The 72,089-nt window shown below is 33.4% G+C and overlaps 1 pseudogene; it reads left to right on the top strand.

Annotated features, from left to right (window-relative positions):
- Positions 1–34,284: 34,284 nt before the first annotated feature.
- Positions 34,285–66,702, top strand: LOC143389914 (A-kinase anchor protein 9-like; annotated as a pseudogene).
- The last annotated feature ends 5,387 nt before the right edge of the window (positions 66,703–72,089 follow it).

Below are 72,089 nucleotides of genomic sequence, written 5' to 3'. Positions count from 1 at the left end.
CCTAGATTCAATCTCCAGCATGGGAAAAAAGGAAGTAAATAAATAAAATGGAAAACAACAGGACAGGACCTTCTAATACCTTTGCCCTCTCTATTGTACTTTTACAACATTCCACACACTAGAAATGTTTTGTTTCATTTCCTGCTGGCTAAAACAAGCTATGAAAGTTTAAACTAAACATTCTTTAAAGCATAGTGATTCATACAGCCTAATACTACCCTGGACTGGCAAAAAGTAACCCCCAACATTTCTTCACTCTGTCCTCTCTTTTCATGCCCAGAATCAAGACTCTTGGCAGAGGCCATTATTTCTCATCTATACTATATTGTAATACTTCTTGAATCTCCAGACTTGTCCCTCCCTACAATGCTGCCAAAGTGAGTTTTAAAAATTTTCCATTACTCCCCATCACTTACTTAAAGCAGAATTTCTCAAACTTTGAACATTTACCTGCTTTCTAAGTTTTGACATATTCACGTTTCACCTATAGTCTTGGAAATTTAATAGATTCATTTTTCTTTAAATGAAATCACATTTTAACTTGAAGTTGGCCTCATCCTAATCAATACTATCAGAGAAATGGCAACTTTGGCAGATTTTTTTTCTTTTCTGTATTAAATAAGTGTATAACTATGAAGACAAAAACATCCATGTGCTATTCCAAAGTATATTGTATCACCAAAGAGGCACAAATGATCCTCTGGAAGGCACAGACCTATAAGGTAAAAACCTGGTCCTTTGGCCTGACCCAATCGGATCTTCACAGCCTTCTTGGTTTTGGTCCTTGCCCTTTTCTCATGTGTGTTGCCAACTCTCATGAACCAACTGCAGGTCACCAACTTGCCATGAAGTTTTGTGATCATTACATAGCTCTTCTTTCCAGTCCTTCTCTCCACGCATCTATTCTCATCTGCTCATGTGGACAGAAGGACCCTCCTCAGCATTTTTACACTTCCTTTGCCATCAGCAGAGTACTCTCCACTCTCTGTCCTTGCATTTTGTCAACATTGTACTCAAACAAAACACTGCTAGAAGGCTGAAATATACTGGCATCTTGACCAGCTCATTTGGTCAGACTAGGCTGTTTAACAACTCAGTGAAATAGAAACTGACTTGTAGAAAACTGTTAGTAGTACGTATCATTCTTGTTTATAAATAATTGTAAAGTGGCAGTCCAATTGCTCTCCCTCCTCTGATGAGAAAGAAGCCAGTTTTGTATCTATGAATCAAACATACTTTGGCATTTTTGACAAAATTACATATTTAATAAATCTTTGGGTTCTCCTCTGAAGTGGTTGTAATTCAATGAATTAAAGCCTCTAACGTGTTCATTGTGTACTTCTTGGGAATCATGATTTTAACTTTCTTTTTCAAAACCATCCTTTAACATCATTTGGCCTTCAGCCTGCCACAAAGTAGGCACACGCAGTACATATCTGTTAATAATTTAATGAAATAATATAGTTAGACAAGTAAATATAGTCTTTGCCATGGTCAACATCAAGTATTTAGGTCTGGATGATTCATCCTTAAAGTAGGGTGTGGAATACTAGTGTGACTCTTGGCCTCTATTCCAAAGTTGAAATTGAGTTGGGGCCGGAGTCTGGGAGTGCTCCCCTCCCCGGCATGCTTCCTCGCCGGGGAGGAGCGGCCGAGGCGCAGTTCCTACACAGCTTCCTCCTGCAGCACCAGCCACCCGCGCCATCGCTCTCCAAGGGTTCGCCGCGGGCGCCGGGCGCTGCGCAGCCCAGAGACTGTGGGGGAGGGCGGGGAGGCGCGGCCGCACGCACGCGCGCAGCAGAGGCCCCGCCCCTTAGCCCGCCGGGCGGGTCCCCGGGAGAACCTGTCTGGCGGGGCGGGGAGCAGAGCTTCCTTCTTGAGGGCTTCGCTGCGCTGCCAGAATTCTCCTTCCGCCGCTGTGTCAGGACTCCTAGGCGAGCCTAGGGGCTAGCGGAAGGGCACCGGAGCCGCGGCCCGCGCGGGCCATGTCGCCAAGGGGGGAGCCGCTGCAGGCCTCGCCGTCCCCGGCCCTGCAGCCGCCTCGGGGCGCGCCCTTGGGGCAGTCGCTAGCCTCCCTGGCCAGCGGGACCCTCCTCCGCCTTGGGGAGCCGCTGCTGCGGAGGCTCGTCGAGACCTTGGACCACGCACCCGTTGGCCAGGGCTGGAGGCGGCTGGCCGAGCTGGCCGGCAGTCCGGGGCGCCTCCGGCTCAGGTGAGCCCGGGCGGGTGTGTGGGCTGGGGCGGGGGGATGGAGCGCGTCGCTGGGGTGAGGAGAGAGCGCAGGTGGGGACTGCTACCGAGAGCCTCCCCAGAGTCTCCGAGACCCGGAACCACAAAGTCCTGGGAATGAGAGGGGTGCGGGGTGGGATCCCGTTGGGGAAGGGGAGAGGCTGAAGTGGCCCGCGGCCGCTGCACCCTCTTCCTGCCCTCTGACCCTGGAGTTGAAAGCCACAAGTCCAGGTTGACCCGGGAAGATATTGAGAGAATGAAATTCTCTCCGAGTGTAATTCCAGAGAACTTAAAATGCAGAAAAAAGTTATGTGGACCCTGCCCTTGAGGGGCCAAGGAATGTCAGGAGGCAGGTGTGCAGTGAAGAGGGAGTGAAGCCAAGGACTGGGGTGCAGGGATTCCTGAAGATTTTTGTGCAGAGAAAAGGAAAGAGGGAAATTGAATCTAAACTCACCATCTTCCTCCATCAAATCAAGTTACCAGGTTTTCTTCTTGACTTCGTCATGAGCATAAACTTGATAAGTGAAACTTCCTGATAAGGAAAGGGTCCATGCTATTAATGATATTTGAAGTTTTTGGTCTCAGGACTCCTTTACACTCCTAAGAATTATCCTAGAATGAATGAAGCCCTTGGTTGGGATCCTAGCACCCCCCCCTCCTGTGTGTGGTGAAAGCTTTGTGGCCACTTTTCTGTGGAGTAATATAGAGAGGAGGGCCATCCCCTAGTAAGAGGTGACAAGCACGGAAGGGCATGCATTTGTGAAATCTGGGAATTCTGGGTGGGAAGCCTGACAAGACAGGTGAGTTACACCAGTCTTCCAGGATGATGAAGATTAGTTCCATGTAGGTTAGTTGAGGTGGGGAGAATTGGAGAATTTGGGATGTTTAAGGTTGTGTCTATTGAGATCAGAAGAGTTAAGCTGCCATTATAAAAGTTAGCAGGGGAAACTTGGGTCTGGAGAGTGATAGGCAAGGGTCTGGGATAGCTGGTGATTCTTAGTCCATTTAAGACCAAAAAAAGCTTATGTTAAAGTGGTTTCATACCATGCTGGGAGAAGAGCATCTGAAGGTCCTAAAAGTGTTTTTCTCTAGTGTTAGACAAGACTTGTAGTGAGAGTCTGATTCAAGTGAACAATGAGTCACAAAAGAATGTGAAGAGTTTTCCTCAGAGTTACTTAGATTCACGGCCCAAATATCTTGAAAGTTGTTTTTTCTCTCTTTACTTTTTTCCTGACTCTATATCTTTCCTCAAATTAGATAAGAATTTACTTAAGAATATAAATCAATAAACCACAAGAAAAGTCCATTCAAAGCTGTCCAGCAGGAATTAGGAATACTTGTAAATATTTTCACACGGTTGTTGATGACTCAGCATAATTGCTTACTTATGGTTTAGTTTGCCACAACCATGAATGCCCTACATGAAAACCAACCGTGGTTAAATTCCAAACTGATCTAATATTGGACACTGCTGTATATAGGCACAGAGTCTGAGTGTCTTGCCCATAGTGTAAATTATAAGCTTCAGGAATTTGCAAAGATTTGTGGGGAGGGAGCTCTAAAATGCCTAAATTCTGCTCAGTCAGAAGCTAAGAAATGAGGCTAAAAAATGGGACTGTGGAACACGCACCAAGGAAAAACCATCAGTCATTGCATACATGCATGTAAAAGGTGCTCCTTTAGCTACAGAAACCTTGCCTTCACTCAGCTTATAACAGGAATGAGAATATGTGTTAAAGTTCTAGCCAAAGATTCCCTCCTCTCCATCTCCTGTCTCTGAATTTATCGTAGGTTAGAGCTCAGGCTTTGTATCTCTCTATTTTGTTTGTTAACCTAGTCTCCTGATGTATTCTTCAGTCATTTGACTTTATATATCATTAAGTTGATTACTCCCAATATATCTGCTTTGAATCCCCAGGTGTGTGTAGATGTCTATTTGTCATCTCTTCTTGATTGTCTTTTAGATATCTTAAATGTAACATGTCTGATCTTAACATGTCCACTCCCGCAAACTTTTTTCTCAGTTTTCTGCATCTCTATAAATGACAACTTTATCCTTCCAGTTGCTAGGCCAAAAAAAAAATCAGTCATTCTCTGATTCTGCTTCTAGATATATTGTTTTTATCTTCAAATCCTCAGTATATATCTGGAATCCAACTTCCACATCTACCATACTGGGCCAAGCTACCATTATTTCTCACCTGAATTATTCCAATAGCCACTCAACTTCTTCCTCCTTTTGCTTTGCCCCTATTTCTGGTCTGTTCTCAGCATAGAAGATTCTTTAAAAACATTAAATCGTATTTTGTCTATCCTCTCTTCAAAACCCTCTAGTTGCTTTTCCATCTCAGTGTAAAAATGCTATTTAGATACTAGTTAACACTTGAACTTTACATCCTACAGTTAATCAATCTCTCTCCACCACCACCACTTTAGTCATACCCCCTGAATATAGTAGCGTCTTTGTACCTGCTGCTTATTCAGAATGAGGTGGTCTCCACAAATAACTACATGATTTGCTTGTCCACTTTTCAAGTGTTTGCTTAAAAGCCATCCTCTGGATAAGTACTTTATGGATTATAAGATTTGGAATTACCCCATACATCTGTTCCAGTATTTCTTGTCCCCTTGCTTTGCTTTAGTTTTCTCCAAAACACTAGAGAGATGGATATATATCAGGAGATGTGCCGGGAATGGCAGTGCACACATGTAATCCCAGCAACTCAGGAGATTGAGGCCAGAGGATCGAGAGTTCTAAACCAGCCTCAGTAAGTTTACAAGGCCCTAAGCAACTTAGCAAGACGCTAACTCAAAAAAAAAGGCAGCGGGGACAGGAGATGTGACTCAATGGTTCAGTGCCCCTAGGTTCAATCCCCGGTACCAAAAAGAGAGAGAGGTTTGTGTGTTATCTATCCTCCTCTAAAGTGAAAAATTCAGGAAGGTAGCAAATATTATTTGTTGATCTATTCTCAATACCTAGAAAAAATTTACCTATTTTGGGTGATTAATAAATAAGTGGTTCCGGCATAATTTTGATGCTGATAAATTAAAACTAATTACATAAATAGATAGATAGATAAATTGAATTAATAAATGAAGATTCCAGAGAGTAAATGTACCAAGAGAAGAAGCAGAAGGACCTAAAAGCAATTCTGTGGTTTATACCCCCCAAAATGCCATTATAATATGTTCCATTTGATTTTATAAAAAGCAAAGCCCATTTGTTTCAGTAATAAAGCAATTTTTAAATGTAATTCAAAAATTCTGAATTAGGACTCAGGAAGCAGGAATATAACTAAGGAAGGAAAGATAAAATTTGAGTATGTTTCATGCATCACCTTAGCTGAAAGCCAGTACCCATGCAGAATATTCAGAATCTTGCTTTTTTCTTTGCCTCTGTATAGGAAGAGAAATTGATTACTTCAATTTGGTCTTTTGGGAAAGAAAAGTCAGAGGGTTTCTATATCAATGTAAACAGTTAAAGTATCAGATTTAATGAGATGACGTCTTAATTTCATGTATTAGATCCTGGCAAACTTCTCATAAAACAAGTTTATTTAGCATATAGTATTCTTATTTAAAAATAATCTTATTCTGATTATTTAAAAACTTAGTAATCCTGATTCTTGTAATGGCTGGTTCCCAGAAGCGGTGTCACATGTGCTCTCTTAGCCTCAGCATCCAGAGCTCCAAAAAGGGAATATTTCAAGCCAGATAGATTTTTATATGTACCATTTCTCAGCCTTCAAGATCCCAATATCGTAACCTCAGTTTCAACACAATTGTTATTAGTCCTCATTTCATTGCTTTTGGTTCTGCTAGTTGTTGAAACACTAGAAACCGGGACGCAATCGCTACCTTGTTAGATGTGGTTCTCAGCATTACAGGCATTTGTGCTTGCCTTGGTGTGTATGCACAAAAGCAGAATGGACAGATGTAACCTTTAAGGGCCTCCTGAATCAAACTTTGCCCTGAAAACTTTTGTGTTATTGAGGATAAACCTGAGTTTAGTCTGTAAACTTCCCAATGAACGGTAATGGTTTCTTATTCATAGTTGTTTCTTATGAAATGAGAACAAATAGATGTTTGTTACATGGAAAAAATGTTTTCTTTATAACAAATAATGTACTGAAAACTGCAGCCTATAAATTGTATTTACTTTATACCATCCCAAAGAATGGGATGGTATGAAGTAAATAGTAGTTGAAAGTTTCAGAATTCTCAAAGCACAGGAAATAGGAAGGAAGAATCTCTTGTCCAGAATCTGGCAGATCTCCACTGTCAAGTTATCACTGCCTCCTGAATCCTTAAGGAGTCTTTTTCTCCATGTTTTTATTATATGTTTGCTTTATATACCAAGTTAATATTGTACTTACATATCAAATAGCCAAAATTAAAACATTTATCTATAGGGGGAAAAAGGTTTGGAAAATGTATTTTAATATATATTATATTGAAATGGAAAAAGATTTAAAGTTAAAAAGAACCCTTTATATTGACATTGGAAGAGATTCAGTGTAAGCAAAACAACCTTTGTATTAATTGAGTAACATCCCATGTTGAGAAGTATTATATTAAATATAAGCTCATTCATTATGTTGTAAGTTTAAAAAAAAAAAGCCTAGTAGTCCTTATGTTATTTCCATGTTTGTTCCTTGGCTTGACTTGGGTGTTTTAAGTCTTTTCCGATTGCTAACTTTGTAACATTAATTGTTTTATCTATTGACATTTTTGAGTCATTGGCTTCTCTTTTTCTCTAGAGCCCTACTGGCACTATTTGTATTTGCTCATGTGCCATTATTTCAGATATTTGTAGTTCCCCAAAGGAATGAAGGCATATTCCTTTCATAAAACAGCAGAATTTAACCTTTTAGCACCTTCATTTTGGATCATCTTGCGCTTCATTATCTTCAAAGAAGAAGTTAAAAAGATTTTTTTTCTGTTTTCTTAGTTCTTATTTTCAAATGAAAGACAAAAATTTTGATCACTATCAAGGTTGAATTTCTCTCACATCCTGCTGCAAGATTTCTCTTGAACTCTCCTGCCTTAATAACTCTGGGAATTGAGTGAAGGGAATAAAGAGGAGGAGGAAATTCTAAAGAAGGAGGAGGAAAGAACACTAGCACTGATAATGTAAATAGTTTCTCAGCACACACCAACTTGTGATTAATCCCTTATAGTACCTGGAATGGTTCAGCTATTTAGTAGATGTATCATTCTGAAAAGAGGTTGTTGACTTGAATAAATTTGTCATTTTCAGTTGTCTGGACCTGGAGCAGTGTTCTCTTAAGGTGTTGGAGCCTGAAGGAAGCCCAAGCCTGTGTTTACTAAAACTAATGGGTGAAAAAGGTTGCACAGTAGCGGAATTGAGTGACTTCCTACAGGCTATGGAACACATGGAAGTTCTTCAGCTTCTCAGCCCCCCAGGTGGGTTTTCTGGTAGAAGTTTGTGGAGTAAAACTTAGAGAAAAACATCTCACTTACCAGGTAAATTTCATTAAATTTTTTCTTGTCCTATATCAAAACCAAAAAAGACATAAAAAGCAAATAAAAATGCATGAACATTGATTATAGTTCAAAGAACTGGCTATAGGAGATGTTTTTGAAACAATTGGGAAATTTTTAATGTAGCTTACATATTTGACATTATGGAGTTCATGCAATAATATTGTAGTTCCATAGAGGAATCTATTCCAAGGAGATGCATGCTAAAATATTTATAGGTAAGATTATAATAATCTTATTATAGATAAGACTGTATTGTCTGTTATAGGTAACAGACACTGAAACAGTTAGTCAAAAAAGTGAACTCACACAATTATTTTTGTATACGTATGTATATGGATGATAAAGGAAGTAGGACAGATGTTTATTTTATTTTGTTTTGATTTTGGTATGGACCACTTAACCACTGAGTCACATCCCCAACCCTTTTTTTATATTTTATTTAGAGACAGGGTCTCGCTAAATCGCCAAGGCTGGCTTTGAACTTGCAATCCTCCTGACTCAGCCTCCAGAACTACTGGGATTATAGGCATGTGCCCCCACACCTGCCAGATGTTTAAAGTTTTAAGTTTTTTTGCCAACATGATATTTTAAGTGTAAGAAAATAAACCACAATAGTTTTTCCTAAATATGTCAAATTTGAGTGAGGCATCTTACTTCCAAAGTCAAATGAGGAATAGGAAACAGTTCCTCCTCTCTGTAGCTATAGTTAGAGTTAGTCAATTGCAATAGTGTCAGGAAAGACATGTATCAGAGTTGCCTGATGCAACAGTACTACAAGCTCCCAAGTGTCCACTGAAAGCAAAGAGGCCAGCTAGACTTGGAAGGGCCGTAGACTAAGGAATTGAAGCTCTCTGTTTTATATAAATTTCTGGTATGCCAGTTCATTATATAACCAACCTGGTTATGATATATTGTTATGTTAAATAAGGATTTAGGGACAGAAGGTATAGCAGTAAAGTATGGATTTACATGTACCAGAAACCCCAACTCAAACTGATAGAATAGAGGGAATACATTGCTTGTCCCGACTGAAAAGCCTATTTCTAAGGGACTGGTTGGTTTTTGTCTTTGTTATTCTTCTCTTGACATAAGCTTCCTTTTAAGATGTCTGCTATCCATTCCTGGTCTCATGTATCTTTGTCCCCACATTCCCAGAAAAATCAAAAGATTCACTCTCATTAATTAGTTTTGTATACTTCCCTGTCCCTAAACCTGTCATTGTAGCCAGGGACATGGAATGTGCTGATTTGCCTGGATTAAAGCCAGTAGTGAATTGGGTTGAGTCAGCTTTCCAGGAACCACATGTATCACCAAACAAAATTAAACCTGTTGGATGGAAAACAGAAGCAACATATGCTGGGGATATAACCAAAAAATCATGAACAAATGAGAAGAAACATGGACTCCCAAGTCATCCCAATTTACTAAAGTAGATGGTAAAATAAGCCACCAGTAAATGCTTCCTTTGAGATATGCAGTTTTGAATGTTTGGCTTTTGTTTCCCACTGCCTCTTCATATCAAGTGTTGCAGGCTAGGAATAACTAGCTGCTAATACAGATGCCCCAGTATGTAACTCTGTCCATCACCAATCAGTAAACTTCTTAAGATACTCTTTATTAATTTTTATATGCCCAGTGCCTCAAATAGTGAGTACGCAGTAGTTGTGAGGATCAAAATCCACCAGTCTAGGGCACTAAGTTCTCATACTTTGTAGAACAATAAGGCCTCTGAAAACTTAAGAAACTTCTCTTATTGGAATTCAATAACACTTTTGAATCTCATTTCTCTTTTTCAATCATTCTGACCATTGGTTATCAATTCTGTAAAATGAGTGGAGTGTTCTATCAGAAAAGCAGGAGCGACATGGAGTAATGATGTGTTAAATTGTTTCTAGACAGTGACAGGGGCCAAACACATCTCTTAAATTTGTGGTGCAGTCACTGACCTTGAAATCTATGGTTCCCAATTAAAGTTTTCTGTATGTGAAACCAGGCTTTACTGAAATTAAGTTATAAATTTATTGATATGTAATGATCTGCCTGAATTTTTTAAATAATATTTTATATTTTAACTTTTGACAAGCCAGCAACTGGTAAAGTGCCTCTCTAGTAAACATCAGTAATCTTCCTTTTAAAAATCCAGTTTTGCTCTTTGTGCTTTTCTCCAAATAATAAGAGCACTCTCCTGTCAGTATGCCCTGTTCAGGTTCTTCTGATATGTGGCAAACAAGTTTTTACAAGATCATTCCAAAGGGCTCTTTTGTAGGAAATAGGAAAACAGTTTTTATATTACCACTTGTATGCTGTTTCTGTGAAGGTTTTTGTTGTATTAACCACATGGTATCAATAAAATTAGTTGTTACTTGAATATTATTTATTTATTTATTTAAAAGGAAATATTTTGGGGATTTAATAAAGCTCAGTAATTTTAGGAAGCAGTAAACTATTGTTAGTTTAATATCTATAGCTCCCCAATAATCTAAAATTTACAGTATAGTTATTAGAATAAAGAAATGTAAGATTTAAAAAGAAGAATTTTAATATCAAGGCTATCAAAAATAAAAACTATTATAATTATATTAAGAATGCAAGCTCTGAGGTTGGGTTTGTGGCTCAGTGGTAGAGTGCTTGCCTAGCATGTGTCAGTCACTGGGTTTGATTCTCAGCACCTCATTTAAATGAATGAATAAAATAAAGGTCCATCAACATCAAAAATATTTTTAAAAAGAGAAGATTGCAAGCTCTGATAGAATCACCTCAATTTGTGACTTTGCTCATTCATTAAGTAAACCTTTACTGTATTCCAATACTTTGCTATCTCAGACGTCAAGTATTGTGAATTCAGAGCTGAATTAAATAATAGTTTCTACCTATTGAAGGTCATAGTTTAGTAGGGGAGGCAAACATCATAGCCAGGACAACTGTAAAAATAAGTATATGTAAAGTAAGTTTATCTAATCTCTAGTTTTCCTTTGCAGTGTATTATATTCTTGAATCTTAGTAAAAACTAAGAAATATTCTAATGTTTTCTCTGTATTTTGTAGTTAATATGATTTCACAGGATAATATTAGTCCTTATTCCACAGAAAGTCTAATGATTTTTCTCTGATAGGGGTCAGATGATTTTTCTCTGATGTTAGGGGCTCTGATAGGGGTCTGGTTAGGGTTAATAATATGAATTCTGTCAAAGACGCTGTGAGCCTTAGAACAGGTCTTTGCAAGTCCAAATGCAAGGAGGAGGGGAAATTCTAAGTATATTCTGACAGAAGGAACTTTAGTTTGCTATATTCTATTCCAGTTGTTATGAAACAATAATGTAAAATAACCCTGAGAGATAACTGTAAAATAACCCTGAGAGATAACTGTAGTATTTGATATGTCTTTTAAGAAACTGGCCAAATTTCCTTTATGTATTTGGTAGCCCAGAAGTAGCTAAAGTTGTGAATGTTCCTCCATCTCTAACTGAATAATCCCTGTGATGTGGAGCCAGCTTCAGTAGCCGTTTAATGTAAAGTCTTAGATGAGTGTGAACTCATCCTGAAATTCTTGCTGTCTTTAGGCTCTAGCACCTAATACATTTTCTGAAGTCCAGACTAAAGTTCCTCCCTTCTGCTTTCTTTCTCACTGCACTTTTCCACAGCAGGTAGTTGGCCAGCTTCCTCTCAGTCTTGCTTGAACTATATGTTGGAGAAATTGTTTTGTGTTTTAGTGTGGCTGATATCCATTCCTGGTTTCCAGCACTCACAGTGTTTCTCTATTTTTATTCCTTTGGGAATTGGACAAGGAGGTAATCAAATGTGCTAAAATTGTTTTTAACCAGAGATCTTATTTTAGATCTTTATTGTATTTAAGGGTCAAAGACTCTGATCCCAAAGCAACAATAGTGGCATATATAGTCTTGGAAGATGTAGATAAATTTAGATATGCAATTCAAGATATTTTTGCTTCTTTTATTCTAAGTGAAAACATTTTGAGCACAGACTTATAAGCTCTATCGGTTACATTTATGTAGATCATGAAATGATTACCTAAAGAAGTAAGATACTTACCTGCAATTGGTAGAACAGGGGCTGGAAATGTGAGGACATTTAAAGATAATTAACATTGTATATGTGGGTTCAATTAGGATGAATTCTAAGTTTCTTACCCTGGTTTTGTGATATTGCTGTTTTTATTTCATTCTTCATATAAAAGATGCTTCATTGAAGATACCTATCAGATAACTATGACACAGCACATGATTTCAGGAGCATCTTTTCCATTTGCCCCCACCCCTTTCTTTGATTTCATATCACTTTTATTCTTGAATTCTTTGTAGCATACTCATTATGTTTTATATAAATTTTTATTGTCAAATGATCTCTAAGATAAGTGCAGAGACTACTGAACAGTATTCTTTAGTTTCCAAAATACCTGATCTTCAATTTTATCTTCATACCTCAGTGAAGTGTGAACATTTAATCTTAACAGGCAAATACTTATGTGGAAAATGAGACTCCTGGAAGTTATCGTTTGGCCAAAGTCACAGTTAGTTATTGACAAAGGTAAGATTAAAAACTAGGTCTGCTGAATCAAGTACCATTTTCAAAATGCTAAAAAATTCTAGGTCATTTGAGAAACTTAGTTATGGATTATTACCTCAGGTGCCTCTTTGACCCATGGATTTCAATTTTTATTCTTATTACCAAGTTTAAAATTGTTTAAATGCTATTTCTTATTTATAAAGGTCTTTGCTTGTTTCATGGATCCAAAAAATTGGCAATTATTCCTGAAAAAGAAAATAACAAGAAGTGAAAAAAGACAGAGATAGTATGGATAGGAATAAGATTAAAAAATAGAGATGAAAAGGGAGTATTAAGTGAGGTCTGAAAGAATGTGTTTCTGGGTGAGGAGTGTTCAGTCTTAAGCCCTGCAGCACAACAAGGGATGGATGTGGGAGACTAGATTTAGTCTCATAGATGCAAATTGACATGTAAGAAGGATACTCATGGGCATGCACTGGTTGTATAAAAGGGGAGATGTTACCTTACAGGAAGAGGAGGGTTATTTATTGTGGAATGCTGTAGGGTACATTGATAGTTTGCTGTGATAGCTTAGAAATTTTTAGAGTAACGTTGAGAAAACATTTTAGTTGGAAGCTGATGGGGTTTTTTTGTTTTTGTTTTTGTTTTGTTTTGTTTTTTGGTTCATGGCCTCTGAAAGTAGATGTATTTAAACACATTCAATAGATCTGTTTCTGGAAAGGGTGTTTGTAAATTACATCAATATTTAAATGAATAGTGAAATAACGTAAAGTGAACCTATGATGAATACTTTTTTCAAACCAAGAATTGTCCTAATTTACCTTTTTTTGTAATTCTAGCAATATTTTAAACTTTGCTTTATTGCTTAATATAATATGTGTGTGTGTTTGTAAAGCACAATCCTTAGTTCCATCATACCTAGTCATATTCTCCCAGGCTTACAGGAAATCTAGTAACTTCTCTTGACTTCTTTGCAGATGTTATCTGAAAATATGCTTGTTTGCCAGGAAACTGTGCATTCACCATTTAAAATAGAACTTTCAGTTGTGTACCTTGCTACATCCTACATAGCATGGTGCCAGATTCTTTACTTACCTTTGTTCAGCACCTTCTGACTAGTTGGCGCTGCATAGGGGTGGTTAAGGGTTGACTATGGTTCCCTGTCATACAAGGCATCATGGGAGGAAGGAAATGTGTGTGGTTTAAATGGGAGGTGTGGCAACTTCTTTGCTTTACTACTCACTGGGGGCAGTTTCCAAATCTCATTTTGCCTATAAATTCTCAGTCTTTGAAGCAATAAGTGATAGGGTTTTATATATATATATATATATATATATATATATATATATATATATATATATATATATATACATACACACACACACATACATATATGTATACATATATCTGTATGTGTGTATACATAACAACAAAACATATTTATTTGTTGTTAAAGACTAGACTGTACTAAAATTTTTGGTATAGGGCCAGTTTAGAAACTGAATTGGAATCTTCTTTAGAAATCATTTAGTTTTGTGTCCCACACAAAGGAAAGATGCCTTTAGAACATCTATGCCATTTGATTCTCTTCCAGTAAAGTCATTCATTCCATTGTAAGACTCTCTAGGAAGAAAGCCTTTTAATTTCTATAGTTATTGTCTCTTGTCTTTTTATATAATTACAGAGAATACGTGGATGGTAAATTTGTAAGCAGTATTATTGTACAGACTTGCTTTGCCTGACACTGTCTTCAGTAAGAAAGGCTTATTGGGGCAAAGATGTGGGGCATAACTCTAAAGCACTAATTTAAAAATCTGAAAATTTTTAAAACAGTAAATTAGTTATTAGGAACTAGTTGTACTTTTTTTTCCTTTTAAAGTCTTTCTTTGTTTTTGTTGTTTTGTTTTGCTTGCAGTTGAACCCAGGGTTAAATTCTTTATATTTTAATTGACATATAATATTTGTACTTATTTATGGAGCACAATATAATCTGATACATGTATACAGTGTGTAATGATCATATCACGCTATAATTAGCATCTTCATCTCAAATGTTATCAGTCCTGTGTGTAAGGAACCTTCAAATGCTTCTCAAATTATTTTGAAATGTGTATGTGTTGTAGACTGCAGTTGCGGGTTTGTTTTTTTTTAATTTGTTATATATGACAGCAGAATGCATTACAATTTATATTACACATATAGAGCACAGTTTTTTATATCTCTGGTTGTACACAAAGTAGAGTAACATCATTCGTCTTCAAACATGTACTTAGGGTAATGATGTCCATCTCATTCCACCTTTTCTACCCAAATACCCCCTTCCTCCCCCTTGCCCTATCCAGAGTTCATCCAATTCTCCCACACCCCCGCCCAACCACAAGATGAATCAACATCCTTAAATCAGAGAAAACATCGGGCATTTGGGTTTTTTGGGGATTGGCTAACTTTACTTAGCATTATATTCTCCAACTCCATCCATTTACCTGCAAATGCCATGATTTAATTCTCTTTTAATGCTGAATAATATTCCATTGTGTATATGTACCACATTTTCGTTATCCAGTCATCTACTGAAAGGCATCTAGGTTGGTTCTACAGTTTAGCTACTGTGAATTGTGCTGCTATAAATATTGATGTGGCTGTGTCCCTGTAGTATTCTGTTTTTAAGTCCTTTGGTTATAGTATGACAGAACTCCTTCACCTCCTCTGTGTTTTGGTGCCCATTGTCTATCTCCCCTCCCCTTCAGTGAATTCTGTTCTACCATATTCTTCATTTTAATGACTTTTCTGATGTTTTCATTCATTACTTTTCTCACATCTTTAGCTCTGAAAATATTTGTATCATAAATAATAACATCTGTTTTGCTTTCTTTATCTTTATATAGATAATAAAGAGCAAACAACTGACCAGCCTTTGGGTGAGTAGAGTTTAAAGTGCATAATCAAATATAATTAACATAATTTAATTCTATTTTATGATGATCATGAAGGGATTTAAGATATTTTAACTTGGTTTTATAAACATTTGAATGTTGAGACCTTTTTTTTTCCTGGTACTGGGATTGAACCCAGGGTGTTCTACCACTGAGCCACTTCCCAGCCTTTTTTATTTTTATTTTTACTTTTATTTCGAGACAGGGTCTTGCTAACTTGCCAGAGCTGGCCTTGAATTTGTAATCCTCCTGCCTTAGTCTCCCAAGTTGTTGCTAAGATTACAGGTGTAATCCATTTAGGACCAAGCATTTATTTTTAATATTTTTAGAAAAAATAAGAAAAGAAAGAGGCTTTAAAAAGATGACAAATTCCATTTCAGGGGTTGGTTTTTGTGGCGTGATTTCTGTGTTTATCACAAATGTAATCAAAGAGAAACATGTGCCTGTTAAATAGATCATAAAAAGGAAGTGCTTAACATGACTTCTTGGTGGAGTAGAAATTAGAAAAGCCATAGGGATTGCAGTAAATTTTGGCATTTGATTTCCCATCCTCTCCAGTGGGAACAGAAGAGAATGAAGGGCAAGATATAACTGAACAGTTGCATTTAAAGAATGCTTAGAGAAGAAAATATAAGGGAGAAAACCAAGAAAATTGGAGAATATCCAGGAGATTCATACCATGTAAAAGTTAGCAGATTAACATTTAAAAGGGTAAAAACAGTCAATATATTGATTTCAATGGAAGTCAGGTAAGGAAATATCTAAAATTCACCACTGGATTTGGTTACTGAAGAAGCCATTTTTACTTTTAGTGAAATGTCAACAGCGCCCACCTAACATGAGTCAGTTACTGAGCTTTTGCTGGCGGTTCAGATGTAGGTAAAATATGTAGATAAAGAATGATTCAGAAGTGAACATGTGGGCCGGTGTTGGGGCTCAGTGGTGAGTGCTTGCCTAGCATGTATGAGGCACTGAGTTTGATCCCTAGCACCACATAAAAATAAACAAATAAAATAAAGGTATTGTGTCCATCTACAACTAAAAACTTTTAAAAGAAAAAAAAAAAGAAGTGAACATGTGAAAACAAAAACAAATTAGTGTGATATGTTTCTATGTATGAAACATGTCCATATATGTGTAATATATAAAAGATTATCAATTTTTAGACATTAAATTACAGATTTTTAAATCTTTTTATGTAATAAAAATTTTAATTGGCTATTGATCATAAACTTGACTTTAAATGTTTAGAATTGTTTTAACATCAAACCTTTCTTGATTAATTTTATTCTTCTTAATGCTGTTTTGTAACCTAAAAAACTAAAAACAGTTCTACCTGTGAGCTTTATTTCTTTTTTCCTCCTTCAGTGTATGGGCATGGATTCAGTGTAAGCTATTCTCTGGTTTGTTTATGTTGAGAAAAAAAATTACTGCATTTGTAAATATTCAACATTTAGTTTCTTTCATGCTTTCATGGCATAACAGGTGGGAACTTTTAATACATATCCTAGTTTTATAAAGTAATAAATTAATGACCCAATGTTAACAAAACGTTCCTTACTTTCATTTTGTAGATGTTAATATTAAAATGTACAAAACTATACTATAATTATCTCACATTAATATTAAGCACAGTATCTAAAATTTATTTTGTTCAAATGGAAATAATTTTTTAAATTTTAATTAGAACTAATATCTACTAACTTTTTCCTCCTTTTCCAATTTCTATGACTGTCTTACCCTTTTGTGTCCTCCAAACCTACCTTCTCTGCTTGCATGGAGGAATTTGGCCCCTAGGATTTTGGCTTCCCCATTGGATCATCAATATGTAACATAGTCAGTGTGCAACTCAAATAAGAAAGGCAGTGTATGAAAATTAGAGTTACCATGCCAATATAAAATAGACATCTTGCTCATCTTTATTTCTTTTTACCATTATATCAGTTTTAATCACATTATCCAACTCCTGGGATTTAGGATTTGAACAAAACTTCTAAAAATAAAAGTTAAGGAATTAAAACCCTTACTTCGCACTAACTAAATTATTTGGGGTTTTATGTTTAAACATTCTTGATTATGTAAGCAGAGAATTTGATCTAGGTACAAAAATAGAACTCTCTTTTTCACTTGACAAATACTAAAGGAAAACTTCTCCATTTATTACGTGATCTTAAAATAGGTCTGTCATGTGCCTGTGAAACAGATACCCTTTCAACCAGATTGTTGGTAATGTGTCAAACAACATGTGTGGTTGAGAAAGAAGTCTCTTAGGCCACGGAACCTTACTATGAAAGTTTCTTATTATATCTTACATGTATTAAATATAAAGCTTATAACCATAGTATCTCTGTTGAATTAAACTGTTGAGTAAGTTGTTTAGTTATTCATAAAATTAATCATATAATCTTTTGAATCACCATTTATGGAAGCACATTTTTTCACATGGTAAAATGTTCATGTTAAGCTAAAAAGAAAGCTTTCAAAACACATTGTCCAGTATGATCAGTTTTTGTTTTTAAAATGTATATATTTTTGAGTGAAGCAGAGGAGGAAAAAAGTCTAGAAATATAGGCATTAACATGTTCATAGTGCTAAGATATTTTGAAGGCTGATTAACAATATTTTCTCATTTTAAAATTAGAATGTATTTCTTATCTCTAAAAAAGACAAGCTATTATTTCTACTTCGTTGAAAATATGTTTTTTTCCTACTGGCTGAGTGCAATGTGTGTAACTAGAGATATTTTTGTCTTTGGAGCAGGTATAATAACATCCTATGATATTTCCTGTGGTGTTGACGGAGTAGTTTCACTGAAAGCCTTTTTTAAAGCAGGTCTTTGCCAGTTCTTGTAATTTAAACATCTAGTTTATCACCAAGAAATTATACAAATACTACCACTTTTTTTCTAGTTGGATTCTTAATTACTAAAATGTTGTTGTCTGACGCATAAAAAGATAAACCTTATATGTATATAAACATAATCAGTATAACTAATGCAATTATGTAGATATTGGTATTACCACACTTTTTGAAACTCAAGTTTTATGTCTCCTTAAAGTTTTCTTCCAATTTATTACTATCTTAAAAAATATTATTATTTGATTTTTTTCAGGTCAATAAAATGCACCTTTAAAATGTTATAAATTTGTTTTCTAAACAAATCACTTTTTTAAAAAAATATTAAGAGTAAGAAGCACTTCATTGTAGGTGCTATTGTGTTATTTTAATAGAGCAAATCTATATGATACTTTTCACCAAACACATATTTTGCATTGTATTTTTGGTGAGATAGTAGTAAAGGCTTTATACTGTAAAAAGATTAAATATTTTAATAAATAAATATTTTAAGATTAAATGTTTTATAAAGAGATTAAATATTTTAATAAATGTTTTTTTATCTGTATAGTTTTGCACTCCAGAAAACTAACAACAGACTTCTGAAGATCCTTGTAGAAGTTGTAAAGACTACCATAGCTGTTGAAGAAACTATTGGCCGCCATGTTCTTGGGATTTTAGATAGATCTAGTAAAGGCCAGTCATCTGTCAGCCTTATTTGGAGATCAGAATCAGAGGCATCTGTAAAGTCAGGTATCCAAGAGAAACACATAAGAGGTAATACTAGTTTCATATGCTTGTGAAATAATCATCTTCAAATCATCTTGCTGAGTTCAAGGCACTTTTTCTGTGTGTAGAATATATAGGAGAGAGAATATTCAAGTATTTTTCAACAAATGCACCTCCAAACACAAAGCCACTCTGTTCAAAGCACTATATGTATTATTGTATAGCATTTGCAAGTGAATGTTTTAGAGTTGCCATTATATACCTTGGTATGCCTACACAAACCAGAAGACTCTTTCATTTCTCCACTTATAAAGGAAAAGTTCCACATCACCACCCTGTAAATCAGGAAAGCTTAAAATAAAGAACTTGTAGGAATACAGCACCAGTTTTCATTGAGATAGTTAGAAGAATGTGATTATAAAAAACGAAAGACTATCCTCTGTTAGGTCCTTTCTTACTTTTGGAAAAGTGGTTTGACAGTTTTTGTCCTGTTATGAGATGGCTTTTTTCCTAATCCTGTCATTTTCCTGTAGATGTGTGGGTTGGGCTCTTCTTTTAATTTATTTTTTTTTAAATTTTAATTTGTTATATATGACAGCAGAATGTTTTACTATTTATATTACACATATAGAACACATTTTTTTATATCTGTGATTGTACACTCTTATTTTAAATTTTTACCATCACATTGCTGACCTCCAATCTGTCTTGTTTTTTCTGTTTCTTTTTCCTTGCTGGAGAAGATATCAGGAAATCAAAGAGGGGAAAGGTTAGTCAGGTGCTTCCAGAGAAATAGGCCCTGGATTCTTAAATTAGAAGGTCAAGCCTATAGTTCACTATCATTTCACATCCAACCACTTCTGCTCAGGTAGAAGGAAATATTCTGAAATGCCAGAGCTTTACAATTTTTGAAACACTCTAGTTTTTAAGCTTCATGGGGAAAAATAGAAAGTATTCCAATTACAGAAGGTTTGCTTAAGTACTAGTTAGCCAGCAGTACATTTTAACTACAGAGAAAAGATTGATTTGGAATTTAAAATAAATTTGAATTAAAGACACTTCAGGTGAGTTCAAAAATAATTTTCAATGCCATTTTTAGTAAAATACAAGATGAAATAATCCTGACTTTTCAAGCCTTCCTTCCACATTTACTCTTTTCAAACTAGGTAGATATATTTTTCAAATTAACTTACTTTTGGTTAAGTTCTCAATGAAGGACTATTATGTCTATATATGGATGTTGATGCATTAAGAAGAATTAGGTAATGTTTGAAAATACCTAAAACTTATAAAAGTGACTACCAAAAAATTTTTAAGGTAATTAACTGGTTTCACTTAATTATCTAGGGAGGAATTTTGCTGTTCTGTTGGTAAGAACTATACTAGATTGACATCCATATTCAAAAGACACTAAGGAATATTTTGTACATTGCAAACATATTTTTTGCCTTTTTGTTAGCATTTCTCATAGATACTTCTTAAAATGGCTACTGAATATTCAGCAAACAACAGCAACTACTTAAGGAGCAGTATTCTGAGTTATAAAGACAAATTGGTAATTGAGATCAAGCAAACACAGAGGATAATTTTCATGTTCATTTTCTTGGAGAAAGCAAATCCTCTATCCACTGTCTATATCCATAGATAGTGTCTATTTTAACATATCTAGCAATAGTTTGTTAATTATAAGCAACTTTATCTGTTCAATTCTATAAACACTTATTCAGTAATTTCTGTACCGTCTGTGTTTTATAGTAGTTCATAGTCTAGGAAACACTGAGATTACTGTTCAAGGGAAGATTAAATCATACTTAATATTTTACTTACAACCATTTTGTACATATATGAATTGATTATGATTATTATTATTGATTATTATTATTATTGATCTTTAAAAATATTAACTGTTGAAATCAACTATTGATTCAGAAAACATTAGAAGAAAAATTCAATCCAAAGTTAAGAAATACATTGTGTAATATATTGTGGCACAGATAATTTTTCTGGTCCATTTAATTAACTCAATCTTAATTTTTGTATTTACAAATCATTCTTTGGTTTGATTTGGTACCAAGAATTGAACCCAGAGACACTTAACCACTAATCTATAACTCAGCCCTTTTATTTTTTATTTTTTTTAATTAATTTTTATTGTTGGTTCAAAACATTACATAGTTCTTGATATATCATATTTCACACTTTGATTCAAGTGGGAACTCAGCCCTTTTAATCTTAAGTTGTGTAGAGCCTGGTTTAAGTTGCTAAGACTGCTCTTAAACTTCCCATACTTCTCCTGTCCAAGTTGCTGGTATTATAGGCGTGTACCACCATGCCTGGCTATGTTACTTTTACAAATAAAATTAAGTATCATTGGGGTATACTTACCTAGTTTGCATCTTTAAGGATATATTGAATTAATAGAGTTTATGATTAAAAACATTTATTTTATGAAAATTCTGGCTTTAAATATTGACAATATGCCCCATATGTAAGAAGTTCTTTTGACATTTCTTCACTTTCTTAATGGAAGCATTTCTGTAAAAACTAAAATGCACCTTTGAAAGATTTGTGTTATTTACCATAACAAAAAAAATTAAGGCTTAATCTGAGTGTGAATCAACTTTTGTTTGTTTATTTGTTTTTTTTAAAGTATCACTTGTGATGTAGTTTCAGCCTTCAAGCCTGAACTTGTTTAGGCTTTAAACATGTATGAACTTGTTAACACTTGAAAATAATAAATGATTGTGCTAATATTCACTTCCTTGTAAAAGCAAACTAGTTTATGAAATTGAAAGGAAATTTTGGCCAAATGTCAAATCACTTGAACCTGAGTGGATATTAGATCAGTTCATAAAAATGAGTTCCGTAGGTTGTTAAAAGAAATTTTCCTTTAGGTTTGCAGTGTGATAGTTTAGGGGTAGAATGCTCATCTTTCCTGTAGGAGTCCATGGATTGAAGTTTGTTTGCTTCAGCTTACTTTTGAAGCAGCGGGAAGTTATAGAAAGAATACTGGATTAGTAATGAGAAAGCCTCATTTTTTTTCTGCCTTAATGTGACTTTAGACAAATTTCTTTAAGTCTCCACTCCATATCTTTTAGTACAGTTTTCATCTGTCAGACACTTGGGTCAAGCTTGATTCGCATGATTTTCAATTGGAACCATAAAGGTCTTCAGTGAGCCACTGAGGCTGGGAAGACACTATGATATTGCTCATCCTCCTTAAACCTGAAAAACTTACCATTATGCATCAGGAAATGAATGGTATAATTTATAAAGTATATGACTAAAAGACTTGAATAACTATTATTTGCTGTGTTTACAATATACATCTGAGTGGTTGGTTCACCACTCAAGTGATTCTGTTCACCAAATTGCCTGTTCTTGATTTCTGTTGGCATATTATAAAATAGCCCTTCTTTTTTTTTTGTCCTCAGATTTTTTCCCCCCAGACTAGTCATTATGGGTAATTATAATTTTGCTGTCTTTCTCTTTTGTTTCATAGGAACAAACAAATTTGTTTCTTTAATGGAACATATTCAGATTATTTCATATAATTTCTATCTTCAATTTTTTTTTTTTTTTTTTGGTGTGTGTGTGTGCGCATGTATGCACACGCACTAGGAATTGAACCTAGGACCTCACTCAGGCCAGGCAAGCACAAGCACTCTACTACTGAGCTACATCTCCAGCCCTGAAAAATACATTAAGCTGATTGACATCTTTATCTTTTCTAGGTGCTTTATTGCCTATTTTTGTTGTTGTTGTTACCATTCCAAAAAAAAAAAAAAACTAACAGTGATCATTTATTAATGGCTTTGTTTCACCTTGTGCTTGTGTTTTCTGTAATTTTTGTTTTAGATTTATTCCCATGTGTAAACAGAATCTTCAGTCTTTTTCTCACCATTGATTGCTTCTCTGTACCACAAAATGTCATATTGTACCATAAAATTTCATTTTATGTTCATGAAATAACTATTTGTTTCTTTTAACTTACACACACACATACTACAAGGTAAACTTCAGTATACTTCATAAGAGAATAAGCAAGAAGAGACTGGGCTGGGGATATAGCTCAGTGCTTGCCTAGCACCTGTGAGGCTCTGGGTTCAATCCTCAGCACTGCATAAAAAATTTATATATAAAATGAAGGTATAAAAAATTAAAAAGAATAGACTAACTCTTGCTTTAACTGACTTTAGTTTCTGTTCTTATAGTACAAACACTTCTTTCTGAGGAGAACAGTGAAGAACAGAACTACTGTCAGTTAAAGCATGAGCTAGTCATATTCTTTTTAACTTGTTTTATACCTTTCATTTTCTATATAAGTCTTCTTTTGAATGTTTGAACCAGAGCCTGCTAGGCAAGCACTGAGCTATATCCCAGCCCAGTTCTTCTTGCTATGATATACAGAGGCTCCAACTTTGTTTCCTCCTTTCACTAAATATCACTCCTAAAACAGATGTAACCACTTTCAGTGTTTAAACTCTTACCTTTTTACAGATGACCCCTAATTCTGCAGACCCAAATTTCTAACAGCTTATGTATCTCCACATATTCCATTAATACTCCTCTGTTCAGTTGCAAAGCTTATCATCTGCCTATGTCAACCAGATTTTCTTATGTAAGATGTAACAATAATGTTGATAGTATGGTAACAGTGTCTGTAGTTAAATTAGCACTGCTCATCATCCTAATTTCTTCCCAGTATACTTTTTACAAAAGTACCAAGCTACAAAATTATCTGTTTCTTTTAATCTGTAGCCAGAGCAGGTATTGTTCAAATATGTAATGCTTAAAAGTCAGGTTACTCCAAACAAATTAGGAGCACTTATTCTATTCTTCCATAACCTGTTACATCCCACTGAACGATAGAGTTTTTTTTCCTTATGTATATATGTGTGTTGTTTCATTATACTGTAAAGTCCTTCACGATAGGAACCAGATTTTGTCTCCTTAGTGTCCCCATTTCTTAGCAAACTCTACATGCTTGTCATTTGATAAATATCTATTAAAAGTTATCTTAAAAAGTTTTTATCAGGTTGGGAGTATAGCTCAACAATACAGCACATGCTTATTATGTGCAAGACCCTGGATTTTATCCCCAGTACCACCCCCCCAAAAAAACCCCAAAACTTTTATTAAAGAAAAATTACTAAATAACCCAAATCTTAAATTCTGCAATTTTACAATGCTGTTATTAAAACACATGTACTTTGAATGCTGTTATTAAAACATATGTACTTTGAAAAATGATTTCAATTTGACTTGATTTTAAAAATTTAAAGTGAAATTATTGTTATTAATGTATGCCTTTAACATTTTGTTATTCTAGTTATAGACAGATCCATACCCTTCTATTCTGGAAGTGATATGCCAAGAACTGATAATAGCATGTGTTCAAAAGTAACTGAGGAAGGAACAGAATTATTGCAGCACCTTATAAGGATTGGTTTTGCTGGAACTGAAATAGATCCTGAAAATGAAGAATTAATGCTGAATATTAGTTCTCGACTACAAGCAGCAGTTGAAAAAATACTGGAAGCTCTAAGTGAAACTAGTAGTCAGGTAAACTCCTTAATTATTACTACCTTCTGAATATTGCATAAGGCATAAATGAGTTAAATATTTCTCTCTACTGTTCCACAGAAATTTGTTTAGACTTCTCTTTAATAATTGGCTGTATTTGTGATAACCAATATTAGTTTTAGTAGTCCTGTTTTTGGTGGTGAAGGTAATGTAATGATAAGCTCTTCCAGTTCAAAAACTTATTGATGTTTTAATATCCAGATTTTCTAGATTGACATTTCCACTACAACATATAGTTTTAGAGATTCCTTATAGTATTAAATAACATTTTAATGGAAATGTCTAAAACTATATGTTGTAGTATGTCATAACATACCATTATTGTATTACATATCAAACTTGCAATTCCTTCACTTGTTTTTTACATTCTTTTTATAAATATGAGTAGATTAATTCACCATACAAGTTATTTCTTGTTAGGAAATTAGTTTGAGCAGTTTTTCCTTTAAAATATTGTTCTTTACAGGCTGGGGATGTGGCTCAAGTGGTAGCGCACTCGCCTGGCATGCGTGAGGCCCGGATTCCATCCTCAGCACCACATACAAAGATGTTGTGTCTGACGAAAACTAAAAAATAAATGTTAAAATTCTTAAAAAAATATTGTTCTTTAAATATTAAGTTTGAAAAGTTAAAAGAATGCCTTTGAGCTCTTGTTCTGATGACTGGCTTTTCTTTGGTACTTTTTTCTTTAATTATTTAATATGGCATGTTTCTGCAATAGCAGTGACTATTAGATATAGTAACTCTGACAAATATATATTTTGCATTTTAATACCTGATTCATTTCTATTAGGGTTAAATTATTTACTTAAGCTGTTTCTTCAATTGTTGACATTTAAACTGATTCATTTATTCCCTATTAGTTGGTTAACTTCTCATATCAATCTACCACCCCCTGATAGTTTTAATATGCTTCTGGGATTCAATGAGGATGGAATTATCAAAATAACATACATTTCTGTTGAAATATTTGTTCTTTGAATGGTCTTCATATATGACACCCAGAATTTTCTCCAGGTATTCTTTTCTGTTTGGAAACAAACTAAACCTTTTTTTCTGTGATAGAATATGAATTATACCTTGAAAAGACTCTTGAGATACCACATATTGTAAGGGGAATTCACTAACTGGTCAGGGAAATTCATCATAATGTATTTCCTGTTATATGGCTCAGTGGTAGAGCACTTGTCCAGTAAATGCAAGGCCCTAAGTTCTATCCCCAGCACTGGGGGAAAGGATGGGGAATTAATAGTTAGATACATATATCTTCTGGTTTGCACTTTGATTGGCTAAACTAAAGCAAACATATGCCTTATGTAGTTCCCCAAAATTCTTTTTTGTTTTCATAGATTAATTCTGAGGCCTGTAGTTAAATAGCAGATGAAATTTCTAACCTTGAGCAATTCTTGTTTCTCTAGAGCTTTCTTTTGTAGCATGTACAGAATGATTAAAGCTTCTATTTAAGTAACTCAAAAATTTACTTGAGCATCACAGAGAACCAAAGACATAATATTCTTGAAAGCTCAAATGCTTGTTATTTGCCAAGAGTAGGAAAAATGATTTCTTTTTTTTTTTTTATATCAGTGGTGGTCCTATATTCAAAGTTCTGAAGAGTTATTTTATTTTTCATTATCAACATCCTAAGTGCTTGTAAGGAAATGAATAAAATTCAGCTTCATTTGTATTATTAAGACATTAATTTTATACTCTTGAATCAGAGAATTTTATAGTCACCTTTCCTTTAGCCCAAAGTTGAGCAGACTATTTAAACTTAAACATTGACATTGTAAATGTTGTGTTGAAATGTGAAATTCCATAGTTATCATTAAAAAAATACACATTTTTACCAAGATTTACTACATTTTTAGTCTTTTATAATTAGCCTAAGTCCTGCATTCTCTCTCTTTTAGAATGCTTATCCATAAACCACTTTTAGAGTATGCGGGTCCACTGAGTCAGCTGAGTCAGTACTTAAAGCTTGAATGCATATGCATCTTAATTATCCCTTTTATTCTATGAAAGTTGTGTAGTATAGGTAATTTTGTATTAAATTCTTCTTTTTGTTTTGTTTATGCTTATTTCAGTCATATTAGTGTTTATATTCTACAAGTCATATTCTATGATTTGTACTTTTTCTACCAGGAAAACAACTGGTAATACTTTTTATTTCTTTTTTTAATAACCTTATTTTATTCATCTATTTATTTTTTAATGTGGTGCTGAGGATGGAACCCAGTGCCTCACACATGCTAGGCAAGTGTTCTACCCCTGAGCTACAATTGCAGCCCTACTTTTTCTTTCTTGATCCTTATAACATACTTTTGACCTGGAACTTGACCACTGTTGATAGTGTTGCTACTCTTCAATGCCAGTATAAATTATGCACATTATGGTTAATGTACTATAGTATTTATTTTTGATAATCACCATGGAAAATGACAAATAAATGACAAGTGAACAGTGGTTTCTACAGATTATTTGCTCTTACAGACAACTAGAGAAAACTTCGCCATAGTCATTAAAACTGCCATCAGTCAACAGTTAAGTGTGTGGGATCTTCCTGAAACACTTTGTTCCCTAGGTCAAGTACATAACACATGACAACTCTCTGTTTATATGACTAGCTAGTGAGGTGCAGTAAGAGCCTGGTCATGGTATTTTTCAAATGAGTTTCAGTTTGTTAAGTGCTAAAGTAAGGGACTAGGAGCTTGGTGACAGTTTTTAAAACTAACTGCAGATCAATTATTAATCTTAACCATGGATAGATGTTTAAATCCAATGACTTCTTCAGAATATTGTTAATAACTAAAATATTATGAACCAAATGAATCCATTTAATCATTAAATTGACACAAAATAAAGTGTAACATCTTTGTGAAATAACTAGTATCCCATTTTTTCTCTTTAATATATTATCATTTGCTTCTTCTTCCTTTAACCTTGATTTATTTTCTTCATTTTTATAACAAACTGGCACTGCTGTGATATCTTTGTGCTTTCAGTTAAATATAGGCAAATAGCTCTGCACAGGATACTCTGAATAGCATCTGACAGTTTGGGGTAAGGTGCAGGCCATAAAGCTTACTGTGGGATTTGATGTTTGAGATAAGTCATTCATTCATTCATTCAGTGAAGTTTTGAATACCTACGATATAACAATTATTGTTCTAGATATTAGAGATACAGTGATAAGGGAAATGGACAAAATCCCTGCTCGCATAATTAAATTATAATAATCATTTAATGGTGGAGGCCAATAATAAATAGATGCATAGATTGTAATAACTGCTGTGAAAAAGAACAAAGGGAAGTACAACATAATGGAGGAAGAGAGTATTTTATCAAGGAAAATTAGTAAAGGCCTCTCTGATAAAGTGATATGAATTCATATTCCTTAAAGAAGAGTGGGAGGCTAATACACAGGTAAATGGGAAAGAATGTTTAGGCAGGGGAATAGCAATTACAAAAGCCATGGGGTGTGCTTGACAGAGGACAGGGAAGCTGGAGCAAGAAGAGTGGAGAGAGGCATGGGAGAGAAGGTCAAAGTGTATTGGAAACCAGATTATACTCTGACCTCTTCTCTCTTTAACTCTCCATGATATTTGGAGTCATACAGGACAGTTTTTAACTTTTCATTCTAAAATAACTTTAAGCTTACAGAAAATTCTAAAACTATGAGAGTTTCCATGTACCAACCACTCATTCAGCTTTCCCTAACATCAACATATATAATTATAAAACTAAGAAATTAAAATTGTTGCAGTACTGTTAACTAAAGCATAAACTATTTATATTTCATTGGTTTTTCCTATAATGACGTTTTTCTGTTCTAAGATTCATTCCCAGATCCCACATTGTACTTAGTTGTCATGTCATCTTTGGTTTCACCAGTCTCTGACAATACTTTAGTCTTTTGGTCAGTTATTTTTTAGAATGTTCCTCAGTTTGGATTTGTCTGATGTTTGTTGTGATTATATGAATCCTGTATATTTTTGATACTACCACAAAAATGCTATGCCCATCTTGTGCTTCATGCCTGGTTACGTGAGTCAATATGTCATTATTACAGGTAATGTTAATCTTCATTGCTTGTGATATCTGCTGGGTTTCTCAACTGTAATGTTACTGTTTTCCCCCTTGTAATGAATAACTATCTTAGAGGAGGTACTTTGATACTATGCAAATAACCTTTTCTCCTTAACTTTCTTTCATCTAATATTCTTACATCCATTGTTGGATCTTGCATGCAGTAATTATTACTATGGTATTCTAATGGTAATTTTATACTTTCCTCATTGTTTCATTTATTTATTTAGCTGTATGAGCTATATCTTCACTTCTAATCAATATCAGTATAGAATCATGACTAATTTATCCTTTTAGTTGTAACCTAATACTTTGTTTTGTTTCAGCTTTGGCATTAAGAACTTTTTGAGGTACATCCTTTTGAAGTGTACTTGCTTTTTTGAGTATTAATACTACAAGAAGCTTCAAACCCATCTTGTATTTTTCCTACCCTAACTTTAGAATCAATCACTTCTTCATGAAATTCATATTTCTTTTATTGGAAAATACTGTCTAGAAACCAAGATCTAGGTACTAGATATTCTCGTTGTTACTAGGATGTCATTACTTCTAAGCCCTGTTAGTGGATAGTTTAAAAATATATCTTTGTATGCTAATCCTTCTATCTATATCTAAATCTCTCTGTATACATGTATAATTTAAAAATCCATAAATTCATTCTGAGCCCTCCAGTTCTGGTACCACAGCATTTGTTTTGCCCTGCCCTTTTTTCTTAGTAACTTTGTTCTCCAACAGTGAAAAAGGGAGAGTCTCATGTTCAATTGCATGTTTATTTGTTTGCTCAACCATAAAATACACATATATAATTTCAGAATTGCTATCCCACACCCCTGTGAAAAACAAATTCTCTAACTAGATTACGTTATTTGTGTGTAGTACTTTTTGTTTTTAGCCTTATAATATACAGTCAAAATATTGTTTTTCAAGTACCTTAGGTTAACTCTTTTCTCTCTCACGCTGTTGGTGTGTTTTTTTTTCATATATGAATACACAAACACACATACACACACAAACACATTCACATATATATTCAAATATATATGAATATAATACATGAATGTTTATATAGAACAGTCATAACTCATTTGTAATTTTTATTCATATATATAAGAGTCATAACTTATTTATGATTTTTTATTCCATTTAGTTCCTCATTCTTATTAATATATGAAAAAAATCATTCTGTGGACAGTTCTTTCAGTTATGAAAGGTATGTAGAGTCATCTACATCACTTACAGTCATGATATAAAATAGTTTCATCACCCCAACATTCCCAGCACTGTTCTTTTATAGTCAGCCACTCTCTCACCTCCTGCCTGTGGTAAACACTGGCTTGCTTTCCTTTCCTACAGTTTTGCTTTTTCCGAAGTGTCATAAATGAAAACATGCATCATGTAATTTTGGGGTCAGGCTTTATTTCCTTAATAAAGTGCATTTAAGAATCATCTATATTGTTATGTCTAATAATAGTTTGTTTCTTTTTAATAAGTGAGGAAAATTCCAGCAGTTTGTTTATCCATTTACTGTTTAAAAGACATATAGATTGTTTCCATCTTTAGATAGATAGAGAATCTAACTTGTATTTTCCAAAATAAACACTTTGACTATCTTTAAAAATAGAATAGAGTAGGTAGAGGGTGGTGAAAGTACAAGGAGAGCAGAAACATAGAAACCAGTTAGAGAAGTCATTTGCCCAGGTTTATAAATTAAGGAGAGTTAGAGTGAGAACCCAGGTACTTTAGTTTCAGAATCCATGGTCTAAACCACTACTACTTCTGCCTTCTGGGAATCTGAGGATTAAAGAGCAGACTAAGATTTTCGTTTAGTTATTCTTTAGTTTTAATCATAACTATAACTGAGAAATGAATTTTGAAATACAGAGATTGTTGGCAAACTTAACAGGAACGATTTCAGGGGAGTTTGGTAGTTTTCCAATTTGTTGGAATAGCTTTCAACGTAATGTGACGAAACATGCTTAGAAAATCTTCTAAGGCCCTTAGAAAGATAATCTCTGTAATACAATGTTTATTTAGTGGTCTTTCTCCAATTCTGCAGAAAAATTATCTTTGAGAATCAGTTCAAAGACACTTTACTTTTCAGTTAGGTGGAAATAGAAACGTCTGTTTTACGGGAATTAATCTTTCAACAATTGAAGTTTTATGGAATCCAGAGGTTATTATTTATAGCCAAGAAGATTATTTACCAAAAAATATTTCTCTTAGGAAGTCTTTGCACGGGGGAATTTCAGAGAGGAGAAATAATTTTTGGTGTTCTATTACACAGCATAGTGATAATAGTTAACATATATTTCAAAATTGCTAAAGGAGAGAATTTTAACCACAAAGAAATGATAAATATTTGAGGTGATGGATGTGTTTGATTATTCCACAGTGTGTGCATGTAAGAAAACATCACTTTGTACCTCAAAATATTCAATCATTATTTGTCAATAAAAGATAAAACTTAATGCAAATAAAAAACAATTCCTTGGAAGAAATTAATGTATAATTTATTCTCTAAGAATGATTTTCATTATAAGGCACTATTGTGAGTTTACTAGTTCTCATTTTTTAGAATAATGGAATCAAAGCTACATGCTTCTATAATTTCTCAAAGGGGAATCTGAGAATTAAAGATCAGGCTAAGTTTTTTGTTTTAATCATAATTATAAGTAGTGAAACACATTTTGCCATCAAGTATTGCCCCCAGTGTGCTTAGCATTGGTCAGGTAATGTATGCATGAGTTAGTCCCTCCATTAAATAATTTAGAGAAATAAGTAAATAAAGTGAAGACCAAAAGACAGCAACAGAAGTGTTTTACAATTTGAAGGAAATAATTTGCAGGGAAAAAAGGTTAAATGGCTTGACATTATATGATTAATGTAAACCTTTTTCATTGGGGAAATGTAGCTCAATGCTGTCAGTTAATAGCCTCCCGTATATGGTAAAGTCATGATCTTCTGAAACCTGAGGATAAGGAGCTAGTCTGGACAGTTAAATGTGTTTCTAGAAATTAAAGTCATTGTATTTTAAGTTTTTAGTTGCAGAAAGGTTTGTATGTTTTTAAACTAGAGGAAAAAGCAAAATTGAATATAACTTGAATTATTGTCATAATCATCATATGCCATCATCCAGACTCTTCTTTACTACTTTTTGAGTCTTTTTTCATTCATTTTTAACAGTAGTTAAGTTTGTAGTTAGTTTCTTACCATGACCCATGTTCCTAGTCATAAGAGGACACATCTTACTTATAAAGATTTTTGTTTTATGTTAATGGAAATAAGTTCTATGTGTTTCCAAAACTGGGGTGCAAATATTAGTATATCATTTAATTTAAAGGTATTTTATTGCTCAACTTATTACACATGTATGTTTTCAATTCTTTCATTCTTCAGGGATTTACCTATTGTAGGTAAAGCAATGGTGTTTTGTTTGTTTTTGTTTTTTGTGCAGTTTTTTGTTGTTATTGTTTTATTTTGTATTCTTTCTGAATATCAATTAATGTAGTATGCCACTAGTTAATATATTATTACAAAGACTGTTTGCCACATTCTGGGTCATCTTTATCTGTTACTCTTTGAGTATATTTTTCTCCTTAGTTATTTCTTACTTTTTTCTTTCTTTGTTGTTAATTCTTATGTTGACTTAAATGCTGCTATTCATGAATAATTATTTCTTACCCACAGTTTTGTTTTTACCTCAAATGAGAGAAATTGGATGATTATCAAAATAACTAATTTGCAAAAGAAGCAGGAAAAGAGAATTTTAAGAGGTATCTCATAGGCTAGGTGTGGGATCCACCAGTTCATAAAGTGTGAACAGCTAGGGTATTGATGATTTTACGTCTTCTGGAACTTCATTAAAATCACATTTAGCTGCTTGGACTGCGGATATGGCTCAAGCGGTAGCACACTTGTCTGGCATGCGTGCGGCCTGGGTTCGATCCTCAGCACCACATACAAACAAAGATGTTGTGTCTGCCGATAACTAAAAAATAAATATTAAAATTCTCTCTCTCTCTCTCTCTCTCCCTCTCTCACTCTCTCTTTTAAAAAAATTACATTTAGCTGCAACAGTCATAAGGTCAGGCCTCCATCTCATATAGGTGTTAAGACATCTTGACAGACTAACTGCAGGATATAAGAAACTGTAATAAACAAAAATTTTTAGAACTTTAAGAAGCAACTGCCCCTCCCCAACTACATCTCCTTGCAACTTTGGGACTTGTGTATCAAAAAATTTCATTTTCTCTGCCTCAGTTACTAGTCTGCTGAGAAGGGTTTAGTACTAGCTCTTCGAAACTACTTTAACTAGTCAGAGTAGCTATAAAAGGCCTTTTTAAGCCTGTCACTTGCTTTAGTGTGTTTTTTTTTCCATTAAAAAGGCTTTGTGGGTTTAGGATATTCAGTTACCAGATGGGGAAAAAAGGCACCAAAATGAAAGTCTTTTCCTTTATTTAAAACAATTTCATTATTGAGAGTCTTTTATTAGTAATAAGTTAGTTATTTATCTTTTAAAATTATGAATGGCTGGTTCATTCAGCATTGCTCAAGCTTCTGGAAAAACCTGAAGCTAACTATTATGGACAATTTGTTGCTTTTACATTTCAGTCAGGGTTCATAGGCTACCTTAAGTGGTGTAATTATCAACTAATATACAAAGTGGCTCTAAAAAGATTTTTTTCCTTAATATGCACTCTATGAAAAAGTCAATGTGAGGGCTGGGGATGTGGCTCAAGCAGTAGCGTGCTCGCCTGGCATGTGTGCAGCCTGGGTTCGATCCTCAGCACCACCTACAAACAAAGATGTTGTGTCCGCTGAAAACTAAATAAATAAATAAATATTTTAAAAAGTAAGTCAATGTGAAAATAAGTTATAACTGAATAATCTATATTTAGCCTCAGTGGCTGCTCAAAATTATTACATCTAAGGAATTATCAAAAAGAAATTCTAATTTAATTTCCAGAAATAATTATGATTATTTGATATGCTTGAATAGCTGATTAGTAATGTAAACTCAAACATATTTTATTTACATTTTTTAATTAAAACAATGTTTAGTAGGGTGGAAAAATACCAGCTTATCTTAGAAACATTATAAACTTCTCTAAATAACTCTTTCAAAGATCTGACGTGGAACTTGGATCCTGTTAAGCAGGCTTTTTTGTGGGCATATTAATTCACATTCCACCTGTCAGTGCATATATAGGTAAAGACATTAAACCACACTCTCTGTTCTGACCTTTTCCTCAGGGGACAGTAACTAGAATCCTCTGGCTCAGCCTACTAGGCTATTTGAGCAGCTCCCTTTGGAAGAGCTTTTCCTTTTGAATAGGGCGAAGCTGGAAGACCAAGGGAAATAATGTTGCAACTCCGTTTCTCAAGACTGCTACTATGGAGATTTAAAACCTGACCTTCCCTGCCAGGTTCTGCTTGGAAGGCTTACTTATTACCACAGACAAATTTGATACCGAAAGCAGTTTTATTGCTCAGCATATTACACATTTATGTTTTCACCCTTTTATTCTTCAAGGATTTACCTATTCTAGGTAAAACAGTGGTGTTTTGTTTGCGTGCTTTTGGTTTTTTGTGCAGTTTTTTGTTGTGTTATTTTGGATTCTTCGGATAAAGACTGGTAGACATTTAGGAGTCTTTCTGTTTTGTTTTTGTTTTTTAGAATTGTAGGGTTCCCCCCCCAGACATTTTCACCCTTTTTATTGTTCAGTAGTATGAATTAATTTTTTTATGTATTTGATAGCACTAAACAGAATGGAATATCTTGATAAACTAAAAGGAACTTTTTAATGTAGTAGAAAACTGATAATTGAAGAAGCTTGGCTCCTTCATCTTCTTGAATGGATTTTTACAGGACCTATTTGGCAACTTGATGTCAAACTTGATGGCTCTTGGTTGGAAGAACAAGATGAAGATATTTATGAGGTTGAATCTCGAGTGCCTTTACCGTATCCTTTTCCTTTGTGTGAACATTTGGATGAAAATAACTCAGTTATTATTAATACTTCTATTTTCCACTTGATTCATAAAAGAAATGGGCACATATTAAAGCTAATTTCTAAAATTTAACTGCCTACCCATCCTTATTCAGTAAGTATAAAATATTAATTTATTTTTACAAATAAGTATAATGAGAAATGAAATTTTAAGTACTGTTAATAAGGTTAACAGAATAGAACCTTATTTTGCTATTGTTTGGTATATACTGCTGCCCATTCATCCTAAATATATCAAAGGGCTCAATGTAATCTAAAAGTCCCAACTTGGCTGTGTTCTTAATTCCAGAAAACAGAATGAGATAATATTACACTTCTCCAGTGCCAGGTGAATTGTTGAAAAAATATTCTGCTTGTCTTTAAGATTTTTGTTTTTGTGTGTTTATGAATCCAATCCTGAATAAAAATGGAATGATTATATTTGAGAGAATAGGTATTGATACCTAGACCAGCTAAATGAATTGTTTACATCCATGACATACTGACAGTAGTTCCAGGCAAGGTAAAAGCAAACTTGGATTCTAGATTTTCTTACACCATAAGGAACTTATTTTCAGTTTTCTATATGTCAACTAATTCTGTAGAGAAATATCTTTTTTCTGTTTTTAATGTAAAACTTATAAACATTGCTAAAGGTTTTTAGCATAAATATACCTGCATATTCAGTATTCCAGGTTTATTTGATTCTCAAATATGTTGTGAATGTTTGACTACAAGTTATTCAGCACTTTTTATGACTTTGGTGACTTTAACTGTACATGCTAGCTAATATTTAACAAACCAGATGGTTTTTAGAATAGTGTTGTTACCCTTTACAACTTTTGTTTTAAGTGTCATAATCTTTACTAAAGCTTATCCATACTATAAGTATAATGGTGAGTTTACTAAATACTTTGAAAATATTGAGTTTAAAATTTTTATATAATTCATACTATTATAGATATTAGGAATAAATCATACCTTAACTGGATAGAAGGTAATTGTGTAAAGTATGTAAATGAGAATTTTAAGGGGGACTCTTATCCCAAATGAAGTGAATCCCAACTGCTATTGTAAATAAATATATTAGGCTTACTTATTTGATTGCTTGAGATTTTTGCTTTGTTTCTAAAACTGAAGGTTTTTTTTCATGATTTCATGGTAAATATATAAATGTATGTGAAGGTGGTTTAGATCTTGTCATGAAATGGAGCATAGAGGCAAAGACTTATTAAATTTATCTAAAGCAAATATTTATTTTATTGTAAATACTCTATTGAATTTGTGTAGTAAATTTGGAAAATAGTTCATCTTTTTTTAGTTATAACTTTGAACTCTATATTTCAAGTATTTTCTAGGTCATTAGTATATAATAAAAATTATGTACATATTGAAGCAATTGATGTATTTTTAAAAATGTATTGACTAAATTCAGGAGAGTAGTTGTGTACAATTTTTATACTTCATGGTCTTTTTTTATAGTAAAAATTAAAATATAGTATTTATCCACATTTAAAGGAAAATACTCTTGGTAGTTAAAAATGAACATGTTCATAAAATTTTTCCTTTTTAAAGTAACAGTATATTTTCACAGATATTTTAGGAAATTATTTACAAATTAAAATTTATGTTTAATTTTCCATTATGAGTCTTTTTAAAATAATAGGTTATAAATAAAATTTAAACATTCTTTTAAAACAACAATTATTGGGGTTGGGGTTGTAGCTCAGTGGAAGGGTGATTGCCTAACATGTGTGAGGCACCAATCCTCAGCACCACATAAAAATAAATAAGTAAAACAAAGGTATTGTGTCCATCTACAACTAAAAAAAAAGTTAAAAAATTAAATTAAAAAACAATAATTGCATACTGAATATTTTGGAAATTGATTTGGTTTGGCAATAACACTCAGGTGTGAGGAGCAGAAGTCTTTAGGAATAAGATTTTAAATATTATCTTAATTTTATAATACATTATTAATGTCTAATTAGAAACCTTAGAAACCACTACATTTTATCATTTTAAGCTTAAAACATGGCAGTAATGTCTTTCTGATACACAAACTTATGGAAATTTACAAAATTTATTTAAGAGACTTGCTGTAAGCCTGTTGTCAATACATACAATTATTTCTTAAAATTCTGGGGCTAAGTACTAGAAACATTTGAGCTCAGTTTTGTTTTTTGTGGAGTTTTGGTTTTTTTCTGCATGTAGTTGTTTCAGTAAAAAAGATAAGTAGATGGTGACATATAAAAGCTCAGATAACTAAAGCAAAGTTAGTGCTTTTTTGTAATTTCACACAAATGATTAAGTGATGGCGATTCAACTACTTCCTCATTGAGAGTTTTGGCCTCAAGTGTGTATTACCATCTTAAAAACTATTTTAAAAATGGAGTCAGTTTATGCCAAGGATAGCATTCTAAGAAGGCTGTATTTTTAATGCCTCTGAATTCTAAAGTGTTCAGAACAAATGTGGAGTCTACTATTGACTTATCCTACCCACAAATGTTAACATGCATTAGAACTGTCTTAAGTGTCTGTAAGTCAGTAATATGTCTTTTATTTGAAATCCTTACTTTAATGGAAAATGACACTGGTTTTCCTAACACTTCATCTTCCTTCATGTATTCTTTCCCTTCTTGTTTAGCTTGAACATGCAAAAGTTACACAAACAGAATTGATGCTTGAGTCATTCAAACAGAAACAACAGGCAACAGAGTCCCTTAAATGCCAAGAAGAACTGCGAGAGCGCCTTCATGAAGAGTCTAGGGCCAGAGAACAGCTGGCAGTGGAGCTCAGTAAGGCTGAGGGTAAGTACCTTGCCTTTGGCAAGTCAGAGTAGCAGAATTTCAATCTTAAAATAGAAATTTTGATGTATAGTCAAATTCAGAAACAAATCTACTCTAATTTAGAGCAGCCATTGGAAAGTAGTTGTAGTTTGTCTTCAGAGTTTTTCCAAGCAGTTTTTAAAACTGCATATACACATTTAAATATAAAAGGAACTTACAGAATTACTGAAAATATAAAGGAATTGTAGAAAATAAAGAAATGGATGGTGGAGAGTTGTTACCATGATCCCACCATCCTAAGATATGCCTGTAATTTAAAAATGAGAAAACCGAAGGTAAAGATGTTAACTATTAAATGGTGACCATAGGCTTTAAGCCTCTAAAGCCTTGGGCTTTGCCTCTTCTCCCATGCTGTGGTATTGACTTTGCCCTTCTAGAATTAAAATACCAACTTGAGAGAAAATGTTTTGTTAGAGCTTCATAGTCATACATAGTAGCTAAGTTCATCTCAACAAACTCATACATGCATGGAAATCAATTTCAGTTCATGATTCCCTTCTTTCCCCTCTCCCATTCTCTTTCCTCTACTCTATTAGAATTGTGATTCAATTTATAATATCTGATTTACATTAAGCTGTCTAGGAACTTGTCTATTTTTATCTTTTTAATAAAGTGAATTATACATATACAAAGTGATGATACTTCAGTATAGCAAAGTATTTGAAAGTTTCGAGAAATTTCACATTAATGTCAGGTTGGTAAACAAGAAGATTGCATTAGGCCAGGCACAGTTGCACATGCCTGTAATCCCAGTGACATGCCCAGGGACACTGAGGCAGGAAGATTATTAATTCAATGCCAGCCTCAGCAATTTAGCAATGCCCTAAGCATCTTAGTGAGACCTTGTTTCTAAATAAAATAGAACTGGGGATGTAACTCAGTGGTAAAGCACCCCTGGGTTCAAATTCCTGGTACTCAAAAAGGAAGACTGCTAAATCAAATGTACATATTAAAAATTAATGGCTGGGGTTGTGGTTCAGTGGTAGACCATTTGATAGCACACGTGAAGCACTGTCTTCAGTCCTCAGCACCACATAAAATATACTAAATAAAGGTATTGTGTCCATCTTCAACTAAAAAAAAAAAGTCAATTAGTTGCTGCTATTAATAGCAAATTCTTTCAAGACTCTTAATAGGTTGGAATGATTTAAAGTTTTGCTAACAGCTCTTTTGTTGTTCATATTAAAACATATTAATGTTCAAATTTAAATGAGTTGTAATTCCATTTCCCATTCATTTTATCTTACAGGTATCATTGATGGCTATGTAGATGAAAAAACTGTTTTTGAAAGGCAAATTCAGGAAAAAAACTGATATAATAGATTGCCTTGAGCAGGAGTTGTTACGTGCAGGTAATAGGTTGCAAGAATTGGAAGCAGAACAACAAGAAATCCAAGCAGAAAAAGAATTATTGTCAAGACAGAAGGAGGCAATGAAAGCAGAAGCAAGTCCAGTTGTACAACGTACGTATTTTCAGATTTTGGAACACTTTTCTTTTCATTTATATTCTTTAAACATTAAGAGTGATTTCCCCCCTTTTTTTTCAATGCCATTTTTCATATACCACATAAGAACTTGAAAAATAATAGCAGAATGGGCTGAGGTTGTGACTCAGTGATAGAGAGCTTGCCTAGCATGTGGGAGGCACTGGGATCCATCCTCAACACTGTATATAAGTAAAATAAAGATCCACTGACAACTAAAAAAGTGTATTCAAAAAAATTATAACCAAACATACCTTATAGGTAATTGTCTTATTAGTCAACCAAGCAGAACCAGGGTTTTCTTTTCTTTCTTTTTTAATCTCTGACAGATGTTGACTGGTAGCAGGAAAAGACAATACTTTACTTATCCTCAAAAATCTGCCTCAAGAGATGGTTACAAATAATGGGGCAGAATATTTTATAAATTGTGTAAGCTTTAGGCTTTTTAATAGAAAAGAGACAACAAAAATGTATTGTCGGATAAATAACTAAGAACTTGTTTTAGTAATAAGCAGGTCTGGGGCTTGCAAGCCAAATAGATGGAAAAGGTCAATGGTGCTAGAAGCAGGCTGACATCTAGTTTAGTAGGAGTTCAAAGAGAATTTAAATTTACAAATAAACTTAATTTTTCCATAAATAAGAAATTAAATAATATCTTGACGTTAAAGTTTGTTTAGCAGTAAGTGTCAATCTTTGTAATAGTAAAAATTTAAATTCAGTTTATTGTGTCCTCACTTTTATAGTAAACATAAGTTGGAATTATAAACTCTTCCTCTAATTTCATTTGATCAATTAAGAAATACAACATACATTTTTTTTGTAAAATGATGAAATTAGTCTAACATGGGTTTAGGGTTGTAATTTTTAATGTGGAAAAACGTTGTGTCATACATGTAAAATATTCAAGAAATATTGGAACTTCTCAAAATCTCCAGTGATGATAATCAGTGGCTTCAGCGTCTGCTTCTAATATATATGTGGGCACATGCATTATCTTATTTTAGCCAATAGAATATGTATAATATTTTTGTTGTGTCTTGTCTTGTTTTCTATTTTCATAGGACTAGTAGATGCTGCAGTCGATGCAGCACCTGAAGCAGGTGTGTGCGTACAATTGCATGGACTATTTTTGAGTGGTAGATTTAGATGCAAATTTTGAGTAACCCTTGGATTTTCAACCAACTAACATGTCTCTAATTTTGCAGTTTTGCTGCTGTGATTCACTCTTAAAGTTGTTCTATTTAACAACAAAACAACTTGTCTTACTATAAAAGTTCACATTTTCACTTGAAATTAACAACTGAGATTGATAATGACCATCATCTTATTATCTGTTTTGCATGAAACTTAAAACAATTTCAATTTTTCAAAGAAAATGTTTTTTTTAAACAAATATATTGAATCTTGTAGTCTATGACTTTCCAGAATCCTCTTCTAAGTCAGGAAGTTTATAAGATGATGGTAGTAAAAAGATCAATGGAATATAGTAAGAGGCTTTCTGATTGATTTACTTTATGTTAACATCTAGTATCAGTGTTGTTTTCAAAGGAAAAATTTTTTCTGTTGATTCCTTGTCCTGAGTATAGTTTTGGCATATCAGTTAGTATAAAGATTCTAGAGATAAGTTCTTCCCATTTTCTTTATTAGAGGATTGGTTTACTTTTTCTTTTATACTTTATTATCATATTAATAATGATATTAACTAACACAATAATGCTTACTATACTACAGTTACTGTATAACATATTTTAACTTATTTGATTCCAAATTTGCTGTAAGAGATTGGCAATGATATAGTTCCCATTTTACATATAAGTAAACCAAGGATCATCATATTGAATATTATGTAAAACAAAGAGGCAAGCTAGGTTTTGAAGACATAGTCTGTTTTTAGTGCTAACCACACTGCCTCTCACGTGTCAGTTTTCCCTTGATGCATATACACGTGAGCATGCAAAAACAACTCAGTAATATGGATCTAATAAGGAGTAAGAATAACAGGAAATTCATATTTTTTTCTTCTACAATTCTTCCTTGCTTGTTTAAAGATTTACAGTGATTCTTTGTGTATATTATTTATGCATATGAAAGTGATTTATGGGTTTGGAATGAATTAATTTTTGTGTGAGGTAAATAAAATGTTCTTTTTCTGTGCTTAAATTTCATTCAATTTTGTTCTATTCTTAATAGTGAAAAGTGGCTTTTTTTGTCATTTGCTATGTTTTTACAAAAATGGTGTTTTTGTGACGGGACTTTCTTTTTGTTTATTCTGCATAATTTTAGTAATACTAGTTTATGTATGTGTAGCAGTAAGATATTTTGTTATTTCCATAAGAGAATATTTACTTTTTAATATGAATTTAAAATATTTCTCAGCCTTTATTTCATGAAGGTAAAATTTACTGGAAGCACCATTAATTATAATTAACTCTGAATGCTTTTGCATTTATAAAGATAATTACTACATGAGACAGAAAAATTAATGAAGGAAAAGCTAGAATTGCAATGTCAAGCTGAGAAAGTACATGATGAACTTCAAAAACAAATGAAAGCTTTTGAAATAGATGTTGAAGAACAAGACAGTTGGTTTATAGAGATGGAACAAGAAAAAAATGCTGAAGTCATGGATTTAAGACAGCAAAACCAAGCACTGGAAAAGCAATTAGAAAAAATGAGAAAATTTTTAGATGTAAGTATTTGCAATTTGATATTGATTTTTCTCAGTAGAATACTATGTGATACTGTTCTATATTATTTTAATTTTATATTATAGGGACTCTTAATATTTTTGCTTATGTGTGTATTCCACCAATGGAGAGAGTATTCCAATAATTTATTATGTAACAATCAAAATGAATATAGTAAAACTAGGGCAGGGAATGTAGCTCAGTGTTAGAGCACTGCTTAGCATGAATGAAATGAGGCCGGCCCTAGGTTGAATCACCAGCACCAAAAAAAAAAAAAAAAAAACCTAAACAACAACAAAACTTGTGCCACTAGCTTGTGAATAAGCCCTACTAGTTAACGTTCCAAAATTCATAGTTAATCTTCTACTAGTCTTTCTTTTAACCAGTAGCCAAAGCAGGTAAGAATTCCAAGAGCTAATTGTCTACCATTGTGTCCACCTCAAAAGGTGTGTACACAGGTAACAACATTGTGGCACTTGGACTGGAATAGTTGCCAAGCTTCCATTGCTCTTTTCCAAATAGATGTTAAATCTTTAATTTCATATGGATATTCTTCTTTAAGATTTCTTATAAGCCAGATTTTCTCTTCACATATCAGAGAATTAGAGTCTTATACTATTTATAATTTTAGGTATAAAACTTAAGATTAAAGAAATTGATTTACCAGACAGTTTGTTTATTTGCTTAATGACTGAGTTAGCAGTGTAATTTCTCCATTGTACAAGTACATTCACTGATGGAGGAGAATTATTTCATTCTGAGTTTAACATTACCTAAATGAAAACAAGTGTACTTCCAAAAAAATTTTAAGTATTTAAATTTTGTGGAAGAACCCAAATAAGTAATGTGTCATACCAAAAATATTTTTGAATCTTTGTGATTTCATGGTCATCAGTCCTTTCTTTTCAAACAAACTTAATCTATAACTAAAGAGACATAATAGGTTTAATAAATATTGTTTCTTCAATTACTATTGTTTTTATTATTGTTCAATTTCAGGAGCAAGCCATTGACAGAGAACATGAGAGAGATGTGTTCCAGCAAGAAATACAGAAGTTAGAACAACAACTTAAGGTTGTGCCTTGAATCCAGCCTGTTGGTGAACATCAAACTAGAGAGGTAAGAACTTTATTGGTATTGCCTATTTGTATCTTGAGTGTGAAGTAAGAGTCACATTATAAAAAACTTAAAAGTGAATAAGGTATAAATCTTAAAAATCAGGACATTGAATGTTACTTAAATGTGAGGAGGTCATAAACCCTAAAAAATGTTTGTATTGGACTAGGAGTTATAGTTCATGGTAGAACACTTGCCTAGTGTACCTGAAGCCCTGGATTTGGATTTGATGCCAGCACCATAAAAAACAAAACATAAAAATGTTGTACTGAAATTTGGAATTATTTCCATCTTTATATATTTTCTAGTATTAAATAAACTTCTCTGCCTAATTCTGTACTCCCATCCCCAAAAAACTGATAATTCTCTGTAGTCACTCTTTACTAATTATTTCCCTTTCTCTTCTCTTTTACAGTCCACTACAATGAAGTTTCCAACATCTTTTTCTTGGAATTTTATACCCCTTAGTATATTTAAACTGTTCCTATGAAGGTTACCCAAAGCCTCTTGGCTGTATCTAGTAATCACCTGTCTGTCTTCAATACTACTCAACCATTTGGAGACACTCATTACAGTCTTCTATAAGTATCTCCTTCTCTTGACTGCTGTGACACACCTACTGTAGAGTATGGTCTCTCTCCTCTAGTATTTATTTGTCTTCTGCCTACCCAAAATAAATGAGGGGTGCCTCATGACTTAGTCAGTCTTAGAGTCCTCGTTCTTCCGTTTTTACATTTTCTTCCCAGTCATCTGTAAATTGCCCCAGAGTTGTTCCTTTATTCCTAACATCTCTGTTGAACTCTGTACTTGAATTTCCAACTGCCTACACTGTCTCCATGTAGATGTCTCATTTTTAACATATCCAGGAATCATATTCTTGGTTCCTGATTAGCCTTTATCAAAAAGACAAAAATAAAATTATTCCTTCTTCATCTCAATAAATGTTGTCTTCTAAAATCATCTTCTTTGCTAAATTCTAGAATTCGTCCTCAGACCCACTCCTTCTCAGCCCTGACCCCAAACCACTAATGGATCAGATTTATACTACATCTTTTTATTCTTTTCACCTTTATTCATTTCCCTGTGTCTTAGTTGTCATTATTATTTGCCTATATGTGTGAGGTAGTCTCCTGACCAGTCTCCCTGCTTCTACTCTGCCACTCCCACTGTCCATTTTCCTCATACAGAAAACTCTACATTTATTAAACAAATGCTACATGGGAAATATTATACATATTTATATGTATATCACTTATATATATTTCTAAAGATGGCTTGTCCTGGTTATAAAGAGATTGTGCTTGAGATAAGGCAATTCCAGTGTGGATCATTGCTATGCTATGTAGTAGATGTGTGACAGTAACTACGCTACTTAACCTTTCAAATCTATTTATTCATTTCTAAAATAAAGACAGTAATAGCTCCCACTGTATAGCAGTATTAGGGTGGCCCTTAGTTAACACTTAAATTCATCTACTATTATTTCTGAAAACAATTTTATTGCTGAAAATTATCTACAATTTCTAAGAAGTTTACTTGATTCATTTCTCTTAAAAGTACCTCAATGAAGTATAAAATGCCTAAAACTTCATTGTAATGAAATGTTAAATCTGCTAGAGTAGCAGAGAAGTCATCATTCCCATTGTTTGTAGTCATTGCCCTTATTTCTAACAAATGTATTTTTAGATTTTGAAAAACAGTGACTTATTCATTGAAACTCAAAAGATAATTCAAGATCTAGAACTTTGACTGCCATTTTCTACTATATAATTTTTTTAAAAAAAATATTTGAAAGTTGACCTATCTCGTTCATGAAACTTTAAGGTATGTTTGAATTTCCTCAGGAACATTGTGACCCATTTGTTCTCTGCTTACCCTGCCAGAACTAATCCCAGCTTCTGATTTTCTGAAGACCCAAAAATTCCAACTGTGAATACATATTATAATATGCCATTTCTTTGTACCTGTTTTATAGCCTTTTCTCATAAACTTAATCCAAAACTTAGTCAACCTATTATTCTCAGTAGCCTTATTACTGCTAAAATTTAATCCTATAATTATAATTAAGCTTGCATTTTTTTAATGTTCTGAATAATGATTGTCATTTTGTATAATTGCCTCCAAGTGTTTCACTGAATAAAGGTAGTATTCTTTTATTTCTTACCATCACTTATCTTTTTAGGAACCTTCTCTCCCTCTTGATCAGAACTAATTTCATAAATTATCTTATTAATCCTTCCTGTATTCTTCTATCACAGAGCCATTGAATTGAAGGCACTTGCATATCAGTCTTCAGGGATAAGTTCTGGGATGTGTCATCATTTATTTTGGATGCAGGAGAACTATTAAGACACTAAATGTACAGCTGTCTCTTTCCACCCATCCTCATCTCTGTTCTGGGATGGTGCAATGTATAGGTTGAAAGTGCTTTGTAAATAACTATTATCAAAAGGTGATTCATGAAAGATTTTTTTCAGGGTATCTTACTTCACATTCTGAGACCAAGTCAGTAAGTTCTCTACAAAATTTGCCATCTTTAAGGTCATAGGTCTTAGTACAATTATACCATTACTAGATAATTCAACATTATTCAAAATGTGGTTTTCCCCTCTCCCTAGCTAAAGTCTTAGTCTTAAGAGAATGAAATTTTTCTAAAAAGGGTTGAGCAAAAGCAATATTTGTTGTTTACTAATGCTGCCTAGTTCTTATCAACTTGGGAAATATCAACCTTTGTTTGAGATAATAGTTGCTATTCTTATAAAAAATGAAATTAATATAGCATTTCAAAATGTTTTTTGAAAAAATGATTTTTGAGATGAATTAAAAGTTATGAACTTTTCAAATTTTTAGATTTTTTTTGTTTATTATATTTTCAGGTTGAACAGTTAACAAATGATCTAAAAGAAAAAACAGACAAGTGCAGTGAGCTGCTTCTATCAAAAGAACAGCTTCAGAGAGATGTACAAGAGAGGAATGAAGAAATTGAAAAGCTAGAGTTCAGAGTGAGAGAACTGGAACAAGCCTTACTTATTAGCACAGACAATTTTCAAAAGGTGTGACATTTTGAGTTAACTTTATTAAGTGTTTTAATGAAGAAAAGTTTGATACACAAACATCAGAGCTTGAATAAGAAAGCTTGAGGGTGGGGGCAGATGGGAAAGGGCCTTCATTTTTATCTGAGAAATGCATTTTAAGTGTCAAAAGTTCCTGTTTGACTCTATGAATATATTCAAGACTGAATATCTGTAACTTTTTGATATTCACTAATGTAGAGTTTGTCCTCCTAACTGGTCAGAGAGAATTGCTACTTATCCAAAAGGAAACATGTACACACACACACACACACACACACACATACACACATACACACACACACACTGAATAATCAATATTTAATGTCTGAAAATTTGAGAACATTCTTATATATTTAAAGGTAGAGGACCAGAAACAATTTGGAGCCTTAGAAGCTAAAGCAGAATTGTCTCTAGAAGTGCAACTGCAAGCTGAGCGAGATGCTTTTGACAGAAAAGAGAAAGAGGTAAGGACTTTTTTTTCTTGTGTGTGTGTGTGTGTGTGTGTGTGTGTGTGTATTAGATGTAGATGGGCAAATATCTTTGTTTTATTTACTTACATGGTTCTGAGGATTGAACCCAGTGCCTCACACATACTAGGCAAGCACTCTACTACTTTATTTTTAAATGGCAAAATATGTTTTGAGTTATTTTAAAATCAGTTACCTTGAAAATATCATTTGAACAAAATAAAGTTTGTGGTCTAAAACCAAAGTATAGACTTTCTCAATTCAGTGCCTAGATTGATCTTCAAGACAATAAACGTGAACTGATAAGCTTATGAAGGAAGTTTATTCGAGGTTGAGAAGATAACTAGTGTGAGCACTTTGAAGCAAGAAGAAATTTAGAGAGGGAGAAAGGACAATTTAGCAGGTATGGGCTGAATGAAGAGGACAGTGGAGAAATGCAGTAGTTAGGACAAAAGGCAGCATCTCTTTTCTCCTGTTCGTGCTATGGTCATTGAGTTTTTGCTCCTCTCTACTGTGAATTTGGGTTTGCTTGCTTTCCTTTTTCTTTTTAAACTTTTCCCTGAGAATTGATAGTGTTGTTTTACAACATATGAACCTTGTGCTTAAAAGATTAATAATGAACTAGGAATGGGAATTTAGCTCAATGTGGGTTTGAATCTGCAGCACCACAAAATAATAATAACAAGAAAGTAACTATAAAGTTATCCTGTGTTGCCCTTCTCCCTCCTTCTTAACGAGAAGCATCCAATTAGGCATGGTGCATGCCTGTAGTCCTTGCTTCTCAGGACACCGAGGCAGGAGAATGAATCACTTGAGCCAAGGAGGTTAAGGTCAACCTAGGCAACATGATAATACCCCTGTGAGAACAAGAAACGAAAATTTACCTTTAGAGCTATAGTAATTATAACTTTTATTGTCTACTAATAGTTTTCCTAAAACATATAATACTCAACATTGTATAGTAGTAAATAATTTTAAATGTTTAAAATGTTTTTAATTATGCTTTTGTCTCTTTCCATAGAATTTTTCTCAGAACATTTAAATTTATTTTAACAAATACTTATTTTGCTTAAATATCGTAGGAGTATTTGTTAGGTACTTGGAAATCTGTTTACAAAACTAATTTAGACATCAGCTAAAATGATGGTTCAGCGAATGCGTAGTTCAAAGAAGAAAAAAGGAATCCATAGAAATTACTATAGTTGAAATGATCCATGAGAAGGATCGTTTTTCCATTTTAATGTAACATCTGAGAAGTTCTTGTTTATTAGGTTTGGAGTTTTCATTGAAGGCAGTGAGCACATTTATTTTTGTGTAACTATTTCCGTATATTTGAAAGGAATTAATACTTAATGATTTATCTTAAATACTGAATAATCTCCTTCCCCCAAAAAATTAACCTTCACAACTGAATCTAAAAGTAGTGGTAGTTGATTAAGTAATCTTGGTTTAGCTTACTAGTTGTTTCTCTTCATTTGTGTGTGTGTTCTGGGGCTCAAAGGGCATCACACAAGCATTCCATCACTGAGTTATTTCCTTAGCCCTAATTCTATACACACACACACACACACACACACACACACACACATACACACACACACAGGTTTTTTTGTTTTTTTGTTTTTGTATTTTGAGATGGAAGCCATTAAGTATAGTGCCAGGCTGGCTATAAACTCCAAATTACAGGGTTCAAGCAATCCTCTCACATCAGCTTCCTGAGTAGCTGGGACTACATTTATGTGCCACCATGCCCTATTATTTTTATTATCTTTTGAACATAATATATATCTACTAACACCTTAATTTTCTGAATTAAGTTTCTAATACACATCTACCTTTTACTCAGGATTATAGTACTAGTAGTTCAGAACAATGAATAACCATAGAGAGCATCTGTTAACTGACTTTCAGTTTTTACAGATAGAGACCCAGAGCCAAAGATGTTGAGTGAATATATACAGATTAAAATAGCAGCTGACCTTCATTTACTTGCTTTAAATAACTATAATGAGTATTCTATCAGAACTCACTCCCTTGCCTATAACTGAATAATGAATGTAGAATTAAAACATATGTCTTTTAATGAAAATAACTTAAGCATTCTATCCTGAAAACTAGGCAAATGTTTTCAGATGTCTTATTGAGTATAAACATAAAGATATCCTTATGTATCATTATAGTTGAGATGTTCAAATTCTCCCAAAACCTAGATTTGTATGAAACATTTTTTTGAAAGTTCATTAGACTATGTAGAAATGTGGGATGAATAAAAAGAAGAAAACAGCTTCTTATAGGAGAAGGAAATATTGTGGAGACAATAGTTATTTTGAGAAAAGGATTCCTTCAATAAGTTTTAGCTCCCTGTAGAATTAATGAGCTCTAGTTTACAGATAGCAATAGTAAATAATAGTTAAATTTGCTGAGGGCTGAGTGCTAGAAAGTATATTAAATGCCTTGTCCCATTAACCCTTAACAGTCTCCCTGGGAATAGGTTCTCTTCTAAAATCTCCTAATTTGCCAATGTGTGACCTGATCCTTGAGAGAGGTTAGTACTTAGTACAGACAGAAAGAACTGATTCTGGAACCCTATGATGCTATACTGCCAGAACACTGAATGTATTTTGCTTGTTAGTGAAAAATGTTAAAGACTGTCATTCAACATTTATTATTAAACTGTTTCTGCATGTAGAGCACTTTTGTTCAGTTGTGAAATCAACACCAGACTTCAAGGAATATGCTATCGAATTAGTGGAACATATAAGTTTTTTCACTTTTTTTTAAAAATTGTTGATGGACCTTTATTTTATTTTTTGATTTTATGTGGTACTGAGAATCGAATGCAGTGGCTCACACATGCCAGGCAAACGTTTGCTCTACCACTGAGCCACAACCCCAGCCCCTATACTTTTTTCTCAGAGAAAAAAAACACTTAAAAATAAAATAAAATAAAACTCAATTAGGTACAAATTAGTGTCATCCAAATAGTCTAGATGTCAATTGGTAGATAAGTAAAACAAGTTTAAACCTTTCTAATGTTCTTCTGGTTTGGGTGTTGTTATAAGACAGCCTGAAACTAGAGTCTGCTTGAATAACAAGAATGTTCCATAGTGTCATTTGGAGAAATTAAGGTCTGATGTGATGTCTCAAGTTCAGCTCCTTAAAATAAAAATGTTAGTACTTTAATCCAGTTCTTCTCTGCATATGAATCAGCTGGGGATCTTGTTAAAGTGCAGGGTTTTTTTTATCTTTTTTTAAAATTTTTAGTTGTAGAGAAACTAAATACCTTCTTTTTTTTCTAATGTGGTGCTGAAGATCAAACCCTGTGCTCATGCATGCTAGGCAAGCCCTCTACCACTGAGCCACAACCTCAGCTCCCAAAATGCAGATCTTGAGTGCAGTACAAGATTCTGTGCATCAAACGTGCTCTCACATGATACCTATTCTGCTGCTCCAGAGACTACACTTTGAGTAGCAGGGCTTTTAAGACATAGAGCTAAGACTTTGACTATTAAGTAATGTCACAAGGAAAAAAAAGGTCATGTGAGGTGGGGCAGCAATTTTGAACTTAAATAACTATGTGTATGTTGATTTTATAATACCTTGTCATTAAAATTTGTTATAGAAGAGAAGAATAGGTGTAAATACTGACAGATAACTTTGAAGAAGATACAGTCATCACAATTTTCAATAAACTAACCTGGAAATTATATATGTACAACCACTAAACGTATTTTAGTGTCTACAGAATTTAATATCAGTGTTACAAAAGATTTTAAATAGAGGACTTAGACATTAGTTATTAGAAACAAGATAAATTATAGTTTAGGACTGGAACTCCCCAGGTTCAAAAGGTGGTTTCACCACATAGTAGACATGTGACCTCAGGACAAGTTACTCCTTGCTGTAACTCCCTTCCTTACTTCTGAAATGGGGTTAATCATAGAATAGAGCTCCTAAGGTTGTAACAGGCTTTTTAAAAAATAACAACATATAAAGCACTTTGTACCCATGCCTAGCAGTAATTCTCTATAAATAACAGCCATTATTTAGTATTGATACCATTTCTGTTTAAGAAATATTAGGCTGATTTTTTTTCCTTGCTGATTTCTCTTTTTAGGCTGATTTTTAAGACCTTGCCTTGCCTGTGCTAGAATGATTCTAATTATGTGATGTATCAGTATATTAGCAACATATGCCCCTTTTCAACTTTAAGGCACTAAATGATTTAAAGTTGGCTCTGAGCCAGTTACTACTAAACACTGCCTCTGTATCTTAGGTTGCTGTTAATGCAACATTTTTGATCATCAAGTAAATATATGTTTATAAATTCATTTATTAAATATTAAGTAGCTGTGAAGCAGTGAGCTAAAGTGACTGCTAATGTCCTCAATCAAACCCACTTTTTTAAATAGAGCAATAATTAGCTCTTAATATTCAACATCAGGTTCATTTTTTTTGTATAAACATCAAAGAATATTATTTTACTTTTATTACTAATAATCCATCTTCAAAAAATTAAATTTCTGTTTTCCTATTAGTAAGAGCTCCCTGATTTTCTACTAAAATTATTTTGTTTAACTTACTCTGCAATTCAGGCCTAAGGATCTCTTGACCTTATTGTGTATCTCTGCTTCCATCTGCTTAATCAAACCACAAAGCAGCCAGGGCATTCAATGGATTATAATTAGATATTTGTGAGACTATATTAAGTTAGTTTTATTTGATACTAGAATAACTGAATTAATTCTACAAGTTTTCTAAGCTTTTCAATAGCAACTGACTTAATTCTAACTGAATTTAACGTAAGAGTTAGCATGTGGACTACTCCTTTCTGTGACTCTTTCTGCTTATGGTAGAAAATGTTTCCTGGTGTCCTTCTTTAAGGTGTCTTCTGCTTGGGAAAGATGGTTTAAGAATGTGCAGGTGACAGGCACGGTGGCACACACCTATAATCCCACAACTCAGAAGTCTGAGGCAGGAAGATTGCAAGTTTGAGGCCAGCCTCAGCAACTTAGCAAGACCCTAAGCAACTTACTAAGCATGACTGTATCTAAAAACTATAAAATGAAAAAAAGGGCTGGGGATGTGGTTCCATGGTAAAGCTTCCTTGGGTTCAGTCCCCAGTGCCAAAACAAAAACAAAATAAACAAACCAAAAAACAACAACAACAAAAAAGAATGTGCAGTGTGAGCATGTCTAGGAACCATACAGCTATGGCTGGCTTAGAAAACCACTTTCCTTTATTCTTATGAATTAAGCATATGTACTTTGTAAAGCAAATACAACATTCTTTTTTTTTTTAATTTTTTTTAGTTGTAGTTGGACACAATATCTTTGTTTATTTTTATGTGGTACTGAGGATCAAACCCAGTGCCTCCCATGTGCACGACAGGTGCTTTACCACTGAGCTACAGCCCCAGCCCCAACATTCTTAATTCTATCTTGACAAACATCTGTATAAAGTTTTTTTTCTTTACTTTTCATAATTTTGATATTAAAGATAACAAACTTAGAAGAACAACTAGAGCAATTTAGAGATGAGCTTGAAAATAAAAATGAAGAAGTTCAGCAACTACATAAGCAATTGGAAATACAGAAAAAGGAATCCACTACCCATCTACAGGAACTTGAACAAGAAAATAAATTATTCAAGGTAACTATTTTAGAAAATTTTTTTATCTATAAAGAGACAATAAGTTTTGCTCCTACATAGTTATAATAAACATTTACTAAGTCCAGATCTAAATAATACTCACTTGAAGAACACTAGCAAGCAAATATATTTGCATGGAACTTATTTTCTGTTCATAATTAAATTTTTGAGATCTTTTATTAAAATATTTCAAGAATTATTGATCTACATTATGTCTATTTTTTTTACTTGTACATTGTAGGAAATATATTTTTTATAAGACTTAATTGAAACAATGTTGTGAAAAATGCCAGTCATGAATACATCCAACTATGATAGTTATTTTTGTCACTAGGATGAAATGGAGAAATTGATATTTGCCATAATGGATCCTGAGGCTATCTCTTCTCATGACCAGCATATGCTATTTGGGAAATTTGCTCAAATAATACAGGAAAAAGAGGTAGAAATTGATTGATTAAATGAGCAAATTAGAGACTTTCATCAACAACTTAGACTTACAACAGATAACAAGGTATACTCATTTAAAATTGGTTATTATCTGAAATCTAATAGTTAAATAGAGTAATTAGCTTTGAATGCCATCTGTTATAGACTTAATTCAGTATTTTATCCTTTCCAATAAAATGTACTAATGTTGACATTTTCCTAATAGAGAATCAAATACTAAAAGCATAAGCCACTTATGTTTAATAGAACTTCCAGAATGATGTTCTAAATAAGGTCTTTGTTTGATGTGATAAGGGAGGTGTTGGTCTATATTGAAAGTAACATAATGTGTCTGACAAGCTATACAGCTTTTGTGGCTGATCATCTTTAAGTTTTTACCCTAAAATAAAACAAAATTTTAAAATATGAATACATACTTTTCTGTGTTTCCCTTTTTCATTAACTAATAGGATTTTGAAGAAAAAAATGAACTGATAAGGGATCTTGAAGCCCAAATAGAATGTCTAAAGAGTGATCAAGAACGTTTGAAGAAAAATAGAGAAGAAGAAACAGATAAACTCAATGAAGTGATTGAAAAACTTCAGGAGGAATTGTCATATATTGAACAGAATATGTTGTTGGATACCAATTCCCCCTCAGAACAAGAGGACAGCTTGAAACATCAGTTGGAAAAGGTTATAGCTGAAAAGCTGGCTTTGGAACAGCAAGTAGAAATCACTAATGAAGAAATGGCCTTCAAAAAAAATGCACTTAAAGAAACCAATTTTAAAATGGATCAGCTAACACAAGAATTAGTCAACTTGAAGAGAGAACATGACCATAAGGAAAAAATCCAAAGTATACCAGATGAAAGTGTTAGCATGACTATAGATGATCTCAGCAAAGACCAACCCAAACTGGAAGTAATCCATATTGAAGATGTTCTTAAACCCCCTGAGAACAAGATGTATCTCAGATCTTTTGAAGAAAGCACCAAAGTTTCCAGAAATTTGGAAACAAAACTGCTACAGCTTGAGAGCTCTGTTAGCGCAAAGGACATGGAACTTATCCAGTGTTATAAACAAATAGAAGACATAAAAGAACAAGGCCAATCTGAAACAGAAATGCTTCAGAAGAAGATTGTAAACCTACAGAAAGTACTTGAGGAGAAAGTAGCTGCTGCTCTTGTAAGTCAAGTCCAACTTGAGGCAGTTCAGGAATATGTGAAATTCTATCAAGATAAAGGAGTAGCTTCATCAGAACTTGAAAAGAAAAATATGCAGAATTTAAATCAAATAACAGAAAACAAGATAGAGTCAGATATGTCTGCATTAACCTTGAAAATATAAGACTTACAAGTGATTGAAATGCATACTACTTTGATTTCAGAAAAAGAACAAGTAGAAACTGCAGAGAAAAATGCTTTGGAGAAAGAAAAGAAGCTAATAGAACTGCAGAAGTTATTGGAGGACAGTAAGAAAAAACTAGAAGGAAAAGAAGCCCTCATGGAGATTTTGTTCTCAAGGTTAGTTTTATATTTGAGTTTTTCACATAAATACCCTAAGAAACTCATTTTTTTTCCTTTGCCTATTAAGCTGATTGGTAATTTACTAAGTCAAACAGTTCTGCTGACACCTACCAATTTATACATAATGGGATTTTATAAAAAAAATCATACTGTTCTTAAAGAAGTTCAGACAAACTAAAGAGTTTGTTTGAGCAAAAAGTGCTACATGCATTGTGCAACACTCAGAAACAGAAGAGATTCGAACAGTTTCACTGTGCAGCAGTGGGTAGATTTAGAGACAGAACTCACAAATAAAATTCAGAAATTGCTTGATTGGTCATGGCTAGACCTTGTTTGGATGTGATTTGATTGGTTGATTGCCTATGATTGGCTGAAACATAGTTGCCTGTTATCATTGGCTGAGACTTAGTAGTTAATGATACTCTGTTCATTTGTTTTCCTACCAAGTTACATTGCGGTTTCCTTACACAGAAACTCAAGGTATAGAGACCAGATTAAATTTAACACTATAGGGACATTTTATTATCACTAGAATAATGGGCCCAAATTATATTTTGTGATCTTCAAACATCTTTATTCAATCAGGGTTGTTATTAATTAGAACAGTTCAAATAAATATGGAAACATTAAATTTAGCAAATGTCCTCTAGAATTTCTGTGGATATTTTCCCCCTTAATGTACCTCTACTAAGTATGTTATGTCATCATCTCTTTTAAGTACCATAGTGCACCCCATAATCATTACCACCACAGTAATGTATATTCATAAGTATTCTATACATTCTAATCTTGCACTGAAGACAGTTTATTAATAGATGATTTTAAATTAATACCAGCACAATTTTTTTGGTTGGGGGAGAGCTTTATAAAATGATCATACCACACTTTTGCAAAAACAATTTTGGCATAAAATCTGTGAAAGTTATGTAGGTGAGATACAAATATAAAAATATCAAAATATATTCATTTTGAATTAACATATGAGTAACAAGTTATTAGCTTGGCAAATTTTATGCCTCATAATAGATTTTATTCTTCTTAGGAAAAATTTGTAACTGACCTAAGTCTATTTACATAAAGATCAGAAATTGCAGTTATTTCTTAGTGAATGACAGACATGACAAGTTCCCTCACTTAATTAACTTACAATTTCAAGTACCAGAAGTTCAGTCTTATCTGCCCCAGAAGATTAATTGATACATTGGGATTTTATGTCTACTTAATTTATATTGGCAAAGGATAATAATTTCATTCACTATACTTTTTCTTCCTAGCTCATTGGAATAGCATATTACTATAGGTAATAATTATTAAAATATTAATATAACTTTTTATGTATAACTTATAATAATTATCTTTGAGATCATATCTTTTGAGGAAAGTAATATAAATATGAAACTTTTGAGTGGCACAAAGAATATTTTTATCAATAATTTATAAATGTTATATATATTAATGGCATGATTTGTCTTTCATTCCCAGAAAATCTTTCTTATTTCCTTAAGAATACAAAATGATGGTTCTTAAAATGTTTCACTGTTTGTTGAAAAAGCATTTATCACTAAAAGCCCTAGGCAGTCAGTCTTGGAAAAGCTTCATTAGAATGTGTAAATGCTTTGAATTTAGCTTTTTTTTAAAATGATGTATTTCTTATGTTTTCTACTGTATCCAGACAACTACTGAGTTAATAAATGCCAGTGGAGAAAGTGGATTTTTTTGAAGAACTTGAGACTCTTAGAATCGAGTTAGTGGCTACCAAAGAAGAACTTGCCACTTTCAAAGAAAGGACAGAAAAACTTCAAAAAGAGCTTTTGGTAAGACAAGTAACATAACTCCTAATTCATTCATTTCTACCCATCTTTCAAAATGTCCTATAGAAACAAGTCCAGAGCCATAACATAAAAACTAAATTTACAAGTCTTTTTGAAAAATTCATTGTTATAAATCTATTCACCATCTCCTTGCTTGTTTTGCTAGGAATCTTTATATTAGAAGAATGCTTTTAATCTCTAGTCTTTTAGCAAAGGAAGCAAAAAACTGCTGTTAAAGAGAACTTAAATCCCCTGAGAAACAAAAGTAAAGGCTAATAAAATTATTTCAATTTTGTAGTAACCTGTGACCATACATACATGTGAAAGTATATATGTATTACAGTTTCCAAAGTGTTTTTCCTATTATTCTGAGGCAAGTGAACATATAAATGAAATTATACTCTTTCCCTCTCCACTGTAAGTTCTTCATTTGATGTGCAAGATTTTCAACTTAATTCATCTGTGTTTTAGGTAAAAGAGACAAATATGGCATCTCTTCAGAGAGATTTAAGCCAAGTTACGAATCAACTTGTCGAGGAAAAAAAGAAATTATCCCACTTCTTAATAAAAGAGGATAAGTCTGAAGTACCGACAAACAGAAACATCTGCTTAGAGCCACTTCCTATTGAAGTAGGTAAAAACACTGCATCCCAAACGGACCAAATACTCAAGGTCAACATGAGCAACCAGACTCCACAAATTCTTGTTAAAAATGCAGGAATTCAAATTGATGTACAGACTAGCTATTCCTTAGAAAAAGTCGCTGAAATAATTAGGCAATTTACTGAAAGAATTGAACACATACAAGAACTTCATGCCACTGAAATTTTGGATATGGAATCCATACATATTTTAGAAACTGAAACTTTAAAGAGGGAACATTATATTGCTGTTTAGTTACTGACAGAGGAGTGTGGTACATTGAAGGTAGTGATACTGTGTCTGAGACCTAAAGAGGTATTTATTTTGTTGTTGTCATGTGGGGGGGAGTTTCCACTGTTGTCAACAATCTGTTTTTAAGCAAAAATTTTAAAAGAAATTTGAGAAATATCTCTTCTTTATACTATTAGAATTTAAGTCTCCCCATTGTATTAGATAATAGAGTTCTTATGTAAGTTTGCAACTTGTTATGGTTCCTTAAATAATAACTATCTCTTCTTACTATGGTAATATCCATAAGGAAAAAATTATAGACTTGTTATAAATCATAGATAGTTTTATTTCAGGTATGCTTAGATTGAGTTTTTTTCTTTTTCCTTCCTTTTTTTCTTTTTACAGCATTATAACAGCAAAATAGTTCATTGGGTTCTGTTTTTATTAAAACAAAAATATTTATGTATGTTGTTTCTTTTTTCTAATTAGGGATCCTTGATTCCTGAACTAACGTATTCTAATGCTTATGAAACTAGAGAAATATATTCTAGTGGTAAGTTATATAAAATTCTGGAATGTTTATAGTATTTGATAAAAACGTGTTATTTTTGTTTGGAGAGGGTATGTTTTTTATTTTTGTTTGTTTGTTTGTTTAACAACAAATGATTGTTTTCTTTATTTTAGATTCTGGATTAGACTGGAGTCAGGGAGTTTATCTTACACAAAATCAGGGATTTGACACAGCATCAGAAGTACGAGGAGAAGAAGGTGAAAATATAACAGAATCATTTCCAAAGAAAATAAAGGTAATAAAAGATAAATATTACTGAAACATAATATATTTTAGTAAACTTAGCCAGTATAATTTCTATATTGAAATAGTAGTTTATTTAAAGTTATATACTGGATCTCTGAAAAAACTGTATAGCAAGAAAGATCGAAGGAAGAGGGAGAGAGAGGGAGAAAATATGCTGCCCTCCACTCCCTCCTTTCTTCCAGGATTAGTGACCAGATCTTTTGGTCAATTCTCTTTTAACTAGATATTGAGGAAAAAGGATGTTGGAAGTAGCATCCCTGGTTGCTCAAACAATGTCTAGTACAGTCCACCCTATCAAATAGAAGCAAAAGGTAGCACTCACCTCATGCTTCAAATGAAAACAGGCTAAAATAAATGACTTAAAAGAAAAAAATCCATGAGAATCTATTTCATTTTATTTCCATATTCCACAAATAATAATATATTGTATTTTATTTTATTTCCATATTCCACAAATAATAAAATACAATATATTAAATAATTATGTTATGAAGATTTAAAAAAATAATTTTTATTATTGGTGATTTTATTTGCCAAAATTATAAAAGCAGTCTCAAAGAATGGAAGTTTTTCACACGGTATTTCTTTTGGTCAAATCAGTGGCTAATCATTAAATCTATGAAGAGTACATTAGCTAAACTGAAGGAACTTAGAGGTGAAAGATATGGAAATCATAGACCATCTGTTGCAATTGACTTAGCTCTCCACAGAAAGAAGGCATTTAGTAAAGGTGCCTGGAGTTTCTTTTCTGCGGTTGCTTTTCTAAATCTATTTTGCTTCATAATGCTATATTGCTTAATATTTGTCCTTGTAGCTCTCATTTTTTCAGTATTTGGAGAAGTTGTCTAAACTTTGGCTTTTGGATTTTGGTTTCTAGGGATTACTGAGAGCTGTTCATAATGAGGGCATGCAGGTGCTTTCTCTCACTGAGTCACCATGTGGTGAAAGAGAAGACCATTCTATTCAACAGGTTTCAGAATTTTGGCTAGAAGAGAGAAGAGCTTATCTTAATATCATCTCATCTCTTAAGGATTCAATTACAAAAATACAAGTGCAAAGGAAATCTGAGGTACCCAAAGAATATTATATTCTATGTAGGATTGTTATTTTTAATGACAATAATGAACTTTGTAAATTAAATTCTTTTTTATATGAATTTTCACATAAATTATCGTATGTATTTTCAGACTCAAAAATACATACGTTCTTTTAAATACCTATTTTGGTTAGTAGAATGTTTTAAAAACATGTTTATTTGAAACCTAACTTTTGTTATTTGTACTCTTCTAGGTTTATGATAATTCTCAATCTCATAAGAGCCTCCCGGACTGGTGAGGGGAATTTCTACTTGCTCTCCAACATGTTTTCTTAAAGGAGCACAATGTTTTGCTAGCTGCCTTTCAGACTGAACTGACAGCTCTAGGCACTAAAGATGCAGTTGGATTATTAAAGTGTTTGGAACAGCGAATACAAGAACAGGTATCAAAACAAAATTTTATTTTAAAGAATACTATTTTTAATAGTAATAAGAAAATCAGTTGCTGATTTGTTTTAGAGTCTTAATTTAAGTATGAAGATAATCATTTTTAACAGGGGCCACTAAGAGTATTTAGGAGAAGAACATTACCTTTTGTCTTATATTAGAAAGTAAGAAAAACTTAAAATTAATGAGATAGTCCTCAAACTTGGAAATTTAGAAAGAGCTGTAAAACCTAAAGAAAAGAGAAGGAATAAGATACAGTCACTTCTCATTATTTGCAGTAGTTGTATTTTATAAACCTACAAGGAGTCATTGCTCCTGTGGGAAATACAGAAATAGATTACTGTAAGCCTCAATCACAATATTTTCATCAACCAGTCAATACATGATCTTATTTTCTGTGTGGTTGTGTTTAAAGAAATCTTATATGGGGAGGGAAGAAGAAATGTATCTCAGTGGTAGAATGCTTGCCAAGCATACTCTTGATCCTGGGCTCAGTACTCAGTGCCATTAAAAAAAGAAAAAAGATACCTTCTGTGTTGTATATTATTCATTAATGTTTAACACGGCCAAGAGCAATCATACAGGAGCTTATCTAACACACTTTTCTCCTTAAAGCACGTCACAGATTTCTTGCAATTAGGAACACCAAGCCCTTCACTTGTGGGCCATTTAAAACCATGAAATCACAAATAAAAAGTACAATATGGAAAAACAAGTTACTAAACAGGACATTTGTGTACAATATGAGAGCTAAAATACAAAGGTAGAGTATGCCCTTGTTTAACTTAGCCAGGAACATGTGCATGAGGAAATTTAAATTTTTTAGTACTCTAACTATGTCTGACAAAGCAAAACAAGTATTGATTTGAGGGTTACAAAAATTTTTATCAAGTAGACAAATCTGAAAACACAGGATCCATTAATAATGAGGATTAACTAAATTAAAGTAAAAAACATTAATGAAATGTAGAGTACAATATAGAGGATAAATCATTAAAAATTGGTTCCTTGAAAATGTTAATAAGAAAATCTTTTCTGGAGAATTCATTATGATTTTTAAATGGTATAAATGAATATGAGATGATAATTAAACATGTAACAAATAACATAACAAAATATTATAAATTATTTTATTTATACAAATAAAAAAAATTGAGGTGAAATTTAAAAAAAATCACTTATCAAAATTCATTCTTGAAGAAATAGAATACTTGAAAAGACCTACAACAGAATCAAATCAGTAGTTTAAAATAGACAGAAGAAGCTTATTATCTGAAATTGAAGTACTACATGCTCAAATTAATGACAAGAAAATGACCTTGAAAATAGAACAAGAAAATGATAAACCAAACCTAGGTATATTACAAAACAGACTCATATAATTACACAAATGGGTGAAAATGTTTTACTTTACATTTTTATTACTCAGTTAAAACATTTCCTTTTAGTGGTATTGATTTCTCATTTTTATAACATTAATTATAGTAATTACTGTAGTGGCTAGAGAGGATTGTCAAATTGATTTTAAACAACTGTATCTAATTTTAAATACAGTAGGCCTTACCTTGACCAAGTTAAAAAAAATAATTTCATGGTCTCTTTTTGTTTGTTTGTTTGTTTTAATTGGTTATACATGACAGTAGAATGCATTTATGCACTTTGATATATCATGCATAGATGGGATATAATTTCTCATTTTTCTGAGTATACATGTTGAAGAATCATATTGGTCATGTAGTCACATATATACATACAGTAATAATATCTGTTTCATTCTACTATCTTTCCTATCCCCACATTCCCTCCCCTCTTCTCCCATCACTTCCCTCTACCTAATCTAAGGTAACCCTATTTTTCCCTACTATCCCCCACCTTATGTGAATTAGCATTCACAAATTAGAGAAAACATTTGGCCTTTAGTTTTATGGGATTGGCTTATTTTGCTTACCATGATATTCTCCTACTCCAACCATTTTCTGGCAAATGCCATAATTTTACTCTCCTTTAAAGCTCTGAATAATATTCCATTGAGTATATATACCACATTTTCTTTATCCATTCATCTGTTGATTGATACCTAGGTTGGTTCCATAGATAAGCTATTGTGAATTGAGCTGCTATAAACATTGATACAGCTGCATCAATATACTGTGCTGATTTTAAGTCCTTTGGGTATATAAACCAAGAAATGGGATAGCTGGATTAAAAGGTGGTTCCATTCCTAGTTTTCTGAGGAATCTCCATACTGCTTTCCATAGTAGTTGAACCAATTTGCAGTCCCTCCAGCAATGTATGAGTATGCCTTTTCCACCACATCCTCGACAACATTTGTTGTTGCCCCTATTCTTGATGATTGATTGCCATTCTGACAGGCATGAGATGAAATCTTAGAGTAAGTTTGATTTGCATTTCTCTAATTGCTAGAGATGTTGAACTCTCTTAAAGCTGTACATTAAGAAAGGTGTTTTACATACTAGAGGATAACTACCTAAAGGAAAAGGAAATCCATAATTAAAGTAGCCATTTCTTTTTTAATCTCTCTTTTTAAAAATTTAACTATAACAACATACAGAAAAGTGAACAATTCAACTCTTCAGTATGACATTATTTTTTTATTTTTTTAATATTTATTTTTGAGTTGTAGTTGGACTTAATACCTTTTTTAAAATTTATTTATTTTTATGTGGTGCTGAGGATTGAACCCAGGGCCTCCACATTCTAGATGAGCACTCTACTGCTGAGCCACAGCTCCAGCCCCAGTATGACATTATTATATGAATCTCTGTGGAGGAGACATTGTTTGTATTAAGAAGTAGAACATTGCACACATCCTAAAGGCCCCCTCTAAAAATCAGGTTATCCTGATTTTTCTTTAGTTTTATTACTAATTTATATATTCCAAAATCATGTATGTTTAAAGTGTTTCTATTTTTAAACTTTATCTGTATATTTTATGTCTTGCTTCTGTCACCTTCCTGAATTATCCCAACTTACTGCATTTATCTATAGTTCATTTTTGTTACCATATAGAATTCTCTTGTTTGGATATTCTACAACTTATATTTCATTCTGTGGTTGATTAGATTTGGATTGTTTCTGCTTTTTAGCTATTAGAATCATTGCTGTTGTGGACACTGTTGCAAAGTGTTTCTGATGCAATTGTACTTATGTCTTTCTAGGAGTGAAATTGCTGGGTCATAGAATTCATATCTTTAAATTTATTAGAGAACAGCAAACTATTTTAAAGAGTAGTTTTGTTAGGGGCTCACAGGTAGAGTGCTCACTTAGCACATTGGAGGCCCTGGGTTTGATCCTCAGCACCACATAATAATAAATAAAATAAAGATATTGTGTTCAGCTACAACTAAAAACTAAATATTCTTTTTAAAAAAGTAGTTTTGTCAATTTGTGCATGCACTAGTAGTATATGAGACTTGTGTTATATACAACTTTGCCAACTTTCTGGTATTGTTAGACCTTTGCTGCCAATCCATTTGGCATGCAGTACCTAATTGTAGTTTTAATTGATTTTAATTATTCAAGTGGCTTAGTGCTTTTTCATATGATTATCAACTATTTGGATTATTGTTTTTGTGATATGCTTGCTTGGATCTTTTCCCCACTTTTTGATAAAAGTCTATTTAATTTAACTATAAATGGAAATCGTTATTAAATTCTCATCGTATCTATTGAGGACACATGCATCTTTAGTAACTGTTTCATGTAGTGATGATAGAAAAATCTGTGCTTTTGCCGATTTAAAATCACAACACAAGCTCAAAATTTGTCATTGAAAAGCTGAATCATGTTAAAATTCTTCAGAGAAAACAGGTATAATAAGTTTAATTAAACATATCCCTGTAGACAAAGGCTTAATTAAAAAATTTTAGAGGTAATTAATATTGTTTATATAGAATGCTATTGAAGTCTTAATGAGTATCTCTGTAGATTCATGTTTATATGTGTAAATTATTGACCTCTACCCCTAAGAATCACATCTTGAGTCACATAAATCCTAAAATAATGACTATTTAACACCCAAGTAAATGTCTACAGACCTTTTCAATGTCCATATGTACATAAGTATATTTTTTGTCATAAAAACAGGATCCTGATGCATATTTTGTAACCTGTCTTTACTTAACATGTATAAGATTTTAGTTCGGTGATTGAACTCAACCACTAAGCCCTATCTCCAAATTTAAAAAAAATAAAAAAAGGCCGTGGGATGTAGCTAAGTGATTTAGCTTCTGTGAGTTCAATCCCTGGTACCAATGATGGAGGTGAGAGCAATAATAATAATAATAATAATAATAATAATAATAATAATAATAATTTATATTTCTCTTTACTTTAAAAAATTCAATATACGGTTATTTGGTTAAATTGGAAACTTTAAAAAGATTTCAGGATTTTTAAATTGCTCTCAAGAAACTTTGTATTCCACCAATGAGGCATTTTTCACTGCCCTGAAGCATGTTTTTATTCATTTATAATTTTTATTCTGATGTTTAGGATCAAACCCAGATTTTTGTGTGACTAGCATGATGGGCTACTGCTGAGATAGATCCTCAGCTACACGTTTATCATTAACATTTATTAAAAAATAAAATTAAAACTGACTATAAATTATTTTATTCAAATTCACTCTCATTCATAAATTAAATTTGTTCAGACTTCTATATTGAAAGGACATATACTTTTTAATGTTTTTTAAGTATACATGACAGTAGACTATACATTGACATAAGGTTATTTTTTGTTATAACTAATATTCCATTTGTGTGTGTGTGCATACATTTTTTAAAGAGAAAGAGAGAGAGAGAGAATTTTTAATATTTATTTTTTAGTTCTTGATGGACACAACACCTTTGTTTGTATGTGATGCTCAGGATCGAACCCGGGCCTCACTCATGCCAGGCAAGCACTCTAATGCTTGAGCCACACCCCCAGCCCCGCTTACGATTATCTTTATCCATTCATCTGTTAAAGGACATTACTCTCCATTATTGGATTAAATATTAGGTCATTTCTTATTCAAAAGTGAATTTAATGTTGTTTGTAAGATGCATAATAATTAACAATGTAAGTTGAAAGTGTTACCATAAAAGAAACATAAAAAGTCTAATAATAGGTATTAGATTTCTTATCCCAGTTTGGGATTATAGTAATACAAAATATACATTTTTATATCTATATTTAATTTATATATGGTGCTAAGGATCCAACCAAGCACCTCACACATGCTAGGAAAGTGCTATACCACTGAGCTACAGCCCCAGCCCCAAAAGATACATATTGAAAGAAGATTTTCTGAATATGCTATTACAATGTAAGTCAATTGTAGGTATACCTGAAATATTTTATGAAGATAAATCATATTACAACTGAATTCATAAGTTTATATATAAACAGTAAGTTTGTAAAACTTATTTAACTTAAAATTATTATTTTTTAACTGAGGAGGATATATGATAGTGCCAAAAAAATCACCTTAAACTTGTCAATTTCCTGAATCATTTGAAAATTCCTTTTCTGTAGTATCAAAAAGAATTGTTAATAACAGAAACTTATCAAACAACAAAACACTCTTTTTTTATGCTAAATTTGCATACAAAGAGCCAGAACATAAAAAGACATTTTTGTTTTCTGACAAAAATCAATTATTCTTGAGAATAAAAACTGTATTTAAAGTGGGAGTTGGGGAAATAAAGATGGCTGCAATCATGCCAACAATTGTCATCTATTTTTTTTTGTTGTTCCACTGTTTTTTAAATCTTATAATATTTCTAAAATATCTTGCCATTACTTTTTCTGGAAGCATATTTTTCTTGATTTTATATTAGCACAGTATTTTAAAAATGTACATTATTTATTATTTGAAAAAGATAATTAAGTCTTATTGCTCAGTAAAAAATATTTTTAAATAGGACAGTCAATTTATGAATTTAGAACACAGAAATCTACCTTACATGGGTGTATTGGTTGTAATTATTTAAATAAAATTATATATCTAGCAATATCACTGTTCTTTAATGTAACAGAATTTTTAAAAAATATTATTTTAATTTCATTGAAACAGTGAAAAACAAACTTAGAGAAATATAAATTGTTGCAAATACAATTTGACTAGAGAATAACTAATTTCAAACTGATTCAAGATAAAACTAACAAAAATGAAACAACAAACTCCAGAAACAGGAAAAAAAGGATTATTTTATGTAAATTGTTAATCTAGATTTTTCACAAATCATTTATGTCCAACATCTAAAAATTAGAGCAGTAAGTAAATGATCTTATTATATGCTATTAATACTAAATCTGATTTAAGACTGAATACTGTTTCAGAGGTGCCTATGGAATCCCCAATTCTTTCCTTTTATACTTCATCATCTTATAAGTTTTTTTCAATGGCATTGTAGGTGCATATGTCTAAAAAAATACATTTTAACTGTGCTTTAAATAAGTCTTAAAAAATAAGAAACTGGAAACTACCAGTGATCTGTATAAAGCAATATCAACTAAAATGCAGAATCATTTTTAAAAGTTGAAATTAGAAGATGAGATGTAGCTCTGTGGCAGCACTGAGTCCAATCTTGAGCATAAAAATATGGGAAATAGTAAATTGTGCAGTGCTACTAGCATGATATTTGGCTTAAAACTTGCCGAAGTCAGTAACAGGGACTTGAAATCTAAAGACTAGTATCCACATTATTTTCTTTAGTTCACCAGTTCAAGCTTAGTTCTTCATTTAGAATTTGCAAAAACTAATGGTGATATCTTTTCTTCATGGGATTTGGATTTTTATTTTCATAAAATTTGGATGAGGTTAGATGTTTGTGTTCTTTATTCAAACTAAGTTTTACTCATTTTTTTAAAAAGCAAAACCTTAAAAACTACATTATGCTTCAAAAATTCTCCAATAAACAGGCTTAATTTTAAATGTCCTTAGAGTTCTCAAGTAGGTAAATAGATTAGTAACATCGAAGATATGCCACTGAACCACAATAATGTTTAAATTAATAAATTTTGTTTAGATCACATAAACAGTGTTAAAAAAAAGTCAAACAAAGGAGTTTTTTTAAAAAAATGAAGGATTCACTGTCTGAGAATACCATAGTAGGGGCACAAGATCGACAGCACTTTCAGACAGAAAATAGATGCAACTACACAACAGCCTAATTGGATACAAAGTCATCTTCTCAGCTTGCAGATGGTGTTTGTCTTTTTTGGAATCACTGCTGTTATTGACTGGAACTTTCTGTTAGTTACAGGTCACTCTTCTAGCTAGAATTTCAGTCCTTTTAATAGCAAAATAAATTACAAATGGTGGTTAATTTTAAATTAGCCCTGAGACAGGGAGAGCCAGAGAAGGAGCAGGTGTGCACAAAAGTAGTGGAACAACATTAAGCTCTTATGAAATTGTAAACAAAAACCCAGGACCATTTACTTAAGGGAGTAAGAGCCTATGTAGCTTCTGGTAAAGTGGTATAAGGCCCATGGGCATGCAAAACAGCATCGCACTAGAAAAGGACAGGATGTGTACACCTGAATTCATCACATGCCTCATCCACAGCTAAATCTTGCTGGTTCTTTGTGAGACCACATGACAAAGCAACAGCTCTATTGCTGGTGAAGCTTCATGTGGGAGAAGTCACCACCATTTTCCTGAGGCTGTGGTCACTCCTCCTGGTTTTGCCAAGTTTAAATATTTGTTTACTCTCTCAGGGGCCTCTGTGGCAGCTGGCCTTCCATATCTTAGCTGCAACATATTATAAAAAAATCCATCAGTACTAAAAAATATACATTTCTCCTTGTCATTACTGCTTAACCTGTTACTTGTTGTGTATGTCGTACTGGGTATTTTAAGTAATCTACACATGTTTTAATGTTTGCAGGAGGGTATGCAAAGATTTCATGGAACTACTATGCCATTTTCTATGAATAGCTTAAGCATCCCTGTGGTTTTGATGTTTATGGGGGTCCTGGAACCCATTCAAGCTGGAAGTTAAAAGCCAGGTTTCTCCTGATGCTGACTCTCTGTACAAGGTTTGGTAAAGTATGGTTCCAATAACACCTCCTAAATCTGCCTCTAGTATACTCATTGGCTAAGAGGAAATAATACCAGCTAGTTAGTTTAAACTGTTTCAGAGATTTAATGTTGATTAAATGAATCATTCTAGTTAACAAGTTGGATATTAAGAGTATTAAAACTAATCCCATTTGGTAAATTATAGTAATGTAATTCCATTCTGAAATTAAATTCAAATTATTATGAATAAATTATTTTTATAAAATTTTAAAGGAAATACTGAAAGATAATTTTCATTGACAAGTTATAGAGGACATGGAGAGTTGTAAAAACAAAAACAAAAATATTTCTAGAATAGGTAAAAATCCAGAAACAGCTGAGTTAAGGCTGATTGAACTTCCATGGAAAGGACAGTTTTGTCACAAGAGGAGGTGGGAATGGGCTACCTAATAAGACCAATTACACAATTGTGCCCTTCAACAGATAGATGGATGGAGAAATTGTGGTACATATACACAATGGAATATTTCTCAGTCTAAAAGAAGAGAAAAATTATGGCATTTGCCAATAAATGGATGAAACTGGAGAATATGGTGCTAAGTTAAATAAGCCAATCTCAAAAAAAAACACACAAAGATCTAATGTTCTCTCTGATATGTTAAAGCAGCCTCCAAATAAGCAAGGTGAGGGGAGGAGTGAAGGTTTACCTGATTGGACTGGGGAGTGAGTAGAAGGATTTGGACATAGAAATGGAAAATACAGTAGAATGAATCAGACACAACGTCGCTAATGTTAAAACATCAACTGGGGGGAAGCAAGACTCATCACCGGGAACCAGTGGTATCAATTGTTTCTTGAAAACAATCTTGACTGAATGGGTCACATATAGATGGAAACGTGTTTAAAAAAGATAATGTTTTATTGTAACATTTGATCTTTGAATATTTTTCTAAAATACTGTACAATATTGCAGCTCAGAATTGGCTTATTAGAGATAAAATAATTATCAGAAACACTAGCAATTCATATTATAGGAATAAAAGAATTACATGGGATAATTAGTAAGAAAACATACAGGTCCCCTCTGTTCACATAGTTTGCTCTCACAAGACATGGAGATTATTAATCTACTATCTGCCTGTGTATTATGCTTGTCAAAATCCTGTTATCTGTAAGTCCCAAGGCACCCACCCCCTTGCACCCTTGGAACTTTGTATGCTAAAAACCTCTTTCCTGAAGATCTGGGTTGTTGATATTTACCCTGTGCTAAGAGAGACAAATGTTAATCAGGTCTCTTGGTGTACACACACACACAACCTTGCTTTAATTTGATTTAAATTTAAAGTTGGTGGTCTTTTCTTTGTGTCAGCATTCAACAATAATGATCATTCATTACAGAGAGGATTTTAATTTTATAGGTTATAATTAGGTTTTTTAATCATTGGGACTTCTGGATGTTTGGATAATCAGTGGTAGTTGTGGAGTTTAAACCCTTAACTAAGGAGGAAGTTTTTAAAATGTTGAAATTTATTGTTACTTGGAGAGATGGAAGCCCAGATTTCAAGAGATGAGGACTAAAATTTTGTTCTTTGTTAATCTTTCTCTGAGATACCTTGTTTCCTAGAGTTTCAGTATTTACTGTGTCTCTGTTAAAGACCAATTTTCTAGGGGAAAAGTCAAATTCCAGAGCTCCACATTTAGTATTGCTCCCTTCTTTCTGGGCTTTTAGTTGTTGAAAATGGATATACTGGGATGTGAATACCTGGCTTGTTTCCCCCCATTCCCAGCTGCACCAACTCTCCAATTTGCTTCAGGGGGTGTTTTGTATGATTATTATTTTCAGTAGCTCTTCACTTTCCTTTCAATTTCAATGGGGAGCAAAGAGGAAAGCACCCTACTTTTCTCTTCCCTGTGGTAGCTCAGAATGGGTGGTCTTCTCACCCTTCTAAGCCTTGACCCACCTGGGCGTGGGAAGACAGAGAGAGCCCAGGCCAGTGCCTTATTGCTGGTTTTTGGTCCTTGGCATGTGCTATTTGGCAAATACACAGATGCTGTAACCAAGTACCACCAACTGGGTGACTTAAAATACAGAAATTTATTGTCTCACCATTGGGGAAGTCAGAACTTGAAAATCAATAATTTGGTAGGTTTGGTTCTTTCAGAGCTAAGTGAGGGAACATTTCTATGTCACTCTCCAGGCTTTTGGTAGACTCTGGTGTCTTTTGGTTTCTCCTTGGGTCTTCACAGTGTCTTCCTTTGTGTATGTCTGTCTCTGGGGTCATACTTTCTCTTGTCCTAAGGACACCAGTCCCACTGGATTAGGACTGACTCAAATAAAGAGTGGCTTCATCTTCACTTGATCATCTGCAAAGACCCTATTTCACACTCACAGGTACTAAGAGTTGGGACTTCTTTATCTTTTGGAAGATACAATCCAATCCCTAGCAGGCTCAATTCTGCAAGTGGAAAGAGGACCCCAGTGTTGTGGGCCTGCAACCCTGACTTGGCTTCAGCATTCTACCCCACCATGGTCACAATTTCTCTGCTGTCTTACCTTTGGTCTCAGAGAGAGCATGTATTTCTCTAAGCTAAGACAGAAATACAGTCCTGAAATACCTGGAATTTGATGATTTCCCTTCTGGGGTGGCTTTACTCCAAAATATTCTCCAATGCCTGGAATAATTGAAGTCCTCAATGTTGCTCCATTGTCCTGACAACAGTAGCCCTTGCACTGAAGGATCCCACAGAAAGTGCATTTGAGTGTCATCTCCTGGAAGCCATTGTGATAATCCCCTTACCATGAACCAGGCATAGAATTGCAAAAATGAATACCAGGGAATAAACTGGCAGGTGGCAGATTAGCCAGATAGGAATCGTCTGACCCTAAGTCTACTTTTATTCCAACTTATATGCTACAAGCTCCCCTTGTGCTTTTTCTCTTGGAAATTAGAAAATAGGTAATTAATACAACCTATGAAGAGATGTATCTTGCCTTTGTATAGCAGAAGAGTAGTGGTATTATTACAAAAACTTATATTAAAGCCCAAATCCTGCCTACTAAAATGTGTGCTAAATATTATTTTTCTCCTTTCCTCATTAGAAAATGGAGGCTTCATGGTTACTTTTTCAAAGTCATACAATGAATAAGAGGCAGAGCTGGAACAGGCCTCAGAGCCTTTGCTCTCTCTATCAACCATGTTACTCTGTCTCCCACGTAAGAATTTCTGCTTGACAGAGACGCCTCAAGGTCTTTGACAATCATTCAATCTTCCATTCTTACTATGCACAATAAATTTTCTTATCTGTTTGAGTTCTGCATACAGGCCTATTTATCTTTGTATAGTATCTCAGAATGGAATTACTGGGTCAAAGGGCATATGTGTGTGCTATGACTTGAACATGCTTCCCCTCCAAAACTTACAATGCACTTTAATTGTTATGATAACAGTATTAAGGGTAGGATTTTCAAGAGGTGATTGGGCTATGATGGCTTATTCCCATTATGAAAGGGTGACTTTGACCCCTCTGTTGAAAATCATTTTCAATTCACCTTAGATTCAGAATCACCAAACCTACCAGTGTCCTGGTATTGAACTTTCTAGCCTTTAGATCTCTGAGCCAACACATTTCCATTTATAAATTATTCATTTCATGGTATTCTGTTCTCACAGCAGGAAGTGAACTATGATGTTATGTGTTATGATTTTATTTTTAACCATGTGTTTTTGCTTCTCTTATTAGTGAGTGGAAAAGAAACCAAGCTATAAGATAGGCTTGACCAGCCAATTTCTATTCAATGTGACTTAACAAATGGCTCCTGAGAAGCCAAATAAATGAGTGAGCCTTGAATGCTATCCTCAGAATCTGTTCCCTAAGAAATTATCTAATCACCAGAAACCTAGTAGCTTGGCTGGTGAAGCCTGTAAGCATCCATGGTTCATAGACCTTTAGTGTTGGCATCTAACCTGGGAAAGCCTCTTGGCTCTACCACACACTTCTTTGACCCATGATGATTGTACGGTAAATGTTAGCCATTATTGCTGTTTGAATATGTTTTCAAAATTCATGTGTTGGAAATTTAATCCCCAATACAACAGTGTTGAGAGGAAAGACCTGTGGAAGGGGATTAGGTTCTGAGGGCTCTGCCTTCATGGATGGATTAGTACCATTATAATGGGAGTGGGTTAGTGATCAAGGGAGTGGGATCCTAATTAAAGAATGAGTTTGGTCCCTTCTGTCTCTCTGGCTGCTCATGCTCTTTTGCACTTTTGCCCTTCTGCCATGAGACGAGGCACCAAGTTTCCATCTTCTTCACATCCTCATCAATGCTTGTCATTGTTGTGCTGAGAGTACCACTCAACATTTTGATTTTATACCTTACTAAGCATAAGTGGGGTTGAGCATCTATACACAATCTCTCTTGAACAATGGAAAATTATACTTCTGGGAAGTTAAATCATTTTTCCCAGAGTACAGGGCTTATCAGTGATAGAGCTAAAATAGAAGTCAGGATTGTGGCCCACAAAGCTATATGCATCAATATGTCACCCAGCCCTCAAATTTGCAGTGATTCTATAAGAAAATAAAGGAGAAAGAAAGAGCTTCCCCATGCTTCTGAATTCCTGCCTTCTGCACTCCAGATGAGTGGAAAGTCTGTCGAGCATTGTTTTTCTTGGACATGCAGGCTAAGTGGCAATTGCCTCCACCTTGAAGGAAGCAGCGTGCAAGCTAATACCCTGGATGGGAAAAGTGTGCCCAGAATATTTGCTCCATTGAATGGGGCTGGATGTGTTCCACCAGCTTTGTTTATGGAACAGATTGTTTTTGCAAAGTTATTTGTTCTGGTAAATCTCCAAGCTCTTGAGGCCCCCTTGCCATGGAAAGGGTCAGATTTATGGGTAGCAGGGAGTGTGGGCAGGAAAGTTCTACAAAAGAACAGATCCCCTGCAAGACTTCTGAAGCTCCCTCGAAAAGCAAGATTGTGGCCATATTTTTTTTTTTTTGAAACTTGGTGTGCCACAAGGGGTGTTGAACTTTTCTTTCCTCTTATTTGTGGGTGTTGATATTGTTTTGTTACTGTTTGTATTCCACATCAGCTCACCTCTGCACATTTGCATGTGTGTTGCTGGGGTTTTGAGATGTTTTCTTGGTTTTGTTTTCTCTGGTCTTCCTTCTAGGAATGTCACGCACCTATCAGCACATTGATGTACCCATTTTTTCTAAATCAAATAGTAGATGGTTTCTGTAGTGCCCAAGGGGAACACTCTCCATTCAGAGGCCATCCATGAGGCACTTTTCCTGGGGTGGTCTCAGTGCTGTAGTTCTGTGATGGATAATCCATTGTGTCTGGTATGTGGCATGGGTGCC

The sequence above is a fragment of the Callospermophilus lateralis genome, unplaced genomic scaffold (assembly GCF_048772815.1).
Source record: "Callospermophilus lateralis isolate mCalLat2 unplaced genomic scaffold, mCalLat2.hap1 Scaffold_74, whole genome shotgun sequence".
Taxonomy (NCBI): Eukaryota; Metazoa; Chordata; class Mammalia; order Rodentia; family Sciuridae; genus Callospermophilus; species Callospermophilus lateralis.
The sequence above is the reverse complement of the archived record's forward strand: the minus strand, read 5'-3'. Positions and strand labels throughout refer to the sequence as shown.